This window comes from Amblyomma americanum, chromosome 11 (assembly GCF_052857255.1).
Source record: "Amblyomma americanum isolate KBUSLIRL-KWMA chromosome 11, ASM5285725v1, whole genome shotgun sequence".
Classification (NCBI taxonomy): domain Eukaryota; kingdom Metazoa; phylum Arthropoda; class Arachnida; order Ixodida; family Ixodidae; genus Amblyomma; species Amblyomma americanum.
The window spans coordinates 43393743-43454690 of NC_135507.1; the positions used below are offsets into that span (position 1 = coordinate 43393743).

General features: G+C 48.5%; 1 protein-coding gene across 2 annotated transcripts; it reads left to right on the plus strand.

The window, feature by feature from the left end:
- Positions 1 to 4274: 4274 nt before the first annotated feature.
- Positions 4275 to 60211, plus strand: LOC144110334 (very low-density lipoprotein receptor-like). 2 transcript variants are annotated; one of them, XM_077643185.1, is made up of 16 exons: positions 4347 to 4741; positions 22859 to 22972; positions 39508 to 39630; positions 46064 to 46189; positions 46698 to 46814; positions 47508 to 48254; positions 48855 to 49026; positions 49423 to 49641; positions 50253 to 50371; positions 50829 to 50968; positions 51578 to 51719; positions 52115 to 52261; positions 53015 to 53230; positions 54175 to 54380; positions 55426 to 55566; positions 56452 to 60211. In XM_077643185.1, the coding sequence occupies exons 1-16, from the start codon at positions 4585 to 4587 to the stop codon at positions 56494 to 56496; spliced, it is 2931 nt and encodes a 976-aa protein (XP_077499311.1). In that variant the 5' UTR covers positions 4347 to 4584; the 3' UTR covers positions 56497 to 60211. The 2 variants fall into 2 exon arrangements, with proteins under 2 accessions (XP_077499312.1, XP_077499311.1); XM_077643186.1 differs by lacking the exon at positions 53015 to 53230 and having other exon boundaries at positions 4275 to 4741.
- Positions 60212 to 60948: the final 737 nt, after the last annotated feature.

Below are 60948 nucleotides of genomic sequence, written 5' to 3' on the forward strand. Positions count from 1 at the left end.
TTAGTTTACCGACAGATACTGTTTTTTCCGCGTGATGTTTTATAAAATGTGGCAATCCAAGGTTTTTCGGGAACTATTTCTTCTCGCATTTATCCACAGTGGTGATGACTGGGAACATCTAGAGATGACAGATGAAAACATCGTGTGGAGATACTGCGCGTCACCTAAAGACGTTACTATAATTTTGTTCTCCACGGGGCCAGTTCGAATTTCCCGCCCAAAGTGAAACGGGCTGTTGTGCGTCGCTCTCTTTCTCATAACCTCGTAAGGGGGCAGCGTGCCGTGGACTGCTCACAAACAAAGTGGTTATAGGTAATTAACTCGCTGGCGTTGTGTTCCCAAATATGAGAACCTCCGCGACTACGCCAGAAATGGCACTTCGCCAATTTGTCTCCGCACATTCTGCAGCGCAATACCTCCACAATACCCACCTGACTCTACCTTTGGCACTTCCCCCCCCCTCCCCCCCCCCCCCCCCCCGAACTATCTTCTGTATTAACACCGTCATTACGTGAAATACAGCGGGAAAGAGTTGTGTTTCCCCAGTTCACCGCGTCGGCGTTGCGCACCGGCCGGCCAACGTTCTATACAGACGGCGGTGCCGAGAGCATGACGCAATGTTTACGTCAGAAAGGCGTTGCTCTCTTGCTTGCTTCGGACCGGTCCGATTGGGGGGAGCGTTTCGGGCCTCCCTTGCGTGCTCGTGGGCGCTTGATTCGTGGGCACTTTTGTCTCCTATTTTTGCTCGTTTATTTTACGTTTTTTTTTTTAATTTTCTCCCGATTTGCGTGCGCTGCCGAGCGTGAAGCGTAGAAGACAACAATAATCACGTGGGGCGAGGTTTGACCTTAGGAAAAAGGGGTTCCTCTGGCTTTGGGAAGGTGAGAAGTGTGGACACTGTGGAACGACGTTTTTTTTTTTTCGTTATTGTCTCCTGCACGTCGAGCGCTGTTCGCTTTCTTTTTTTTTCTTTTTGTTCATTCCTTCCTTTAACTTTCTTTCTTCCGTCGTTCTTTGCTTCCATTCTGTAAGTTCTTATCCGTTCTTCGTCTTCCTTCCGTCTTTATTTTTAGGTCACGGATTTTTAGCAAAAAGAAAATTGTCTGCAGTGTTGTGCTGTCTCTTCTTGCTAGCGAGAGCACTACGGAATAATACTACAGTATTAAAGAAAACTACTACAATACTACAGAAAAAAAAATCTGTCGTTATGACAAAACGACAAAATATTCAGTCGCGTTTTCGTCAACATTCTGTCGCTTTCTTCAAGTGGGTGGACGCCGTGTTTTTTTTTTTTTCTTGAGACTTATTTTCTTACAGCGCCTTTTTATAATTGTGTTTGAAAAATCGTCAAGGTATCCAGGTTTCCATTCCAATATTCATCGTACCCAACAGTTCTGGAAAAAGCATTTTTGAACGGGAAAGAGCTTATGAACACAATTTTTATTCACGTATTGTAAGATTTCACTATAACAACCAATATATCCGTTGATCTCCCGCCGACAGGCTTGCGTTTTTTTTTGCTGTTAACTTTTTCGAACCTCAAAAGTATCTTCTATTGATCTTCTGTGGCAGTCTTAAAACTTCTCCGTGCGAGCGATGGAAAAACTTTAAAAGAAAAATTTTCCCACATTAGAAGAATGGACCATTGCATTCGATATTTCCATAAGAGTAGCTTACAATTTTCCAATATCCACAATTTTTGTCCAAGAATGATTGGCATGTGTGTGTCTCCGAAGCCTTCTTCGAATATTGCAGCAGGAACTATAACTTCGGGAACCTACTTACGTGTATAAGCAAAACCGCGTTGACTTTCCTTCGCTCTTAATTAATTGTTAATTAAGCGGGCTTTAATCATACACCAGAGCGCTTATAACCTTCTTGGGTTTGCTCTGCACATTCTTCACTAAAATGGCGCTAATTTAACGCCTTTTTTTTACAGAAATACAGCAATACAGTGTCTTCTCCATCACTCTAATACGGCATTAGCTTGAGAATGTCTAAAACTGCCATTAAAACCTATTATGAAGGTAATGAAATTCGATTTTCATCAACCCTCACAAATGGACAGGTCGCGTCTAAGTAAGCGCAGTTCAGTTCCTGCCAGCTGGTCCCGTGGCATTGGAAAATTCGGGAGCTGTGCTTATAGTTTTGAGCTAGCGGGTGAAACAGACTGCAAGGGATACCGGCACTTTGTACACCTTGCCTAGAACCATCATGCAAAAAAAACTTAAACGAACTGAATCACTTCGGAGCAACAGCGCCAACAGGACAAGAAGCCAAGGGCGAGTAGACAAACACAGCGTTCTTGGTTCCTTGCCCTGTTGCGCTATTGCTCCGAATTATTAACCAACAAGCCCAAATTTCAACTTTGAAATGAATGAGCATGCGAATGTAAGTTGTGAGCGTCATTTCCGGTAATACCCTTGCTTTTCGGGCGAATTATTTCCTCGCTATAGAGACACTCGGGTGACTCGTAAAGCTTAAAACTCATGAGAGTCGAGTGCGCCATAGTACAAAGGGGTTAGTATATCCATTCGCTCTAGATAAATAAAAAAATACACGCCTTCCGGTAAGGACGCTTGTCACGCACGTGGGTGCGTTTGAAACCCGCGGAAATTGCCATCGTTTGTTGAATTTTTTCGCGATGAAAATTGCTGGATAAGCCAGTCGTTGGGTGCCAGCGACCAATTAGGTTCTGCTTGCTTCACTGACACTACCACTACTTGCATTTCAGTTTCTTTTTCTCACTCGGTTTTTATTAATATTTGTTTACTTTTTGGATGCGTATTATATGGATACTGTATGTAATTCTGTGTACCTGGCCATGAGCACTTCGTGAACTTTCGTACGCTGAATTCATCACAGGCAATATAGCAATAAACTGCTATTATCTATGATAATAATAACGTCAACAAGAACAATGATCGTATTACTGTAATGTTAAGCCTCAGAGAGGCGCTCGAATATTAAAAAAATATCGGATGGCCAATGCAGTGCTTATAGACCAGAGTGATTTACAGAGTTTTGTAGATATATGCACGTGCAAAAGAAACAGTGACAATAACAGAAAGTTAGGTGCAGACATGTCCTGCGATACAAACTTCATGCACCCTTATTCGGTAAGATCGCGTTGGATTTAAGTAGTCTCCCAGGAAAACGCACTGAATGCCATAGAAATGCAGTATTACGTCGACCAATGACTGCTATCTGCGGGTAACGCAACGAAGAGGTGTCTGAAGCTTAACGACTACGTCCATCTCTGCTCTTCCATGACGGAGATTCAGCTCTTACATTGTGAACAGCCACCTTGCAGCACACGCGGGGAACTTGTTTTGCGTCTAACGTACACGAGACTACGGATAGCACGAACGCATTTGTTTACAGTCGGCGCCAAGACATCCTCAATCGAAATGACGCCACGGCGCGCGCGCGCTCTCATAAAGCTCGCGCCGCGTCTAAATGGATTCCCGCGCACTTTTGCCTCGAGGAAGTGCAACGCCTCTTTCCAGCGTCCATCTCTACAGCAAAAACACCGCGAATGGCAAAAAAGGAGGAAGCAGTTAAGAATATAAAAAGCGACGGAGCATCGCGCTTTCTTGCGACGGGCCATTCCAAATGACGCGCTTATGCTGCGCGCTTTCCCCTCCGGCGGCCCTCGGCTGCTGAGTCGGTTCAAAACACAACCGATTCTCGAAATTCGCGCGCCCCGCCGATGCATGGCAAAACGCTACCAACGCACAGACACAAACGTACAAAGACCGCTCGCCCTTGCCACATTTTCGAACGGTCTCTCCAACCAGACCGGTTCAAAGGGAGACACCCGCCGCCACCAGAGGCCGCCGCTTGGGCTCCAGCCGCACGGCGCACGCACGCCGAAAGAACGAAGCCAACAAAGCGAGCTAGCACGAGTCAAGCAAATAGCACAAACAAGTCTGCCCCCGCGGTGGCGTGATGCTGGCGCGAGAGCTCCTATTGGCCGAGAGCCGCTACGTCACGGGCCACACCGTGTGAACGTCATCGAGACGCGTCCCCCGTAAGACAAAACGTCACGCCTGGCGGCGCGTGCGGCCAAAGAGGTAGACAAAAAAGTACGGGGAAAAAGTACGAGAAGTACGAGTTTAGCCAGCGCTTCACTGGTCGGGAAAGAAGGGGTCTCCGGCATCATCAAGCGGCAAAGCGCGTGCGAGAGAGGGAGAGAGACAGCAGTGTTCTTCTGCACGCGCGCGCGAGGGAGGGAAAGACAGACAAAAAGAAAGAATACGTCAGCCAGTGGGGGGTGGGCTCCGCCGCTTGGAGCAGCAGCGCCTCTCCCAACATCGTACGATTCCGCGGGCCCGGCCTTCGGCGGTTCTCCTCATACGCGGACAGACCGAGGCACTAGGCGGGCGTGTGTGCTCGGCTCCGGCGCTCGGTTCATTTTTTTTTCGTCCCTCCTTCCCGTTCCCCACTTGCACTGCTGCCTACCCCGCCCGCCGCTGTTTCAACCTCTGCGGCACCGTGACTGTGTGTTACTTTCGGGGCTTCTCTTATCGGGTTGAAGAAGAAACCGCTGCTTGTGTGCTCGCCAATATCGCCACGCTTTGGATGGCCAGCGAACGTGCACCGAGGAGGAGCAGCATGGGTGCCTTGAGGTGGAGCATCTTCTCCGCGCCCCTGCGGTCATCGCCGTCAATGCTCGTCGTCTTCGCCATCGCCTTGATCGCCGTTGCTTGCTGCGGAGTGCGGACAGTCGATGCTTCCAGTGAGTAGTGTAACGTCGCAATGTGCGTCGTATTTTTCGCGCTACCTGCGCCGTTGCCGCTTCGCCGCCAGCGTTGAATACGAAAGTGAGGCGAGGCGTGAGCAGGGCAAAGAGAGAAAAAAAAATATATCGACGCGCGCGCGCGCAGTGCATTCGCAGCAGGCGTGGCACCACTCCAGTGCTATCCCATACATTCTGAGCCGGCGCGGCGTGGCGGCTCGTTCGCCGGCCGGCATAACTGCGCCGTACCTTTGCTCTCGAACTTTCCGCTCTGGTGGTGACGTCGCGTGCCGTGCCTTTTGCCGACTCGCACAAAGTGAGCCCTATAATAAACGAGTGTTCTTCGGTATTTTTTTCAAACCGGGATTCATCGGTCCCGCTGGGAAAGCCGGCTCGACGCTATGTCAGAACTGCGGAAGCCGGCCGGCGTGCCCTTAGGCCTTGCCCGTTGGAATGTGCCAGTTTTCTTTTTGAAGTGAGCGCGCCGGACGCGGCCGTCTCGAGACGGACTTTTTCACAGTTCTAGTGCCGGCGTTGACGTTTAGAATTTTCGTGCGGTGTAAGTGACGCAGAGTTCCTCCGATTAAGATTTCCACGCGTGCCGCAACATGGTAGTACAGCTAACCCCTCAAACGGCGAGGAGAGCCCGCCAGTTCCCAGCGAGGGGTCATTGAAACGGGCCGCCCATTTTTCTTTTTTTTTTTACCTCGGCTCAGTCTGCCCATCGCCGGTGCCGTGGGCCCCCGGTACTCCAGCGCCTCTTTCTCCAGTCGCGAGCTTTCTCTCTCATCCTCTTCAACGCTTCTGTTTTACTTGTTGCGTAGCGTTAGGCAGGTTTTAATCGTTTGCGTTTAATATTTTTACCTTGCTGATGCAGCGTCTCGTTCGTGACCGTACTGTGCATTCGTAGGGACGTTAGACCTTACGCGGTCTGTTTTTTTTCCGCCTGTCCGGCTTGCGTCAGCCGCTAGAAACGGTGCGCATTAGCTCCTGCGCACGTTTGATGTGTACACGTGGACTTTGCACGCCTAGTCAATACGAACGACCTTTCTTCTAGCTGCCAAACCACCCAGCGTGTTGCATTTAATGGACGAATTCGAGGGATATCCGTTTCATTCGCCAAATTACAATCGACGTTTCCACAATGGCGGCCGGACCGTCCTGTCGCGGACGGCAAAATGGCCCACGTGCAAGAGCAGACGTCTCAGTTAATTATTATTATTAATTGGTTTTTGGTGGAAAGGAAATGGCGTACTATCTGTCTCATATATCGTTGGACACCTGAACCGCGCCTTAAGGGAAGGGATAAAGGAGGGAGTGAAAGAAGAAAGGAAGAAGAGGTGCCGTAGTGGAGGGCTCCGGAATAATTTCGACCACCTGGGGATCTTTAACGTGCACTGACATCGCACAGCACACGGGCGCCTTAGCGTTTTTCCTCCATAAAAACGCGAGGAGTCAAAAAAGCGAACACGTGTTGTAGTCTGCTCTCATGTGTACGGCTGCCGTCTGCTGCACGGCGCATTTGACGTCTCATTGTGATTCCTAGTCAAGATCAAATCATTGTTTATTCCCTCTAAACTGTACACAAGTCACTAAACTGTACACAAAAGTCTCGTAGTCAAAGGGCATGTGCCGCCTTGTTATATCATGAATCGAGTTGAGTGACTTTTCTTTCCTCATTGGAAAAACCTGCGAAGCGTTTTGTTGTGTGACGGGCAGCATGCGAGTTTTCCGTAAATACGCTTGCCACAAAAGCAGGCGGCAAGCGAACAGACATTTAGTTGCAACAGGCTGGGTGTTGATATGACGAAATCGAGACACTTACGCGCTCCGCGGTTGACCCGATAAGCATTCCTTGTCACGATATGCCCCAGGGGAAAAAAAAAAAAAGCCTGCTGTCGCAATCGACGCCAAATATAACTCCGGTTCGGCTTTCGCTTTATCGCCTTGGGGAGTGGGACGAACGAGGAAGTTTGATGTAACCACCCTGTAGACTAGTGCAAGTAAAATAAAAAGCGACCATATGAAGGCAAGGGCGATGGCTCAACTCCGTTCTCACCAGCGGCGGAGGTTTCAGAAAGGCTTCGAGGTTTGCCGGTTAATAATTCTCAATGAAGTATCGCTAAACGACAGAACTTCAGCATAGAAGTAACAACTTCTGTCCTTACTGGCACTAACGTGTCTCCCCTGCAAATTGATTGTACAAGATGGTATAATTTATTGTGCTCACATACAACCATTTTCTCCTCCCTAGTGATCGACACAACCAGCAATATTTACTGCGTACTGTTTCCTTTGGGTATTAGTTTTGATAGCAAGCATATTACTGTGGCAAGAGTTAAATATGATGTCTGTAATTCGTTGTTTGCATTGTGTAATGCACGTCACTCGTTATTTGGTCAGAGGTGGTGCCGCTGACGAGTCCTCAACTATTGGACGTTCCCCGCCGTGTTAAAAATAGTAGTGGTAGTAAATATAGCAAAGAGGATGACGGCATAGAAACTATTACACGTTTGCCATTCATATGATCTGTGGAGGAAAAAAAGTGGCGGGAAATGAGTGGAAAAAGGGAATAGGGACACGTATACCGCTAACCACCTATGTACTCATTTCCAGCATCACACACGCAAGAGAAATAGCTGCACTGCTATAAGCGCCTTATCATGGCCTAACCCACTTGACCTCATTGCGTAATTATGTACACGTACAGTCGGCTTCTAAACCTAAAGGTATCAAATGTAAGGAAAAATGTCACGAAAACCAATCGCATAAAATGCCTGAAAATATGAGGAGACCTGTTTGTTGCGTCCGTTAGAAACCGATACCAGGTGATCGACTGGGTATCGAGCGAGCGCTACAGTAAACTCGTTTCAGAGCACAAACATCTAGATTTGATTTGAAGACAATAGCGCCAGAACATGCAAACCACGAAAAGACAAGGACGAGACACAAGCGCTAACTGACAACTAATTTTATTGAAACCAGGCAGCGCCTTTATATGGCGACGTTTCACTGAAAAAAGGAGGAGGGCAGGAAAGGTAAAGAAATCTAAGCGACCATCACAGCGAGCACACCAAGTATCAAGTATGCACCAACTCGCCCAAAAAGAAGTGTTAACACAAGCATCTAGCAAGCTTTTCCTGCCTACTGTACTTCGTACACGAATGTAAGCCACGCAGGAGTTAAAATGCGCAAGCAAAGAAAACCGACCGAATGCTCTCTATTCAACCACACTACTTCCGGTGACAGTCTCAAGACCAGATGGTTATTCGCGCGGCTGTGTTCAGTTGTGTAGAGTAATGGCGTAGGCATCTGCAGCATCCACGCGTTCTCCAAAGGCCGGTTGGATTATAGTTGGATGCCCCTGCGAGTCGCTTTGTCTATGCAAAGAGGAAAAAAGGTCACCGCTGGATCTTTCTGGCTGTTCTAAGCTGCCACGTGTTCCGCGCGTACCTTTCCTGGAATCGAAGGTTGAGCGCGTCTCTTTCCCGATGGTCTCATGAATATGCCAGCTAGCGATGGCTTAACGCAGTCCGCTGCTCCTAGAGCTCCCTCTAAAGTCTCGTCCACGATACTTTGTAGCGCACGCGTCGGCGATTGCGACAGTTTCTTGTTCTCGGTGATATGTAGATCTGGCCGTTCTAGAGAGGGTACAGGTGGCCAAGTACGTCGCTGCTTTTATCGCGTCACGCTTAAGACAGTTGGAATGAAGTGTGGAGTTTTGCCACGAGCATTGTATGTAGTTTTCCAACAATACCACGCAGACTTGATTATAATTCAATACACATGTCACACATGGACACTGCCAATTTTTTTTATTTAGATTAGATCGCACTTGGTCGTTACCGTTTTTTTTTGTGCCGTGACTGATGGCGTGACCGAAAAGGAAGCTCCCAGTAGTATAGTGGCGTGACCCGAAGTCACGCCACTGTCTTTCCTCGAGCTGTCTATTCCTTTTTTTTTTTGAGGTGGAGCAGTGTCCCGATGTAGAGTCGTGAGCATGACGAGAGGGAACTACAATTTAGCACTGATTTATTGATTTCTTCACAAGTTTTGACAAGCAAAATTTTTTTGCCGTTTTCTAACCAGTTTTTCTCTTCGCATATAATATCCAGAAGTCATTCTGAGATACAACTGATATATTACTCATTATGATTAATAAGTAATAGTAATATATTCATTTTAATAATGCTCGGGACTATACTGCTGCGTAATCTGTTGAGGTTAATTCCGGTGTAAAAACTCTTCGAACTGACACCAGTTGGATTTCACTTAGCCCGCGGTGGTGGCTAACCTCCTTCGACGTATCTAGTTTACTTGACGAAGGCTCTATCTACACAGCAGACTAACCACAGCGCACAAAAACGCCGCTCGACGCACTAACCTAAAGCACTAGTGCTGTTTAAGCGACATCAGTGTGACAGGCGCAGCACAACTACTGCGTGAATGAAAAAAAAAACAGAGTAACTTAAATATTCGGTGGGATCAGCCTAACTAGGCAAACTTTTACTAGGTTAACTAAGACAGAGGCTTCTCCAAACAACCACTTCCACCCCATCATCCATAGTTAACCGTTTTTCTTATTTCACACCGGGCGCTTTGCTGTCTCCTGCTGCGTTTCAGCTCGCTATTCAAGTTGGCCACAACATTCCCGAAGGAAGGCTGATAGCGTGGCGCGTTCCCGGAGCACTCCGAGAATTCCTGTTTGCTTTTGTGTGTTGCGTTTTATCGTCTGCTTTCCCTCATTTGCAGTGCCGGTTCCGTTGCGTGGCTGCATAGTGTGTGTGTGCCGGAAAGGGCTTTATCGCCTCAGTCAGCTGCCGACGTAGCGACCGCCCCGTCATTTCGCGGAGGAAAAAGCTAACTGACCTGCGCGTAGTAGGGGGTGTATCGCGCGAGATAACGCCGGTAGTAGTGTAGTGTCAGACGGCGGCGTGTGTTGCAGGGTCAAGAACGTCTGCACTCTAGACAGTGGCCGAGTGCACCATAAAATGCCCCTCGTTTCCTCTCAACGTGGGTACGCGGGGCAAGGCAGGCATACGGGGCTGGATAGGAAAGAAGCATTCAGGAGGCTTGAAAAAAAAAAAACCGTCACTGAAGTTGGCAGCAAGCATACGATCATTCTTTTCAGGTAGAGCAGCGATGGTAGTGCAGATACGGTAGGGCAGAGACTCTATAGAGCAGAGGCCGGTATAGAGCAGAGGCCGGTATAGAGCAGAGGCCGGTATAGAGCAGAGGCCGGTATAGAGCAGAGGCCGGTATAGAGCAGATGGCGGTATAGAGCAGAGGCCGGTATAGAGCAGAGGCCGGTATAGAGCAGAGGCCGGTATAGAGCAGATGGCGGTATAGAGCAGATGGCGGTATAGAGAAGATGGCGGTATAGAGCAGATGGCGGTATAGAGAAGAGGGCGGTATAGTGCGGAGACTGTAGAGGAGAGACTGTGTAGAGCAGAGGCTGTGTAGAGAGTGCGAAAGTGCGGAACTATGGTGGATGAAGGGACAGAGCGGTGAAGTCTCCAGAGAAAACATTTTCAGGCGGAGTGTTTGAAACCGCCGATCTGCTGCTGTTCCTTTGGTTGGGGGCTACAAGAGAATTATGCCCTTCACAAGAAGAGGAGCAGTAAATAGAAAACAAAAAGTACTTTAAACATGTACTGATCATGACATTACCCACATTGAAAAACTAGCCTCTGTGTGAGAACAAAGTTTGCTTTCATATTCACGCATCATATCGGGATTGTGCGGTGTACACTAAGATAAGCAGAACAAAGGCTTTGGGGATCCGCTGGCGCACATTTTTTAACATTATTTCTAATCCTCCCCTTTATCATTCACTTGGCAATGCAGCCTCCGGTATTGTAATAGCTGATCACCCAGTTCCTGTGCAATAAGCTATATAGAAAGGTTGGTGACCTGTGCTTTTTTTTAAAGGTCGCAAGAACAAACCGTTTGACTGGCTGGCAGATATGATCACGTTTAAAATGAACTAAAGGTAATGAATGTAATTTGTAATTACAGTCTTCGAGCTGCGAGGGGATTTTTATTGACATATTGGCAACATTGGGGACAAGTAAGTGAGACTAGAAGTGCGACAGCAGTGAGGCGGGAAGAAAAAAGAACAATACGTTCTATTACTCATTGTGAAGTTACGGAAGAACGGGACTGCGGCAAGTATTCGGCCTACTCTGGCCTCGGGTGACGCCGTGGCATGATTTGAAAGCGAGCACACACATACTGGCACGTGTATGGGACTCTACAGGCCCATGAACCCGTCAGTATGGAATATATGATTAATGCATTTGTCGTTTGTTTCGTGGCGAACGAATTCTGACAGCTCTGTGCGTCGCACTGATACATTCTCGGTCAGTGGAGCTCTCGGGGATAGGTAGCTATAGCATAGCGCCGGATTGTGCTTGTGTCGCATGATTGTAGCCACAGAAGGCTTGAACGATTTATTAGTCCAATACTCGTCTTCCGTTATTAGCCAAACTCTCAGACAGGATCCTGCTTCGAAACAGCGTAATCAAAATTTGCGAGCTATAAAATTGCGACCTATATGTGACGTAAACCGCGCCAGAAAAAAAGTTTTTCCTGTGGAATTCACGACTAAGAAACGGACCGGGTTAAGACGTCGGATGCGAAGATAAGCGTTTCTGTCTGGAATAGTCTCGCGCAGAAGACATTAGTCGCGTTGGTTATGTGCTGATGCTATAGGGTGTCTTTTACTGAAAGAAGGAAAAAAATCGTGTGCGGGCGAGTGACTTGAAGAAACGAAACAAAATGCCGGAAACCACTCGTCAGAACAAGTTTTTCTTGGAGGTATAAACACTGCGCACAGAAGTATAAACAAACGAGTTTAAGACGAAAACAAAGCTTCTGGTCAGACGAGTGATCTCCAGAACGCGACCGCTTTGCCCGAAGTGGAAAGGGGGAAACAGCGCCTTGCCAGTGGCAGCGAGATCGGCGTCAGTCGCTCCCACCGCGTCGATGGCGGCGTCAACCCAATCGATCCGTGGCTTTTATAGGGCTTGATACGTGGTGGCGCAAGCCACTTCTCCTGAACCCCCTCCCCCCCTAACCCCTTGTTCTTTTTTCCGTTCCACTAGAATCGACCTCAGCGCGACTGGCCCTATCGCAGATAACGTCGCCGAGATACTGGAGGCTGCGATTACCTACTTTGTTTGTTGTTAGAATGGAGGTCGACGTCGTATGTAGGAGCGGTCGGAGCGTGACTGCTGACACCTAAGAGCTTTGGTGGGCGCTCTTTCACGGTCCAAGGTTGTTTATTTCTCCCGAACAGAAGCAGAGAGTTGTTGACGAACCGACACCCTTAAGAAGTCTCGAATCTGTGTCGTTTCATACCTAGCAATTATCACATCCTGCTTCACCGTGACGTCATCAGGCATTCCGGCCAATTAGAATGGAATGCGGGATAGTCGTCGCATCGCTACGACGACCTTGAACCAAGATTCGGAAGAGTCGAAACGTAGCAGTGTTTTTTAAGTCGTTACTTCGCCCTTTTATTTTGATATAGTGTTGTCAAGGAACGCAAGGTCCGATATTTGAAAGGAATGGTTTCACACCGGTCCATTGTAGGACCAGTATTTGCCAATAAATTTCCAATTTAGACCGATTACCTGTGCTGCTCAGGCGGGGGCTTAAGAAATGCCTGTAGTTTCGAGGTACTTAATTTCTAGTTAGTTTACAATGTGCCGGCTGTAAAAGTCGCGAGCCCGCGGTGTTTCGACATTCAAAAAGGATCGCTGTCTACGAGTCGCAGGTGTAGTTTGTAAACCGGCCTGTCGAAACAACTCCTCTCTGGACTGTTGCAAGCCACTTCCTCTGCCGAACACGAATCTACGCCGATATGGGCGTGAAAGGCGAGTAAGCTGTCATCTAACGCACTCCCCTTTTATAAAAGAGAGCGCACTCTAGGACGGCTTACTCCCTTCTTACTCCCATATAGGCGTACAGTCGTGTTTAGAGCGTAGTTCCGCACGGCAATCCAGCGACCAATATCCACGAGACAGGCTCGTGCTCCGTCTCTACCCTTCCCCCATTTAGTCACTCTCTACGCCCCGTCTACTTCTGAAGAAGTCGGCGTAAGTATACATCCTGTCGTCACGCCCCATTCGGAGACGGTGATTAGCGCTATGGCACGTCACGCTCTCCTGGCAGTGCGCACCTACACCACAGCGCCTACTACGCTACTAGTGCGTACGCATACGTATACCCCATTAAAAGAGAGTTGGCTTGTACTCAGCCAGGTCGTGTACCTAAGCAGACCGGTAATTGGCCCAATATTGGCAGGGTTGGTTTCACATTGGGTCTTCGTTGAACCAAGGTTTGCCAATACATTACCAATATTGGCCCGATTACCTGTGTTCCTCGGGTACGTGCCTTTTACCCAAGCAGCACAGGTAATTTGCCCAACATTGGAACCGTATTGGCTAAGGCTGGCCCTACAAAGGACGAGGATTTAACCATCCTGTTGCAATATGGGGCCGATTACCTGTGCTGATTGGCCCAATATTGGCAGGGATGGTTTCACACTGGGCCTTCGTTGGACCAAGCTTTGCCAATACATTGCCAATATTGGCCCGATTACATGTGCTCCTCGTGTACATGCCTTTACTGCCAAGGATCGGCGCGAACGGTGTAGATAACAGGCTCCATGGCGCAACACAGTAGCCTGATCGACTCGACAAGCTGGCAGGCAGGCATATCTGTGTGTCATCGATTTGGTGTCAGTGCCACAATTCGATGGATATCATCGCGTGTAACGATTCGCTTTTTTTGGCGCCTGCTACCGCATACGAGATAAGCCCGTTGTGGGGAAAGGAGGGGGCGGTTTTTTCGTTTTCGTTTCTTCTAACTGTCTGGAGGTGGCGCGATAAACTGTTGACCGTGAGGTTAGAGGATCTTGGGAAGCACGTGATCCAGAGATGCCGAAGCAATGTCGCGTTTCACGGGGTGGTTTTTTTTATAGTTCTTGGCCGGTCTGCTTCGCTCCGTTTTTTTTTTTTTTCACTTGGGAGGTTTTGCGGTGAATTCGGTGGTTGGCTCTCCGAATTCACTCAAAGGTGCGAGATGAGATAGCACGCCTTGAGCGGTCGATAGGCAAAGAGCAGGTTAAACGCGGACTTGAGCGTACTTTCTAAAGAAACTTGAGCTCGCTTTGCCCTAAATAGGTTAGCTCAAGATCCTTGCCAGTAGTTATCAGATCCACGTATTACTGCACCGTTGGTTAAGATAAGAAAAAAATACCCCCTTTCGTTCAGTACCGATGCGTATCTGAAGGTTTCGTTACTTGCGAAGCGTTTTCTGCATTGACGATCTGGCACTGGAGTACACCTCGCAATACCTGTAGCCCACAAAAACTAGCGTAATACATGGCGCAACGCAAACTGGACCCAAACTAAACCACTCCGTGCAAAAAACAAAAAAGAAAGCGAAAAAGAGGCACCAAACGGTAACGAGCGCCGCCTATAGCTATACGTCCACAAAATGTCTTCTGCGACAATTCCCCCGGCCGTCCGCTCCGCTCGGAGCGTCGTCTGCTTCATGCTGGGAAGGCTGTGCTGTTTTTCTGTGTGTATATCGGATCGAACGCTGTGAAACAGCGCTTGCGCACTATACAACAAGCGCGCGTGCTCGGAGCTCCGGGGACGCGTTTTCGCTGGGTTTTCTCGTTTTTTTTTTCTTTTGCCGGGCGGCAGCCGAGGCTGCAGCAGGTAGGTGACCTTGATCTTGATTTGAGCGAACGGCGTAAGCAGCGCACGCGCTGTGTTCCTCTTTTTCGGGCTTCCCCCGAATTGCGCGCCCCAGCGACCAAGCAAGAGCGGCGCTTCCAAACGCGCTTGTATGTGTCGAGAAGCGACATGCTTGCCCGTCTGTGCGTGCGTTTGCGGGCTTATGTTTAAAACATGCCGCACGTTTGGCGTGTATATATACAGTCCACTTAAATTTCGCATGTATAACCATAGATTTCGCGCCGCGCGCAAGCTTATATTTTTTTGCGCCGTGTCCATGCGTTCGATGTGCCTAAAATGTCGTCGTCTGCTGCTTCGATATCGACTGTTTGAGGCGAGGCAAGAGGCCCTCCGCTGATTGATTCCCGGGGAGCTGCTCAATTTTCGTCTGGTCGGCTGTATAGCCCAAGGGGGTGCGGCCGCGAATAGCGCGTGTCTTCTGCTATCGAGTTCCAGCGTGACCCGATTGGCGGCGCACTGCGCGCAAGCGACGTTGTAACTGCGGAGCAAATAAGGGCCAAGGTGTGTTCTCTCTTTGCGACTATGCCGCCGTTGCGGTGGTCGATCGGCGTGTTCGCGTCTTTTGCTTGCTTCGTATTTGTGTAGCTTTCGCGATTGGCGAAGCGATCGAAAACTATCGTGCGCCGCGGTGTCAGTGTTTGGAGCGTTTTCAAAGCAGAAGCCCACGCGCGCCCTCTAACCAGAAAAAAAACGGCCAAGAAAGGCCATTCGAGCTTAACCGCGTTTAAATAATTCTCCGATGTAACGTGAAAATTGATTGCCTTCGTACGTGTGGACCTATTGTATTTGATTAAGCGCGAAAAATCCTAAGTTCCTTGATGACCGTCGTCGCTTTACGCGTTTCGATGTCGTCTGCTTTCACCCGATATGACCGCGCATACGAACGCTGCTTGTCTAGCAGACAATAGAAGAAAATGAAAACCCAAACCCCCCCTCCGCTTCCCCCGACAGTGGTAAAGGACCAAGCCGGTACTAACGCGCTAATAAGTCGTAAAAGCGGCCATTGAGTCGGTATAATTCGTTCGCGAAGAAACACACGCCGCGAGAAATCATTAATACCGAGAACGTAAGAAGAAACAAAAAAAGAAAAGCTTTCATCGTCCGAGGCGCACACCTGGATAGGGCCCGGCAGTAGATCGAAGCCGGTGGTCGAGCAGAGGCTTGCACAGCATCGTTCGCGGCCTTGCAACATGGACGGTATACCTATAAGTACGTACGGTCAGCCCCAGGGCAGCGACGACCAGGAGCTTGGTGGACCGGCAAAGCCGCTGGAATGCGTGACCGCACTGGAAAGACGGCATAAGTGTGTGTGTTTGTATGAGCGCGCAATTCTGAATCCGTCGCGCATCGTTTGGCGGTGCCGCGGGACCCCCTTGTATACATCTCCGCTCGAGCCTTTCTATTTCCGTTTTTTTTTTATTTTCTTTCTTTCGTTTTCTTTATCTTTCTTGAAAGGCCCGCGCGACGCGGGAAGGGGGTGTGGACGGCGAAGGGAAGAGCGGCGCGCGTTGCGAAAGCGTCTGCTCCTTCGCTCGCTTGTGAAGTGCGCTGCCCCCTCCGCAGTATCTCGTCTGCGCTTACGCGCTACACACAACGCCGCTCGGCTGCTTGCGTGCGCATAATAATATCGCTGCGGATGTTGTGAGCGCGTGTGTAAAACAGGCAGGATGTGCGGTGAGCACGCGCGCTGGCGTAGTGGTTGCTTAACGATGCGCTAATTGAGCGGCATGCGGGCAGGACGATGCGTGTGCGCTGCTTGGATAAAAGCGATGCTGCATCGTGATCCAGGCTGTGCATTCCCTCGCATCGCCCCATTAGGGAGGGAGGGGAGTGTGATAGACCTCAACCATTGGTTCACACAGGCCGGGTCGCTCGGCCCTTGCAAAGACGTCGACAGACAAGTCTGTACGCTGTCTTAAGTCAGCACCAGGACCAAATATGGCACGGTAGTTCGGGGTTCGTTTTTTGAAGCGAAAAAGCTTCACTACGCTAGGTAAAGCAGTCATTGCGTAGGCCGGATAATGAGCTTGAATGACCTTCAGCAGCCCGACCACGTTAGCCGTTTATGACCATATGTGGTACAGTTATGGTGTCGAACCTTTGACCTCTGACCTTGACCCATGACGTTTATTGCTGAGGCCGCAGCTAACATTGCGACTTGAGGAACGTTCAATCGTGAGGTTGTTACGAATTTCGGAGGACCTTCTATTGCGAACCTGGCCGGAAGAACAAATGCGCGGAAGGATATATGAAGCGCTCTCTAAAAGCAAACTGAGTAGGTATAGAGAGAAGCGATAAAAAACCACGATAGTCTTCAGATAATCACGATAGTAAAGGAGATTAGAAGGCCAGTTCTGACCTACCTACCTACCTACCTCTGCCCACCTCTACCTATCCACCTGTGCCAACCTCTACGTCTACCTACCTACCTCTGGCCTCCTCTACTTCTACCTACCGACCTCTGCCCACCTCTACCTGCCTACCTCTGGCCACCTCTACGTCTACCTACCTACCTCTGGCCACCTCTACTTCTGCCTGCTTACCTATGCCCACCTCTACTTATACCTGCCTACCTCTGGCCACCTCTACGTCTACCTACCTACCTCTGGCCACCTCTACTTCTGCCTGCTTACCTATGCCCACCTCTACTTATACCTGCCTACCTCTGGCCACCTCTACGTCTACCTACCTACGTCTAGCCACCTTTACTTCTACCTACCTACCTCTGCCCACCTCTACCTCTACCTGCCTACCTCTGACCACATCTATGTCTACCTACCTACCTCTGCCCACCTCTACCTGCCTACCCCTGGCCACCTCTACGTCTACCTACCTACCTACCTACCTCTGCCCACCTCTACCTCTACCTGCCTACCCCTGGCCACCTCTACGTCTACCTACCTACCTCTGCCCACCTCTACCTCTACCTGCCTACCTCTGACCACATCTATGTCTACCTACCTACCTCTGCCCACCTCTACCTGCCTACCCCTGGCCACCTCTACGTCTACCTACCTACCTACCTACCTCTGCCCACCTCTACCTCTACCTGCCTACCCCTGGCCACCTCTACGTCTACCTACCTACCTCTGCCCACCTCTACCTCTACCTGCCTACCTCTGGCCACTTCTACGTCTTCCTACCTACCTCTGCCCACCTCTACGTCTACCTATCCACCTCTGGCCATCTCTACGTCTACCTACCTACCTCTGCTCACTTCTACCTCTACCTGCCTACCTGTGGCCACCTCTACGTCTACCTACCTACCTCTGGCCACCTCTACTTCTGCCTGCTTACCTATGCCCACCTCTACTTATACCTGCCTACCTCTGGCCACCTCTACGTCTACCTACCTACCTCTGGCCACCTCTACTTCTGCCTGCTTACCTATGCCCACCTCTACTTATACCTGCCTACCTCTGGCCACCTCTACGTCTACCTACCTACCTCTGGCCACCTCTACTTCTGCCTGCTTACCTATGCCCACCTCTACTTATACCTGCCTACCTCTGGCCACCTCTACGTCTACCTACCTACCTCTGGCCACCTCTACTTCTGCCTGCTTACCTATGCCCACCTCTACTTATACCTGCCTACCTCTGGCCACCTCTACGTCTACCTACCTACCTCTGGCCACCTCTACTTCTGCCTGCTTACCTATGCCCACCTCTACTTATACCTGCCTACCTCTGGCCACCTCTACGTCTACCTACCTACGTCTAGCCACCTTTACTTCTACCTACCTACCTCTGCCCACCTCTACCTCTACCTGCCTACCTCTGACCACATCTATGTCTACCTACCTACCTCTGCCCACCTCTACCTGCCTACCCCTGGCCACCTCTACGTCTACCTACCTACCTACCTACCTCTGCCCACCTCTACCTCTACCTGCCTACCCCTGGCCACCTCTACGTCTACCTACCTACCTCTGCCCACCTCTACCTCTACCTGCCTACCTCTGGCCACCTCTACGTCTTCCTACCTACCTCTGCCCACCTCTACGTCTACCTATCCACCTCTGGCCATCTCTACGTCTACCTACCTACCTCTGCTCACTTCTACCTCTACCTGCCTACCTGTGGCCACCTCTACGTCTACCTACCTACCTCTGGCCACCTCTACTTCTGCCTGCTTACCTATGCCCACCTCTACTTATACCTGCCTACCTCTGGCCACCTCTACGTCTACCTACCTACCTCTGGCCACCTCTACTTCTGCCTGCTTACCTATGCCCACCTCTACTTATACCTGCCTACCTCTGGCCACCTCTACGTCTACCTACCTACGTCTAGCCACCTTTACTTCTACCTACCTACCTCTGCCCACCTCTACCTCTACCTGCCTACCTCTGACCACATCTATGTCTACCTACCTACCTCTGCCCACCTCTACCTGCCTACCCCTGGCCACCTCTACGTCTACCTACCTACCTACCTCTGCCCACCTCTACCTCTACCTGCCTACCCCTGGCCACCTCTACGTCTACCTACCTACCTACCTACCTCTGCCCACCTCTACCTCTACCTGCCTACCTCTGGCCACCTCTACGTCTTCCTACCTACCTCTGCCCACCTCTACGTCTACCTATCCACCTCTGGCCATCTCTACGTCTACCTACCTACCTCTGCTCACTTCTACCTCTACCTGCCTACCTGTGGCCACCTCTACGTCTACCTACCTACCTCTGGCCACCTCTACTTCTGCCTGCTTACCTATGCCCACCTCTACTTATACCTGCCTACCTCTGGCCACCTCTACGTCTACCTACCTACCTCTGGCCACCTCTACTTCTGCCTGCTTACCTATGCCCACCTCTACTTATACCTACCTACCTCTGGCCACCTCTACTTCTGCCTGCTTACCTATGCCCACCTCTACTTATACCTGCCTACCTCTGGCCACCTCTACGTCTACCTACCTACGTCTAGCCACCTTTACTTCTACCTACCTACCTCTGCCCACCTCTACCTCTACCTGCCTACCTCTGACCACATCTATGTCTACCTACCTACCTCTGCCCACCTCTACCTGCCTACCCCTGGCCACCTCTACGTCTACCTACCTACCTACCTACCTACCTCTGCCCACCTCTACCTCTACCTGCCTACCTCTGGCCACCTCTACGTCTTCCTACCTACCTCTGCCCACCTCTACGTCTACCTATCCACCTCTGGCCATCTCTACGTCTACCTACCTACCTCTGCTCACTTCTACTTCTACCTGCCTACCTGTGGCCACCTCTACGTCTACCTACCTACCTCTGGCCACCTCTACTTCTGCCTGCTTACCTATGCCCACCTCTACTTATACCTGCCTACCTCTGGCCACCTCTACGTCTACCTACCTACCTCTGGCCACCTCTACTTCTGCCTGCTTACCTATGCCCACCTCTACTTATACCTACCTACCTCTGGCCACCTCTACTTCTGCCTGCTTACCTATGCCCACCTCTACTTATACCTGCCTACCTCTGGCCACCTCTACGTCTACCTACCTACGTCTAGCCACCTTTACTTCTACCTACCTACCTCTGCCCACCTCTACCTCTACCTGCCTACCTCTGACCACATCTATGTCTACCTACCTACCTCTGCCCACCTCTACCTGCCTACCCCTGGCCACCTCTACGTCTACCTACCTACCTACCTACCTCTGCCCACCTCTACCTCTACCTGCCTACCCCTGGCCACCTCTACGTCTACCTACCTACCTCTGCCCACCTCTACCTCTACCTGCCTACCTCTGGCCACCTCTACGTCTTCCTACCTACCTCTGCCCACCTCTACGTCTACCTATCCACCTCTGGCCATCTCTACGTCTACCTACCTACCTCTGCTCACTTCTACCTCTACCTGCCTACCTGTGGCCACCTCTACGTCTACCTACCTACCTCTGGCCACCTCTACCTCTGCCCTTCAAGATTTTATCAGCAGATGTACTCTGCTTGAACAACTGAAGGGCCTTTGTTGAGTACTTCTCTTTGTACAAATATAGCGTGGAAACTGAGTACAAACCACGCCGTGAAAGATAAGGGCCGTGAAGAGCGCTTGACAACGAGTGTCTTAACGATTACAAGGTCTCCTCTGCTGTCGGCCACTGGGGACCTCTTTTCCTTCTTCGAGTGCTGTGCTGGAGAGGGTCCCTCTTGTTCGAGCCTTGACGTATCGCTCCTGCGTCTTGACAACGTCCTCCACGTCTTTTCTTCGGAGATGGAAAACAGCGATAACTGACACTCGTCCGATGCGATTTCAGCCACTGATATACCCGTACTCACCTCCCCACCCTTTCCGTCGCCTCTCTCCAATTAGCGACCTTGCGGGCGCGATCAGAATCAGATATCGAGTTTTTATCTCATCTGATCTCGGCGGGTGTGTGTATATATCTGGGTAACCTTCACTACACCTGAGTCGCCCTTCCCTCAACTTCTACACCTCCTCACTACCGGCGTGTTGTATACGCCTGCCGTAGGGGATTTTCGTGCAAATATCGATTCATTTTTATTTACTTATATCCCGCCTTGAAAGGCTTTAGCGGGACGGAGCCCACTGAGTGGGCGCGTGGCATGGCTATTCGGTGGCGTGATGCTGTGACGTCACCAGTCTTTCGACATGCCCACCTTTCTCTCCTGCCTTTTTTTCTTTTCGGTGGCGTTTTATTCGTTCTTAAGTGTAGTGCGTACGCGCTGGTAATCGCAGTGGTACATCGGACGGCCGTTGCAGCGCTATAGCTATCGGGTGGTTCTTGTCAGCAGAGGAATTTCTTTGTCGGTGCTCACATCTTTATTTCTCGAGACAGGTCGAAGAATATGAGAAGACGTGCTCGTGCAAACCAACGGGGTCTTAGTGAGGCCACTGGCGCGGGCGATGGTTCAAGCGGCGGCGCATTTTAAATTGCGCGAACCGGAAGCCTCTGGTGTTCGATACGGAGTTCGATGTGGAGTTCGATAGCAGCCGAGGTGCGGATGATACGCGTAATGGTACTGTGGCTCCGGCGACGGCTGTGTTTTTGATTTATTCTTTCAAACGTGGGCGTAATGAAACTCGCCTTGGTTGGCGCGTTTACACGTTAATGGAAAGTGGTATTGAGAGCAGTACAAGATAGCGAGCCGTGTGCAACGAAACGAAAAGTGGATGCTTAGTAGATTAGTACATAACGGAAGCAGAAAATGAAAGGCAGTTAAAGTGTAGAAGGCAACCGGGGGGGGGGGGATTTTATGACGTATGCATTGTAACACAACCTTTCTGTAAACTCAGATATACTGAGAGCTCTGCGCGCACGCTGGACTGCTGCTTTTGTGCTGGTCTGGCGTCCCGATATGTGTCACACTTTGAGGTAAACAGAACGGGTGGTTTTAAGAGCCTTTGCAGGCTTTATGTCATTTTAAATAAGCTCAAAAAGATGTATTCAGGAAATTAAGCAGGAATAGCAATTCCTTCCTTTTTTTACCTACGAGGCACTATTGCTTTAGACGTAATCCTGCAACTGAATGTACTCTATGCGGTTCCTTTGAAGTCATCTTGATCATCAGCCTGACTACGCCCACTGCAGGGCATATTGTCTCTCCAATTAACCCCTGTCCTTTGCCAGCTGCGCCCACCGTGTCCCCGCAAGCTTCTTAAACTTATCCGCCCACCTAACTTTCTTCCGCCCCCTGCTACGCTTGCCTTCTCTTGGACTCCACTCCGTTACCCTTAAAAGGACCAGCGCTTATCTTTCCTTCGCATTACATGCCCTGCCCAAGCCCATTTCTTCCTCTTTATTTCGACTAGGATGTCACTAACCCACGTTTGTTCCCTCACCCACTCTGCCCGCTTCCGGTCTCCTAGCGTTACACCTGTAATTTTTCTTTCCATAGCTAGCTGCGTTGACCTTAACTTAAGCTGAACCCTTTATGCTCGCAACTCATTGTCTTTCCAGTTGAGCTCAAATGTCTCGAAAGAAAAGTCTGATTAGAGACAGCTTTGTAATGAACACCAGTATTAAAGGAAGGTGGCGGTTAAGTGAAGACGAGTCTAAACGGTCTTTCCATTTCTGAACACCCGTCTCGAAGTAGGACTTCTCCTCCTTAAAGGTCTTTCTCTTTAGAGAATAGCTCCACAGAGCTAGGGAGGTTTCTTCCCTAGAGTGCGTTTCTCTCCGCAGGGGATGCTTATTGTGCGCGGGATTTGTCTCCCTAGAAAAGGTAAGCTTAGGGACGGCAGATGAGGTATTCAAGAAGAAGAAAAAAAGTATACAGGTGTCAGCGCGGCAGCAAGTTTTGCAAAGACGGGAATAGATAATCCGCAGACGAGTGGCTGTGTTTCTTCGTGCCTCACCGTTCTCCGCTCTTTCTCTCTTCCAGACCAGTGCTCGACGAGCCAGTTCAAGTGCGGGAAGCACGAGAAGTGCATCCCCAAGACGTGGCGGTGCGACGACGAAGACGACTGCGGCGACGGCTCCGACGAGGAGAACTGCGGTCAGTGGTCTTCCCTAGCTCCCCTCTTTCGTCCTGTCCCGATTCCCTATACTGATGCGATAGCACTCGATGCACCCCGGGGCCGAAATGCATCGTCGCGGTCATAAATTCGCCCATTGGCAGGAAGGAAGTGACGCCATCAGACCGGAGTATTCCCATTGGCTGCTAGGAAGTGACGTCATCAGACCGGAGTATTCCCATTGGCTGTTAGGAAGTGACGTCATCAGACCAGATTGCTCCCATTGGCTGGAAGGAAATGTCAGCAGACCGGAGCGGTCCCATTGGCTGGAAGGAAGTGATGTCACCAGACCGGAGGAATCTCATTGACTGTATTGACTGACGTAACCAGACGGGAAGTGAGTCACTTCCGGTAAAACCGTCAAAAGCCGCTACTGCTTTTGCATTGCCTAAACATGATAGAATAATGTGCCCCTGTGAATTTTTTTTCTCCATTTCCTCTTCCGGAGAGCTGGGGAATACGAAGGGTTTTTGAGCGTCTTCGCCACCTCAATTGTAACTCTGTCGGATGTTTTCCTTTTATTCGTGCAGACAATTTTTTTCCTTTCACAGTCGGGCCTTGCGTTGCTGCGTACGGTTCCGGTTAATTTGAAATGACCAGGGGGTATTTTTCTTCCATTCGGCGAGTATTCCGTTGGGCATGAGAAAGACCGAATGGGATTATACCATACCGCATTTGCTCGCATAATCCCCCCCTACGTTAGCTACTCAAATTTGGGAATATATTGTTCGCTGCGTAAATTTCACCCCGCGCTTATAAAGCGCTGTTCCCGAATTGGCACCAAGCTTTCTGAGGAAGCGCGTCTACCACGCGAGTAAATACGGCAAACTTCACTGTAGGAAGTACAGTCCCCTCTCAAGAAGAAAGCATCGCGTTGTTATACCGGGGGAGATCAGCAGCTGCATGAGCGCAGACTTTGGGCAGCTGCGGAATATGGCCTCGCTGCCTTTGTATGCAGCGCAGTTCCGGACTTCCGCAGCCTTTGCGTAGGCGGGTGGTCGAAGTGGATAAGGGCAGCCACTGCCCAAGGAAGAGAAGGTGCGGCGGCTGAGCTTTCGCCGTTTCCAACCTCGCTCTGTGCTTCACTTGCACCCGTGCTTATATGTCTGACAGATCTGGGGCGCCCTGCCTTCTTTTGGTTCCTTGCTTCTTGCTGCAGCTTTGCCTGGGTGTGGGTGGCCGAGTCGCCTAACGCAACCTCGCCGCTCCCCCTGTGCGGTGGCTCAGTGGTTAGGCCGCTCGACTACTGATCCGGATTTCCCGGCTTCGAACCCGACCGCGGCGGCTGCGTTTTTATGGAGGCGAAACGCTAAAGCGCCCGTGTGCTGTGCGATGTCAGTGCACGTTAAAGATCCCCAGGTGGTCGAAATTATTCCGGAGCCCTCCACTACGGCACCTCTTCTTCCTTTCTTCTTTCGCTCCCTCTTTTATTCCTTCCCTTATGGCGTGGTTCAGGTGTCCAACGATATATGAGACAGATACTGCGCCATTTCCTTTCCCCCAAAACCAATTATATTATATATTTGGTGTGGGCCCTTCAGCTGTATATACAGCGCGCATATTAAGGAGGGGCAAGGTTTGTACAGATCACCGCGAAAGTACCAGTATACAGTTAAAGCGGGCTCCCGGACAAACGCGGCCTAACAAGTCGAGGTTAACTATAGTTTCAAAGGCTGCACGACAGCGTGAACACCTGAAAGGCCGGCTAGAAAGTAGTAGTAGTAGTAAGTGGTTTTATTAAAAAAAAATAATAAGGAAGGAAAAGATTTTTGCTAGCCCCCGTATATGCCATCGATACTGAAACACCCGAGCTGGGGCAGCGGAAATAAAGGATAGCAGGCGGAATGGAGAAATGAAATGGGAAAGAGGTGAGGGGACAGGAAGAGAGGACAGAGGGAAGAGGTTATGTACACAAAAACTATCTACACAATAATAGGAAGCGAAGTCCGGTATGCTTTTTTCTGGGTTAACTTGCGGGATTTTGGTGCTATTCGGAGGAGAAATTATTCGCTCGCATCCACACTGAGGGGATTCCTTTAAATACGCTGTATATTCGGCGTAACTTCGCTCCCATTCGGCGATCTCGCCCACTTCAGTGCGCTGTTGACGCGCCGCCGAGAAATCGACCGTGAGGTAGCGCCACTGTACACGAAAATTCTAGCTCCTATGCACGCAGCTGCGTCAGAACTTGTTTTGCACGGCACGCTTTCACTAGATTTACTCGTTCACAGTGCAATGCGCACCACGCGCGCACCTTTTTTTTTTTTTTTTTTTTTACGGCAATAGTGACGACTTTCAGGTGGCTTCGTTTATTGAGAGCGCAAGCAGCAATGTGCCCTAAGAGCGGTGCAACCTGTTTACGACCCCTCCCCTGTTCATTTTTATTTGAACCCGACCGACGCAGTATGCGTAAAACCGCAGCTGTGGAAGCCGGTCGTTCGTTTGGGTGGAAGTGTAGTGTTTGCGTACAGGTCGAGTTAATCTTCAGGCGGAGGCAGTGATTGCGTTGGAAAGGCAGGCTATGGTCTTGCGTTCATCCTATATCTTTTTTAACGCGTACGTACTTTCCCCGTACATGCTCTGAATACTCCATAGCAGCAATGAGCCATTGGCCAAAGTGCTTCCCTTCCTGAAATGAATTAAAATTAATGGAATTTGTGTCGCGTTGCTCGATATCTTCGTTGTTTTTTTCTTTGTCCGCGTCCGCTAACGGTTCTTTTCACAATCTACCATTGGTCGCCGCCGCCTGTGACGTCAAAACAGTCAGCGCGCGTCAACTGACGTAGCTCTGACGTCAAAGTTGGCGAAGTCCGGTTGTCAGCAGACGGTAGCTCAAAAGAGTCCTGGAAAAACTATCGCCATGAAATGCCTCAAGACGATAAAAAATACCGGCGCGTGACGCGTCAAATGCTACGGGTTTTATCAAACGAAAGCGACCCGTATAGTTCGCTTTTGACCTTGCTTCGACTCCGTATATGGGATTTAGAGAAAGACTGCCAGGAATGTTTCGAATCAGGGATGATCGCAGCTGGAGCGATTACGAGAACCCAGATCGAACTGAACACCGTGGCAGCGACAGTTTCGCATTCGCTTCACGCTACGAGGGGAGGGAGGGAGTCAGAAGGTCAGCCAGAGGTCATGCGCGCTTGGGAGGCATCGCTCGAGGGGTCCCTCCTTTGCGGCTGGCGTTTCGCCCGCACCTCTGCTGCGGAACACGGGGAACCTGATCGCGCGATCGCTTTTTAAATCGCGCTTGGCAGCCGCGAGTCGAGGTGGGTGGCAGAGGTGACGTTCACCCACGGCAGACGACATTTGTTCCATCTCGTTTCGGCTGTCGTCTGTTTCGTTTTTTTTTTTTTCCCGTCAGTCGCAGACGATGAAGGAGGATGGACGATCTTTAGGGAGAATAAAAACTAGCAAGAAATACAGCCTGTTTTTAAGAACGTATTCGCGACTTAATACTTTTAAAGTATATGGTTTTCGGCATTACAATTAGTCTTTCCGGCTGGGTATTTCGAACAAACCGAATGCGGAACATTTAATGACCCGCTGTTAAAGGTTACGGGTCCTCTCTTCGACGGGACAACTGAACAGTTAGCGAAATTGTTTCATGTAGGTGTCGAGACATCGCGGGAGTAAATCTTTGACCTTTAATCTGAACTCCGACCTTACAAAAGCCCCCGTGCAGCTATGGATCGCGTGATTCAAGGGCACGCCCGCTAATGCGAGTGCCTGTACTCAAGAGCCGGCATATACTTTGGTGAGAACGGGTCCCTGGCCTTATTCTTTTGGTTCTAAGAACTTCCCTGTTCTCCTGCAGATAACCCGGAGCAGACGTTACCTACATCAATAAATCATCTGTAAATATTAAGGGGACACAGCCTAATGAGCGCTGATGTTCACCTGTAAGCTAGGATAATGCCTAGACAAAAAAAGAAAAACATTGGAGATCACTGCGGCGACTCGCATTGGGAGAATGCGAAAGCATTGACGCCTCTTCCACATTCCTCTCCTCTCTTCGCGTCACTGTTGTGACGTCTAACCGCTTTTTGGTCGTTCGTTTTTCAGCATTTTCTTTCCATTACTTATTGTTTTACTCTTAAATCAGTTAACACTTTTTAACCCGGTTTACTCTTTTTTAACCTTTTTTTTTCGTTTCATACTCTTTCGACATCCGAGGCTGTTTTGACGTCCTCCCACTACATCGACGCCCATGGTTTTTATTCTCCTCTAATTACTCCACATCTACCAAAGCTTTCTTTTTTGATTAATTATCGTTATTTAATCACATCTTAATCTATTTCAAACCTTCATCCGGCTTGGTTGCGAATTTTCTCACAATTTCGACGTCCGCGACTGTTTTGACGTCCACCCACTATATTGCCAGCTGGCGCTCTGGCAAAAAGACGTTGACACTGATGGCGCTCGCATTGGAGGACGTTGAAGTTCAACACAGGACTTTGGAGATGATCCTACAATATCGACAATGTCGACGTCCGGGACTATTTCGACGTCTAATCGGCTTTGGCGCCTCACGTCAACCAAATTTTACGCGCATCGAAATTTTATCATCCTCTATCACGTGCAATCATCATTATTTTACTCCCAACTCGTCCTCGAGCGACGCAATGGTTCCCGACACGTTTTGCGTCGACTTTCTGCCGACACGAAACCGCAACAAAGCCATGTAATGCTTTCGCATTAGAAATACGGGTCTTCACGCGGCCGGACCTCGCTCGCCGGATGGCGGCGCCCGGGAGTCCAGCGGCCGCGGCTGTTTGTTGATCCTAACGCTTCCGCGGGAGATTCTAATTCCGGAATGGCATCTCTCTACGGGGAGCCTAGTTTGGAACTCGGCGCCCGCTTGCGCGCCTTCCATTTTCATCTGCTCTTTCTCTCGCTCCCTAGGGCTGCATCCTTATCCTTGCAGTGGCCGCGCCCCCTCCTCTTCCTTCCCGTCTTCGCTCTCTCAGCTTTTTTATTCTTTTACTTTCTGAATCTTTTTTTGGCGGTCGCTGTTTTACGTCTCGTCTGGCACACTGCCCGAGTGAACCAGTAAGTAGCAGGAGGCGCTCCGTGCAGCCGAGCAGACGACGCCGTTGCCCGCTGAGTCAGGCGTTGCTTGTCGTTGTCTGCTCGTTTTTGCCGTGGCTGTTGCAACTGGACGCCGAGTCAAAACATCGATACGGTTGCTTCTATATTTGTGGCTGTTACTGATGCTACACTTTGCTTTATCCGCCAAGCGACATGCGTGTGAGTGTTTACAGTATGGCGACCGTGCATGCTGACGGCCGCGCACTCTGGTGGTGGTGGCGTGAGCTGCGCGCTGTGGTAACAGTTCGTTTGTTTCTGTTCAAGGGTTGTTCTTGGACACGCAAGTTTAGAGTGCGGCGGCGGTAACGGACGCACCGTGCGCGTGTGTTGTAAATGGAAGCTGATTCACCAGTTCCTGTTCGTGCTCTATTACGTCACTCGTGAAGGAAGCTGCGGTTGCAGTGTCAACTGAGCCTAATGGCGGCTTGTTACGTCGCTTCGAAATCCGCCCTTGTAGGGCAACTTTTTTTTTTTTCGGGATACCTGACGCATATCCGGCACACACTGTGTAAGGCCTTAGTGGGCGCGGTTAGTGGCCAACCAGTTTTGAAGGGATGAGTATCTGCGGACGGTCGACGCTTAAACAGTCTGCATACACTTCCTTATTTGCACCAATTAACTTTTCGGTTCCTTTTCTTTGAATCGCCAAGCCCGCAGAACTTGTTTATTTAGTCACTTCACAGAAAGCCAGCGTCGCCGACCGTTTTTAAGTCTGCGCAGATTCGCACCTTATATAAGGTGTGTTTATAAACCACTCAGATATATGATCCTTTATCTGATCCGCACATTGCAGCTTATTCATATTGTGACGTCACGTGCCAGCGCTGCAGGTGGCCTTTTACTATACCTTGTCGCGGATTCAAGCCCGACAGGCGTTGTTCCTCTATGGTAGGATACAACTTTAAAAAAATAGCAGTTGCTAACACTGGGCCACAGTTCGCTGAATGCTGTATTACTGCGCTGGTAAATCGCCGATAATAAACGAAATCAACGTTTTAATGTTTGACTTTGCGAAACAAACCGCGAATGTGGGCGGAGCTTCACTGCAGGCTTAAGTTGTATCCGACTATAGTATGTGGCGGCGCGTCGCTTAATTCGAACTTCCCGCTGATTCCGTCTAGCGCTTTTGACCTGTCATCGCAGGGTCCAGTCGAAAATGCTTCTCTTAACGAACTTCTCATAAATTCGAACAAATTATCGTTTTAGCGTCCGGTACGAATTGTCGATAATTGATTCGCGGCTTCGCTGGATTTCATTAAGCAGAAACGTGAATCACGCTATAATTGCTCGCCTCAGGGGAGTGTAAAAAAAAGGCGAACGATCGTTGCGTTCTGTTCTTGGGCGGTGTTCGCGTCCGATCTCGATCTGACACTACATCCGCCGAAGCCTCGTAATCCTTCTGCCGTTTTGTCGTCGTCTGTTTGGTCGTCTGCGCGGCCGCGCTTGTCAGTCGTCTGCTTCGAGCAAAGCCCGTTGCGTTTCGTCATCAAGTCGTCTGCTATAGGCGGAGCTGCTGGAGTATAACGCGGTTGCTCCGTTTCCGAGATGCTCTCGGCGCTGGGGGTGTGCTCCAGGAAGTCAAACACATATTTCCTGTCTGTCTCGTCTGCGAAGTGACGACGCCTTCCTCCTGCCGGCCGGCGGCTTCCGTGTGTGTTTTGCGCCACCAGACGAGAGAGGGCGGTGGCTCGGCGCGTGCGTCACAATTGTCGCAAGGCAATTCCGTCTTCCGCGCAACGCCCTGCGCACTTTCGCTGTCGCAAGAAAACGCGCTCACCACGCGAAAACCGGGTTTGCTTGTCAGTAGTCGCGAGCTGTTTATTATTTTTTTTTGTAAGGTTTTGTCACTAGAGCGATGAATGACGACAGTCGGCAGCGCCATCTATGCCCATGTGTATGGACCAAAAGTTTCGCGCTACTGCGGGTATGGATGGAGAGGCTCCACTGTTCTGTGCGCAGACAACAGCCAGCTAGGTGGGACTTAACGTACAGTCTTTGACAAAAGTAACCAGGCTGCACGGTTTGCTTCTTCCCCTTTTAGTGGAGCCCCCTACGGCTTTCCTAAAAACTTTTGGCAAAGGGGGTACTTGCAGGGGTAAAGGGCTGTGCTCCCGCAACCACTATAGTCAGTCGAAGAGCAATCATTTCTACCTTGTATACTAATTAATGCAGTCGATCGGTCTCATTTTTAGCTTAGAGTGCACTCTCGCTGTCACGCGTGACATATGGTAACGCATTCCACACACTACACCCTACGGCTGCTGCACCTGCAGCACCTGCAGGTGCTGAAGGCACAGGGTCTACTGACATGTCATCCCACTATAAAAAAAACGAAAATGTTCAGACGAGATTCTCCCTAGAGTTGTGCAAGATTGTTTGTGTTGATTCAGTCGCGGAAAGACCTGTAATTGCAGAAGACAGTGGACGCCCAACAGAGTGTCTTCCAGTCGAAGCGCGCGCCAGAAAAAAAAATATACAGTGGTATATATTAAGTAAACGACGAAGCATTCTACGACCAAAAGGCGGCACTCTTTGATTCGTCTGCTTTAAACGCCCTTCGCGACCAACTGCGCATACGACGCCATTACACCAGCACGAGCTCCCTCGTCTGCTGTTCTCACGTGCGCGGCCATGTTGAGACGCGTTGTGCCAAAGCGCTTTGTGAAACTGTACAGTCGAGACACGGACCGACCGTCTGCCCGCGGGAATTTCCCGACGGCTTCAATTGCAGAGAGTAAGACTGCTCCCGCTGCATTGCGCAATCGGGTCCCGTGGGACTTTGCAGAGAAAAACAAAGGGATGGAAGACTGAAGAATAAAATAAGCGCGGAGTCCCGTGTCTGCCGCTTGCGGAGGGAGATCGAACTTCACAAGGAAGTTGGCGGCGGCGTATTTGCATGTGCGCGGTCCGCATTGGGTGATCGGCTTACACACAAAACAAATACCACGGTGTTAACCGCGCCACTAACCGCATAGTCGCTGTTTGTTTGCTGTCGATCACGTTGGTGATGCTTGTTTATTTATTTTACGCATTTTTTATTTCACGCCGCCTCCTCGCTTTTTTTTTTTTTTTTTACTATGACGTGGTCGGTTAGAGAAACGTCGTCTGCTCGAAACGCGCAGGCGACTTATAGGCGGTCGCCAATCTTTTGCAAAAAAAAAAAAAAATATAGCACCTTTCAGGTATACAATTGCTCGAAGCCGACGTATATTTATGGTAGAACGTTAACTATTTCTTTTTCTGTTCGCCTGCGTCTGCTGTTTTATGCGTCCGTCAGCTTGCGTCATGGAAGGAAGCGACCGTTGTTTGCTTTTCTGTTTGGAAAAGTTCATGCGTGCTTCGACTTTCTGCGACGCAGGCAGTCGACGCTGCGTGCGTGGTAGTGAACTTTAAACGACGCCGGTGTGGAGGATTCTGTTAGTGTTTTGTTGCTGCTTATAACGTTCGGCGCTCCAGCCGATACCTCAACACGGTCAGCTGACGTAGGCGGTATAGGCTTTCTTCGTGCAAGAAATAAAGAAAAAAATACTCCGCAAGGGCGCCGTCGCATTGAATATCGATGCTGGGGTTGCTCTTAAGTGGAGCAGTGTTGTAACGTACGTACGGTACTGTGCTTATCTTAGTATTTTTTCCCCTGGTATTGCGGGGGCACGTATCTGTCGACTCTATAGATACTACGGGAACTTACGGACAGGGGGTGAGGGGGACGCGCGAGTCTCCGCTTTACCCATTTAAGAGCGCTCCCCGACGCATGCTAAGCAAGCGGTTGAACCGGGATTTCTTACGAATGGCATACGCACAAAAAGAAAATGAAAAACTCGTCTGCTTCCCGAGGAGTCGTCGTCTGGCTGATGCCGTGAAGGTGCTGCTGTGTCGTCTGCATTCTTTGGGGCTCAGTGAGCTGGCTTATGAAGGAAGAGTGCAAGACATCCGCGTAGTCTGCGATTCGCCTCACGTTTTGTGTCGTCTGCTTCTCACGAACCACCGGCCGCTTTCGTTTTTCGTTCTATGCCTTCGTTTTATTGATCTACTTGGGATTTTCATTGCGTAATTGCATTATACCGTCTCCCCATAGTGGTCTGTGGAGTTCCGGTGTGATTCCACTTTTTTTAAATTTGTTTTTAACTTGCTGCTTGTGGAGTATTGCTTAGGTTTCCTAATCGGGCAGGTTGGGCTTATTCTGTAAGGCATCTTTGCGTATTTGGAATGTATCCCACGAAATTAGAGGCCGATATATTTAGACCGAGCTGGCAACGTGCGTGTGTACGTGTTAGTAATGCCGCATTTTAGCAAAACTTCTTGGCTGCAGTACGATTCGAACGTTAAAGATTATTTTTAGCTCAGTTCCTCAGCCTTTGTCGGCTATATATACTCGTAGGCAGCGCATTACGTACTTTCCTTCACATCTGTGTGCTGCATTTTCTGCAGTTATGTCAGGTACGGAATTGCTCTGCAAGTCCCTACGCAGGTTTCATTTTGCGAACAGCAGCATTGATTGACACGGCCTATGATCGGTTACAGCAGTGCATGTTGTTGGGGATCGCGCTTCCACCAGTGTTGAAGACTGAGGGGCCCTTGGGTTGTCTGACAAGTTTAGCACCGCAGGTCCCGGCTCCTAAGAACGGTGTCGGTCGCCATTTCTGCTTACGAAGACGATTCTAATTCGGACGCCGAAGCTTTGCCGCGCTTCCGCTAATCCGGCGTCAATTCATTCACATCTTCTGCGCCGACAATCTCGTCGATTGTAGCCGTAAAGAAAAACAGCCAATTATCACCCTTATCACCGAGGACAAGATAAGGTGGTGGCTCAGCGTTTTTTTTTTTAATGGTTCCGTCAATTCTGTCAGCCGGGTCAGGCAAGCCACGACAAGCGTTGATGTGCTGCTTTATGCACGTCGACTATCACTTAGCCCTATAAGCTAGTTCTTTCGGGAATTAGTTTTGCTGACCCAGATGACGTTTACCTTTTGTTTTTCCGGAAAAAGCAAGGCCTGGCTTTATGTCGGTTGTTTGGTTTATGGGGGTTTAACGTCCCAACGCGACTCGGGCTATGAGGGACGCCGTAGTGAAGGACTCCGGAAATTTCGACCACCCGGAGTTCTTTAACGTGCACAGACATCGTACAGTTTTCACGGGCCTCTATAATTTCGCCTCCTTCGAAATTCTACAACCGCGGCCGGGATCGGACCCGCGTCTTTCGGGTCAGCAGCCGAGCACCAAAATATCAAACCCGCGTCTTTCGGGTCAGCAGCCGAGCACCATAACCACACAGCCACCGCGGCAGATTTTATGTCGGTTGTGTTGCGTCGCCTGCGAGTTTTGCCAAAAAGTACCCGTACACACCCCTTAATCCGTGCTCATTTATATCTCGCCTTTTGTCCCGGAGATAAGCAGACTAGCACTCGCTGTTGATGGACAGCCAGAAGACAAAGAGGACGCCATAGCTGTATAGATAAGCCCGGCTATCTCTTAATCCTTCTGGGCTTATCCCGCACGTAGCACCTCTTAATGGGGTCAGGTACTTGATTTCAGCCTCGGCGAAAGGAACGTTGGTTCCTCTTCTCCTGCATCCGGCGACCAGGGTTCTCAGCTTGGGAGATGTCGCAGTTAATTGCATTCCGCGGAGAGCGAAATTTAAAATAAAAATATAAAAAAACACCGCGCAGCTGCAACGTGTCCGCTTGTCGGGCGGAAATGTGGACATGACGCGGTGGCGCGATGATCACGCCATGGACTGCTCCCTGTCGCGCTCCTGACGCAGGGAGGGTTTCTGACGTTTGTCGGTCGCCGAGCTGATGTATATGATGTGCTGCTCGTTGACCCTATATAGCTCGTGCGATGTATATTCTACGGATGAACGACCGGTCCCTTGTGATGTGTAGTGATCGAACGTTTCCTCACTCGGATATCTGGCTCTGGCATGAGCCGAATATTCTTTTTTTATTTTATATTCAATTTCACCGAGGCTTACAAAAGTACAAGGTGTGATAATGCCTTATAGTAAAGAGCTCCGATTAGTTTTGGCCATCTCGAATTCTTGGTTTGTTTTTCCTTCCTTCTGAATTTATGCGCGCTATGTCTGTGTTGATTGAAATCCATTGCGCCTGTAGGTCTGTGTCTGAACTCTTTATTCCCCAGTGAAAAGTTTTGGTATTGCCGAAGTCTGACATGGTCCCTCACACATCAATTGCAACTGTGAACTCCATGGAGACACTCGAATTTTCCTCTGGGTTGGGTCGTCCCGTTCGAATACAAACGAATCTCACTATACTACAACATGAACGAATAGGGAGTTTTAGAATAGGGGGACCATATCGGTTGGTGGGAGGGGGGAATAGCGCCTCGGCAGTGTGCTTTGAAGTCTTTGTATTTCCAGTTTGCTTACTTCCTTAACTTTTTTTTTCTTCGCTTCATATTCCGTCATTTTTATTTCCTAACTTCGCGTTCTTGAGCGGCTAGTCAGGCGTGTCTTTGCTGTCGGCGTAGGCGCTCGAGGTGATGCCTGCCGTCTGCTCGGATCGGTCGCAGTGCGCGAATGCTTTCTGGGGTGTGCAAAATGGCGGGAGTTTGCGTGCAAACTGCCGCCATTTTGGTACGGGGTGCAAACACGGTCGGGGGTCGACGAACTGCGTTTTTTTTTTAATATTGCTTTCTCAGCGGCTCTGTTTTCGGAAAACGGAGGTGCGTCCAGAAGTTCGTCGCTTGCTCCTGGGTTACTATGCGCGCGCGCTTTGCGCTCCGAAGCCAAGCCATGCCAAGGCATGCCAAAACTGGATTGGCGGGCTCGTTTTTCACAACGGTGACCGCGAGGCGTTTTTGCTCTTTGTGGCACGCGAAATGACGTGTTGACACGGCTGTGGGTTTGCCGACGCAAGGCAGCAGATCGAGTTCGCCATGTTGGAGAACTAACAAAAAGTTGGAGAAAGCTGAACGTTTTCTAGTCAACGCTAACGGGGTCAGGGAAAGCACCGCAGCTGTGGCGTCGTCTGCACTGTCGTCTGCTCAGCCGTCTGCTGGCCGCGAAGCCGAGCGCAATTGTGTCGCGCCCTCTGCAAGTGCGCAGACGACGACTAGGGGAGGCAAAAAAGCTCCTTGCATATAACATACGCATATAATTGTTTTTTTTTTAGCCGCCAACCATTAAGCCACGTGGGTAACGCATATAACTTGAGACTGCAACGAAAATACACACACAAAAGAAAAACCTCCAAGACCCACTCACCCCGAGTGCAATGCCATGCAAGTGGTCTTCAAGTCCGCTGGGTGCTTCATCGTTCCGTAGACACTTTCTGAACGATTCTCCTATCCTTACGAGCGGGAGCAGCGGGCCCTTATTCGGGGGGTCATCACGACTTCATGCCCTGCTGCGAGCCTTCTTTGGCGCGCAGTCAGCGCTCGCGTATTTTTGTGCCCGTTAATGCTCGCTCAATTGCCGCCGGAGAAGGCATCAAAAAGCAGACGATTTGAGTCCCCTTCTTTGTGCCCCCTCTTCGAGAGTAACCGACCATTCGCGCGTTATAGTATGTGACCCTCCTGTTTTAGATCTCTTGCCGCTTGGGCGTCAACGCGGATGTTTCAGGCTTTTCTGCTCTTTTCTTGTTTATTTTTCAATTTCCCCAATGCGCGTGTACCGTTTTCTTTTACTGCTTTCCGAGCGTTATGCGCATCGAATTTGCATGCGAAGCGCGCTCGAGCAGTCGCCATGGCATTTTGCCGCCTCTCCAGACTTGTTTGGGTGATTCCGAAACGGTCTCGGCACCCGGGCGATGCATCCAGGGAGGACCCCCCTTCGGTGCGCGTGACTTGCGGAGGCCCAAATTGCTGATCGCCTACTTCGCTTGTACGTGTTTCGTCTGCCGGTTCCCGCTTTTTTTTTCCTTCCTTAGTTTCGACGTCTGCAGAGTGGATGGGATTAAGTCGGCTCGTCTGCGAGAGGCTTCAGTTTAGCGAGATAAGTGGATGAGGGTAGCTTGGCGTGCTGTGCTCTTTGGGGTCATCATGATTTCTCTTGTGCAGAGTTTCGTCTACTTCTGTTCGTTTGCAAGGGGCTGTATTCTATCTAGAAACTTTAGCATATTATCTTATATGACTGCATCTTTCTCGTTAACGTGTGACTTTGGGGCCGACTTGGCTATGCGGTACCGTTCTTAACAAAGTCGGCTACGGCGTCTTCAAAGAACGAACTTGACTTACGCCTAAATTTTTGGGTCGTTTGTGACGATCTGCTGCGGCTCAGAATCTTGCACTCATACCTCTGCAGAGAGCCTGATGTGCTGCTCTGCCTCCTCGGACGGTTCTAACCCTAGCTCTTAGTCTTTGCGCGCTGATCGTTCCGACTAATTTTAATTAAAAAAAAATATCGGACCTTCGTGATTTATTTGTTTCGCTTGGCTGATCAACGTGGACATCGTAAGAGATTGCCCGCGTTCATTCTGCTCGCGCTATATATTTTACCCGGACGTCGATTTTGCACCTTTGAAGGTACGAGAACACGTATTATCCCCGAAGACGACAGGGCACCCGTCGGAAATTCGCAGCAGACAACGCGCGGCTGGCCGTCACATGGGAATGCGCACGCCTTGGCTCTCGTCTTCGGCATGCTGACGATGCGCCCCGGTTTTAGGGGACGAAACACGTGTACGTGTGCTGCTCGAATATTTAATTCGCTTTCCCCCGCCTTCTGGCGTTGGGCGCGGACATAGATTTAACCCGTTCCGTCCTCAGGCGGTGGGGGGTTCCCGTATTTTCGTCTGCGACACGGTGGCGCCTTTGTGAGAGAAGCTCGTCATCCTTGTTCTACCTGTCTCTTGCACGGGATCGTACTCTAGGTTTGTTTTCCGCGGTTCGTGAGGAGATGGAGAGAAAGGGGCTCGTTCTAAGCGCGTTCTTTCGACCTTTGCTTCATTTGCGTGCGCTGCGCGCGCGCCACCTAGCGCCAGCGACGGTCGTCTGCGACCTCACTTGCCCTCCAGCCGCCGCCGCTGCGAGCGCCGACGTAGTGCCACACCTCGCACTCCCATTGGCTGCTCGGGAAACGCCTGATTTTACGTCATGACCCGCTTTTCTGCTCCTTTTCTTTTTTTGTCTCCTCCTTTTGTAATTCGTGGCTTGCGCCGGCCGGCGTTTTTATGCGCTCGACTGCTGCTTTCTCTTTGTACATACGTTCGTTTCTTCCCTGCTCGCGCCTCTTTGTTTTTGTTCTATATTCGACCGGCCGTTTTGCCCTACGTGGCGTAACCTTCAAAGGCTGCGCGTGCGTTCTGAATTGCTCTGCGTAAAAACTGTGACTGATTGCCCTCTGCGACCTCCCTTTCCCAGCTGCTGCACACTTTCATTTTCTCACAGAGGCATTGAACGCCCCTCTGACCCCCCCCCCTCTCTTTCTCTCTTCCTGTGCGTGCGGAGAGTAGGCGCCTGTCGTACGATGCTGTATATCGTACGATGTGGCCGCAGCAGCTGTGTAGCCTCGTTTCAAAAATGGCTTTTTTTGTTTTTGTTTCTAGTGGTTTGCTCCGTTCGAACGGTCTACGTAGCAGACGACGCGCGGCACGGGCAGTGCCCGTCTGCACACGTTTCCGCATCCTGTTTTGTCGTCTGCTCGCAGACAACGTTCGTACAAATATGCAGACGGTAACTGAGCTTTTGAAATGGCGCCAGCATGATGAGGGAATGTCATACATGCACAAGCCATAGCGCTAATACAAAACCATGCACATATCTGCGCATGGTAACGTCAGCAAATTTCTTTAGATTTGCTTCAGAGGACAGGAGATACAGCAGTGACTCTAGAGTAGATTACAAATAAAAAAAAAAAACGTCGGTTGCTAACCCTGGGCCACGGTACGCGGTGTTCACTACACCGCTAGCCAATTGCAGTAAGCAAAATTAGCTTTTTTAATGTCCGACTATATTAAACAAGCTATAAGTATAAATTCTAGAGCCTATATTTTTTTTCTTGTGATAATTAAGCTGCTTGTTCAGGTAATAAGAAAGGTCTCAACAGTGGGCTACTTTTTTTTTGTCGTGGAGGAATTCTGTGCTGCGGTCCTGAATTTGGGCAGAGCTTCACAGCAGACTTGTATCCGACTGTAGTCAGCAGACCTAACATATTGGCAGCTTTTTGCAACCTTGCACCAGTTTGGGTACACCAACTGCCACTCCTTTTGCGGATTTCAGCTCACAAAGCCGTAGTCTTTGGCTGTTAAAGACCGCAATTAGCAAAATGTCTGTAGTTCAGGTGTATACAGCTCAGTGGTTGCAAGCTGTACATGAGGGCATGTGTTCGCAAGCTTCGTATACAATCAGCAGCCGATACATTTTGAACAAACTGATATATGCTGTTGTGTGGTGCCTCAGAAATGTTGAAAGTGTGTCGTCATTGAGGTTGACCTCAAACTCAAATGCACAGGTGCATCTTCAAGCTCTCCGGGCGGGGGCACAAAGGCGACAGGGGTGACATCTTTGGAACAGTGCATAATCCTTTATGTCTGTCAGGCAGCCAGCTGCCATTGCATCCATGCACACTTGGCTCTGTCTGTTCCTTGCGGTGTTCTAAAGGCGACTGCATGCAAATGCTTGACTGCTTGCTAGTGTTGCAATGCACATATGTTGCACATAGAAGCACATGTGTAGCACTTAGTATGGTAAAGCTTACGGAAGAAAGTGGTTTTCCAAGAGCTAACACAGCAACTGAGATAAAAGGCATTCGAGGCAGCAATTGTTGTGTCCTCACTGGGGGTTTTGTGCCCTTTGTGACGCTGTACAGAATTAACGGGGGAAGAAAGCAAGTTGGCGGTAGTGCAGATAGTTCTCCTTTGTTCTCTTGAAGGTGCCGCTATGGTACTTCCACCCTGCTTTTGCTTTTTTTTCATTCCTGGGCTGTTTGTGCCGGCTCATTCGCAGCTGGAGTCGCACCACTAGTTTGTTTAAATGAAATCAGTGATCATAAAAATATGCATGTATTGTCACTTCAACAAAGTGAGTGCACCAGTTGAAACATGTTGTGGCACAATGCTTTGATGTCTGCACATAGCAGGGTTCCTGGGGCCGAACATCAAACGTCTTCGTGATCGCCTTTGACTAGTCTGTGACAAGCTTTGTTCAGTTTAATTGTGCTTGTCGCACTCTTTGAACAAATAATTCTGTGAACTTCCAAATTGTTTGAAATGAAAGGAATGAAATTCAGCACACCTGTGATCTAGTTTTAAGTCTTAATTTTATTTGATGCGTGCCCTATGGTGCCAGACATACAGCTTTCAGGCACTCGGTTGAATGCACCAGGGACGCGCTGACTGAATTTATTGAGCAAACTGGGAGACCTTATGAACTGTCTTTTTTTTTCTGTGTGTGTGGGGCTTTCTTGTAATGGAAGAGGATCTCATAATTTGCTCGTATTGATCTTTTTTTTTGTACCTTATTGCAGAAAAGCGGACATGTTCAGAGATGGAGTTTGCGTGCAAAAATGGCCACTGCATACCAAGCCGGTGGCAGTGTGACAATGAACCAGACTGTGAGGACCGGTCTGATGAGGACTTGGCCATTTGCAGTGAGTTTGCATTTTTCGCATCATCAGTGTTTGGTGTTGCTGCCCTACCAACAGCTGAAGTGCTGTAATCTGTGAACGATCTTACTGTGCTGTGTTACTTGTTAGTTCCCTTTGCCTGATAGGCATCTTTAAGGTAGGTGAAGGAATCGTGATTTACTGTGTACCGCTGGCGGAGCCTTGGTGCTGTGCTGTTGTGTGGTGCCTCGGAGCTGGGCACACCAGTGATGTGTGCAACATTTAATATGGACAGAAATCGCCAATTCTGTTCTTTCCTCTTGCAACACTCGTCATAGCTTGTTCTTTCAAGGCACATTAATTGCTAAGGAAGTGGCCTTAAATGTGGTGGAGCTGTGTAATGGGCACAGCTGTTGCAAACTTGTGGGTGCCTGTAGTTGGTGATGATGTTTCAGCTGTGATCGTTCTGATCCTAGTGTTGTGAAGAGTTAGTTTGAAGATAGAAACAGCTATCGCGTCATCATAGCTACTCTGCTCATACATGTTGTAGTGCTCGGTTTCCATTGGTTGAGATATAATGGCAAATGTCTGCGTATCAAGCATGAAATTCATCTGCAGTGGTGTCTGAGAACACAAGTTCTGAACCTGTGTGACCAGATCACTTTTTTACAAGAGGTCCTGACGTGCGTCAGGTACAGTAGGAGATCTAGTCATGTGCTGGCAGTGTTCTTGTCTTTTGTATTTCTAGCCTGGCTACAGAAAACGTGAATGATGTATGAACCTTGTAACTACCTTGGCTTGCTCAGTGCAATTGCGAAGGTTACCCACCGGTGTCCGCTGTCGCAATGCGGCTCAAGTTTCCTCGGCCTCCTTTTTCCTTTTATTTTGCGAAAGACTTGGCATGGTTTAGTTGGCAGCAAAGTTGACAGTTTGAACTGCTATGACAGGCAGCATATGTGCTAAGCATCATTTGTTATGAAAAAGCAGTTCTGTGTGCTGCGTCGGTTGTGGGAGTGGTGCGACAATGCTGCGTCGTTGCAAAGACTTCTTGTATAATGCTGCTTGGGCTAGGTTTTTTGGTTTTAAATGAGCTAAAAGGATTTCTTCTTTTTCTTGAGACAGACCTTTTCAGCTTCCTTTTGAGTTCTGTTTCTGTAACGAGAAAGATTCTGCTCATACGCTTCAGTGCCTGAGGACACACTGATGTTGGACAACCTTTCAAAGCTGTTTTCTTAACTAATTCACGTACAAAAAGCGTGACAGCCAACAGGGAAATGACAACGGAAGAATACGAGGCATTGCTTCTTGGTGCTGCTAAAAAATAACCTCGGGTCTTGTGTTTGCCCTTGTTTTTTGTTGTTGTTGTTGGCTGTCGCGCTCTTCGTAACGCACCAGCTAGCTCAAAAACATTCTTCTCCATTTGTATGCATCTGTTGTTGAGCCCGTCTCATTGGTGCACTGTGCATGCATTTAGCTCATTACGCACGGGCTTTATTTTGGAATTAGCTATAAGTCATTCTCTATCATAAAACAAGACATCTTGTAGTGATAGCAGCACAAGGAAACTTCTCTTCAAAACAAGAAGGGAGGCAGTCTCTCTGGCAACCGTTTCTGAGCAGCAGAGTGAGCCTTAATTGTCGGGGTGTGCCCAAATGCACTGTTCCATTTCCTCCGGCGCACTCTCTTGATTGTCACCGAAGTGTCTCTTGCCTGTTCCATTTGCAACACTGCTTCGTACCTGCACAAACACCCTAGCTGTGCCTCTCGAGAGGACTCGGAAGCTTTCTTATCAACTGGCAGCCAGAGGCACACCCCGGGGTGGGGTGTCGCGTCAGTGTCTGCGACGTTGCTTGATGGAATCCTTCCTCTCTTGTAACGCAGAAGTGTAGCTGCAGTCTGGGGGAAAAGGTGTCTGAGAAAAGGGTGAGGGGTGACGGTGGCGTGGCGGCTTTTGAAAGCCGCTCACACACCTTGTCTCCGCAGCCAGACAGACCATTTCTCTCCTACAGAAAGAGGTGGAGGGCGACAGACGTTTGGTGTCTGCATGTGCGTGTAGTTTCCCTGGCGGCTGCACGTGTTTTTAACGTCCGCACACCCCTTCCAGTCCCCCCACACAGCTCTTGTCCTCTGCTCGGCTTCTTTCCTGGAAGCAATTAACTTCCAGCGGTAGTGGGCGACAAGGAAAAGCAAACAGCCCAGGAGTTGAGAGAGGAGGCTTGCCAGATCGAGATGTGCACGCATAAGGCCGAGGGCGCTGTCATTTGGCATTCCTGTTTTTCTTGCCCCCTCACCCCCTCCCGCAATTTCATGCGCCCTGTCATTAAGACGGGGTGCGGGAGTTGTCCCGAATGGCATGAGCCACCGAGATGCTTGATCTTGTGTCTGGCAGCCATTTATCTTTCTAACTTTTTCATTCTTTCCTTTTCTTTTTACTGCCTTCATTCTAATGTGCCCAGTCTTGTCTACTAGCTGGGTTGTTATACAGTCTTGCATGGGGATTTAGCTATAGACGCCCCCTTATAGTCAAGCCTGTTATTATGGTAAAGACACGCAAATGCGCTCGTAGAGAAAATCGCAGTGCTTGGCGTGCCTAAAAAAGGGGGGTGGTGGGCTGAACCTTGTAAGCACTTTTGCAGGAGGCTTCATTCATTCTCGCTGTAGCTTGCACCCATATCTTGCGTTGATGTCTCTGAATGGCTGATGCATAATACTGTCTTGGTTACAAGGCAGGCCTGCTACCAATCTCCTTTGCATAGCAGTTCCAAAATAGGATAGTGAGTGGTATAGAAAGCGGTTTCATGCGGGTCACCCATGAAGGAGCTTCGCACTTTTGCTGAGGGTTTCCTATTTTGCATAACCGGGAGTCAGTGATCTGCCAGTCTAGTTTTGTAGTTTCATTTACTGTGATGCATCACACTAGTTTTTGATGAAGGTATGTGGTGTTCCTTGTCTTAAAATACCCATAATTGCTTCGGCTACACAAGCTCTTGTCTTTAATGGTTCCGTGCAACACGGTTAATTTTGGAAGCAGGGCTTCGCTCAGCAGAGCACACTGAGGCTTTTGTGCTTCTATACAATTCCGGTGGACTGTTCAGAGCTTTGATGCAAGGATGCGGTGTGGAGCTGCAACTTCGGAGCTACTAAGGAAATGTGGCGCATGCATGTTAATAAGTTGTCAATTGCCAGGATTTTGTTCAAGTCCCTATAAGCATGCATGGTCCTAGGGCCCCTAGAATGTGTCAGTGTACTTGATTGTTTATCTATGCGTGAAGCAACAGGTGCTCCTGTTGTCTTTTCAAAGTTGTACATTTTACTTGCTGAAGTGGGAAACTTGGTGTGCATGTGTGTGTTATTTATCAAAAAGAGATGTTTATGATGAAAGGTCGCTCCCTACCGCATTTTAAGCGAAATAATGCATATTTCACTAACAACTATTTATTTCAAGAGGCAGCTTGCACCTTTGCTGCATGCGAGTGTTTAAATGCCCTTTTAGTTAAATTATTTACCACCCATGCTGAATTAAATCTGTGCCACTTGACTGCTTAGCATGAGCTTGCAGTTACATCTCGGTTGAATTGACTGAATTCCAGTGGAGGCGAATTATGAAGTGCTAGCTCACATATATTTTGTGTTCCCAGGCACCTTATAGCGGCATGTTTTCTCTTACTCTGCCTGGAAACTTTATTTCGTCAATAATGCCACTGGTCTTTGAACATACAATCATCAGTTATGTTCAGGGATTGTGTGCAAACAAAACAGAGCTGGTCGAAATAATCTAGAGCTGTACTACACAGAGAAATGATCATAGCTCACCATGTTATGACATGCGCAGATGAATTCTTATTATTTAATTAATTAATGGATGCACAACTTTTCAAATGTGCAGGATCAGTTAGAGCTGCTTGTGTGCTTATAAAAATCAAGTATTCCTTTAAAGGGCATTCTAAAGAGCACATTTGGCATTTAGCTGCTGCCTCGATTTGGGCAACATTTACTCAGAAGTGACCTTTGAGGTTTAGCCTTGTGACTCGTGGTAAAGCACAGCAGTGCTTGCAGGGCAGGATCTCTTGAACGAACAGGCTGGAGTATATATTTCATTCATGACAGCATTCTAATAGACATTGCTATTGCATTGAACTTGTTACCATAGTCTTACTTGCTTTTAAGGTATTCACTATTCTCGGTGCAGTGATGTAACGGCATAAAACACTATAATCGCATGTCGTTATAGGCGGCTGGCACCCTGCTACAGCCAATGGCTTTGATTGCAGACCTGCAGTGCACTGCATCTGTTTGCTGCATGATTTAGCTTGGCATTTGACGTTATAGCACAGTGTCAGCAAAGAGGTATGGCAACAGGAAACATTGCAAAAAAAAAATGTATTAGGTCATTTGATTTTGAAAATGGAAAAAAAAATAAAGGAGGAGGGAGTGGGTTGATGTCGTTGTTCTGACATGTGTGGCAGTCGTGCGGAGCACTGCTACGTCAAATTTTAATTGGGACACTTGCTGTCGTACGCATGCCTGGTAAGCAGTTGATTGTTTTTGTGCTAGCAGGCGTTTGGTAGCAGCGTGTTTCCTTTGTTGTTATCAGTACCCTATGCTTTAAATCTTTTTCTTTCACTGATAATGTCAGTGGTCTCCAAACTAATCTTATAGTTATGTCCACAAAAAAATGGAGTGCAATAAATCTTGATATAAGATTTAATTTCTTTTTTTATGGTGAAGCGGCACAAACAATATTGCAGTGGACATTAGTGTGAAGCTCTGAGTGTATATGTGAAAGGTGTTTGTAAATAACTGTGTGAAACGTAAATTTTAAAATTTCGTTCCTGTTATTAACATCGCACATCCCGAACGCTGCATCAGTGCAGGCCTTGTGTTTTCTGTGTTGATCTGTGCACCAATTTCTGCAGAATCTTCTCAGCCCGCTCTGTTCATATTATTCAGAATGCAATTGGAGTATCCCCACTGCAAACTTTTCCTGGCAGCTTTTGACTTGCCGGAAAAAAATCTCTGGAAGCATAATGAACTTTTAGTACAAAAAATTTGTTGTGATCGGTCTTGTTACAATGCGCACACTTCAGTAGAGGCACAATAGGCAATTCTGCATGCCGAAAAATTTCTTTTAAGAACCCTGGTTGATTTGCAGTTTTGACCCCCGTGATTAGCTTAATTTTCGAACGCAGTTTTAAACTGCCTGCTGGTGGTGTAGGGATCATTGTGGAATTCCGTGCAGTTATGAGGTTTAGCAAATACCTTTCTCATAGTCAGTGCTAAGATGTACTTTAATATTGTTGAACAAAGCTGGGCTGCATTGTTTCGCAGTAACTGTCCAGCAGCAATGGTATGAATGCTGGCTGGCCGCAGTGCTTACTCCAAAAAACACAAAAAACCCACAGCACCATTGTTTTCTTGCTGCTGTGTTGCACGAGGTAACAGGTGTCTCGCAGCGGACGACGGATGAGGAAGCCAGACAGTTGCACATGCTGCGTCCCAACGAGGCACAAGGGGCCTTGCAGCACAACTGTAATCCAATTTGATGCGTTTGCTGAGGCTCAAAAGGGCTCGAAGCTGGCTTTACTGTCGCGTTGGTGGCAGATTATTGGAGCGTTGGCCCACTTATTGCGCAAGCCACAAAACAAGGTTAGCATAGCTAATTGGTCGTGAGAGCTGCTGAAACCCAGCATAGAGTTTAAGCATTAACAAGCTGTTTGCATTTCATTGCTGTTTTCTTATTTCGAGCCCTTTCTGTTCATCTTGTTGAGAAACGCCTTGTGTCTTCTTAGTTTGGAGCACCTTTAATCAACCGATAGAACTGCTTCATTTTGAAATTCCTGACTTGGAGCAGTCGTAAAGTTTCTGTTGGTCCCAATTTCTTCCAACAGGGAGTTTGTTCACAAAGCAGCAAGATATGTTTGGCTGTGACTGCAGTGAAAGTAGTCATTTATTTGAGTGTCAGGTGCCAGCTAATGGGTACTGGGGTACATCTTGGCATCTGCCTAAAAATGTGCCTATGTGCCTGCTTGCGATGGCTGAGTGGTTAGGGTGCTCGGCTACAGAGCTGGAGTACCCTGCTTCGAACCTGACCGTGGCAGCCACATTTCTATGGAGGTGAAACGCAATAGCCGCCCGTGTGCTATGCAATGTCAGTGCTCGTTAAAGATCCCCAGGTGGTCGAGATTATTCCAGAGCCCTCCACTATGGCTTCTTTTTCTCTCTTTGCTCTCACTCCCACCTTCGTTGCTTCCCTCATGGCACGGTTAAGGGGTCCACCGAGAAGTGACAGTTACCGCACTTTTCATTTTCTGGTCAAGAATTATCACTATGTGCCTACAAATACGATTTTCGGTGAGAATTAAATTTTGTTTTTTGCTGCAGTCAGCCTGCACTTTTTTACATTGACAAACACTGTAGTGACACACTCCGTGGAAACAAATTCTGAAAATTGCTCCCCACCTTTCTTTCGCTATTGCAGAGAACAAGACATGCTCTCCCGACCAGTTTGCCTGCAAGTCTCACGAGGGTGTCTGCATCCCCATAACGTGGCGGTGTGATGGCCAGGAGGACTGCATTGACGGCTCCGATGAAAAAGACCACTGCTGTAAGCACTGTCGCGTCATTAGTTTTGCTGGGAACATTAAAGCTTTGCAATTTATTCATTTATTTATTAGAAGAGGTTTGTGCTGGTTTCACAAATTGCATTATTTGCGGCCTTCGTGGCAAAGGAAATCTTCGCAGAGGAAATTTTTTGAGAGCTAGGAATCTCCTTGCCAGCAGCTGTTCATTGCCTACGTGTCACAAGCCTCAATTAGTGGAAAAACAAACATCAGGAATGTGGCCATTTTTATTCGTTTCGTTTCTTGCAGAAATTAAATGGCTTGTTAGGGCCTCTCATCTTTTACTTTCTTTTTATCTGAAACATCTCTTATGCCCTGTGCTTCAGTCTCCGCAGTCAAGTTTCACAATGCATGAATGTTTCAAACAGTAGGGCTCGGACACACTTTCAAGGAGAGTGCTTGCATTTGTTTTGGATAGTTAGCGGGGAGTTCTGGGATTTTGCTTTTGGTGCATCACCGCTGGTTCTTGACATATTTTTTCCTCCTCCGCAGCTGCGGTGACATGCACGCAAGAGGAATTCTCGTGCGACAATGGCAAGTGCATCACGCAGCGCTGGAAGTGTGACCAGGACGATGACTGTGGCGATGGCAGCGACGAGAAAGGATGCCGTGAGTGTCCTCACCTCCCTTTGCTGCTGTGTTTTCCTCCCACATGTTAACTTGTACATTTCTGCCAGTTGGGCTGAGAAGAGATGCTTAACATTTTCACGCACTGCAGTGCATTAATTGATTAAGTAGTCTGATCATAAAGGAACTGAGGCCCAAAATATAATTTCAAATTTCTAAGGTATCAAAGGTGGTGCTATAAAGTCAACTCACTGTAGTAAATGCAGTTTGTTTGTGCACTATCGATCAATAACAGGTTATAACTTTGCCAATTATACAATTATGCACTTGTTTCTCTTGTGGCATGAATAGTGCCAGTGTTTTTAATGCGTCGGCAGATGTGGGAAGTATTTGCAGCTTGTTGAGCTCTACTTCATGGTATATAGTACGTTTTTAAATATTTCATTCTTTGGGTTTACTGCAAGGTCTTTTGTTTGTTAACAATATAAATTGTGTGGGTGCACATATATTGAGATTGATTAATCCTGCCCAGATGTTGCTTTCAAAGTTCTTGATTGTCCTGTCTTCAGTAACTTTGGCAAAAGGGCATCCCTGCTGCTGCAACTTGTCTCAACTTTTTAACCTAATCTTTCCCGTTTATTTAATTGAACTTGTCATAATATTCTCATACATCCAGATGTAGTAACGGCCAATAATTCTCCCTCTATTTATGTTCATTGTCTCCTCACCTTCTAGCCAATGTCACTTGCTCGAGTGCCGAGTTCATGTGCTCCAACGGGCGCTGCATTCCGGACCGGTGGCGGTGCGACCGCGACGTCGACTGCCTCGATGGCTCCGATGAACGCAACTGCCCGACGGAGGACCGGCCCAGCACGTGCAAGGAGCGCGAGTTCCAGTGCGCCAACGGCATCGACTGTGTGCACGCCTCGTGGCAGTGCGACGGGGACCCCGACTGCCCGGATGAGTCGGACGAGGCCAACTGCACCAACACCTGCCGGCCTGACCAGTTCCAGTGCGCCAACATGCACTGCATCCCGGGTCAGCTCGAGTGCAATGGCCTCAATGAGTGCCACGACGGCTCGGACGAAAACCACTGCAACAACACGGCCAAGAAGTGTGACCCCGAGACAGAGTTTGACTGCGGAGGCAACCACTGCATCCCGAAGAACCTGGTGTGCGACGGAAAGAATGACTGTGGCGCATACGAGGACGAGCCGCGTGACCGCTGCCACGAGAATGAATGCGCCAAGGACAATGGTGGCTGCTCGGACATCTGCCGCGACGACCCGGTTGGGTACCACTGCGAGTGCAGGCCGGGCTTCAGGCTCATGGAAGATGGCAAGACATGCGATGACATTGACGAGTGTGCGACTCCAGGGTCGTGCTCTCAGACATGCGTGAACACTAAGGGCGCGTTCAAGTGCGAGTGCGTCGAGGGCTATATACTTGAGCCACGGGACCACCACCGGTGCAAGGCCAAAGGTCAGCATATTGTGATACTGTCCCTGTTATTTGTTTGCTTTAGCCCCCTTTACTGTGCCTCGTTGTCTCAACCTATTGTTGTCACTATGTCTCAACGTGTTGCTGAGAGAACTTTAATATATGGTCCAGTTCTAGTTTGCTGAATAAGGTTGACGTGGGGTGAGGCTGGAGATTGGGTTTGATGGCACTAACAAAGCACGTGGGTGATGTAGGCCACGAGGAGGGGCCAGAGCATATGTTCTCAAGGAAAATGAAAACTGAAGATAGAAGATTGCATAAACATATGCCCTGCCCTTCTCTGTAGTCCTTGTAGATTCTTCAAGCTTATGTGTATGCAAGCAGAATGAAATCAGGTTAAAGAATGCATGCATGCACATGCATTTTTCAAATAATTTTTTTTTTTGCAACGCTGGGGCCACAAGCTCTTGGGAAGAGTGTCTGCAGGCAGGAAAACTATAGTGTTAATTGCACTTTTGTTGTACCTTAAAAGAAGGCATTGCTATGAAATTATTCACTCTGTAAGTGCTTAATATTAGTGCTTATTTGAAAGAGCAGAGGTGCTCATTTCTTGCTTTCGTTTTTTTTCTTGCCCCCTTGCAGAGGGTGTCCCCTACCTGCTTTTTGCCAACCGCAACGACATCCGCAAGATAAACCTGGAGACCGGCGAGTACGTCGAGGTGGTATCCAAGCTGAGGAGCACCATTGCCACCGACTACATTTACCGCACTGGCACGGTCATCTGGTCCGACACCGTTGACGAAGTTATCAGCAGGTAACTAGCCTTGGTTGTCTGGAGAGTGATGACCACGGTTGCCTAATAGCCCATCACAGCAGTACTGGAGTGCAGTTCCCATTTTTTGTATCTGCACTTGATTTGTGAAGCTAGCATAAGCTGACAGTATGTGCTAAATCTTTGTGAATTTAAAGATTTTAATCAAATTGTCGTATAGCTGGCTCAGCTGGAGGAAGCTCACAGTTTTGGTGAATGGTAGGCTCTCAAGACAAGCACTGTCACCTTTAGTTGTGAGGCACTGAGTGTACTGTAATGATCCTTCCCTAGTCGTCCACTTATGCTGAATTCACCTGAGGTGACAAAATATTTAACTAGTCCCGCCATCTGCACCTCTGCTAGTTAACACCTATTCATGGCTTCTCGTTGCCTCAACAGTGCACCCATTGACAAGGGCACCCCCGTCAAGGTGATCATTGACAAAGACCTCCACGTGGCCGATGGCCTGGCTGTGGATTGGATCTACAACCACATCTATTGGACAGACACAGCCCAGAACCTAATCTCCGTCGCAGACCTGGATGGGCGCATGCGGCGGGCCCTCTTCACTAAGGATCTGGACGAGCCGCGTGCCATCGTTGTCAACCCCCTGGAAGGGTGAGCGACTTGGGCTATGTTGATCCTGATGTGAAACTTCTTTTCGCTATGGACTACTCAGCAGCAGCAGCCTGCAAGGTTCACTAAGTGATGCATAGCTGTTTGCTTTCTGCAGAATATGGCTAGTTGCATAGCATTTCCTTTTCTTGGTGTGATAATCCTGTGCTGCAGTAATGTGGCAAAGCTGCATTATGCCATAGCTTTTAGTATAATTGCTGAAGAAACCAGGGACCTCAGGTTAATTTCTTTCAGTGTGGTGATGGGAAATTGTCGTCGCATGAAGAATGAAGCAGCATGCCTTGATCTCAAACTTCTAAAGTCAAATCTAAATTAAGGAAAAATAATGATTGCGAAATAAAAAGTTTTTATTTGTCACAATGCCGGCCTGCTGTAGCCACAGGTGGGCTTTGAAGGTAGCATTACTCTGATAATGTTGCGGAACAAGTTCTTTGCAGCTTGGAATATGGTGAGAGGTTGGGGCTATACTTCTACTAAAAGAAGTAGAATGAGAAGCATTTGGAAGGATTTTTACAAAATCTGAGAGCAGAGCTCTCAGATTTGTTGCGCTGAGCTTCAAGGCAGTGTCTCAAGGCTTCTTCGTCCGCCAACAGCTGGATGTACTGGACCGACTGGGGCAAGCAGCCCAAGATTGAGCGTGCTGGCATGGATGGCTCACACCGGTCTGCCATTGTCACCACTGACATCCTTTGGCCCAACGGGCTCACTATCGGTGAGTGCCTTGGAACTGTGTCGTACTTTCTTCTTTGCATGTTTTTGCATGTTTTTACATGTTTTATAATGCTACTGTCGACACTGATCGAATAGCTGCACTGAGTAAACAGTGCAACCTAGTGCCATTGTATGTGCCAAGAAGATGGTGTACGGCGCGAATGATCAATCTTTCATAATTGTTAAACTTGTTTCACACCAATGCTTCATGCCATCCTATTGGCAGAAGCGCAGATTTTTAAAATGCTGAACTTGCTAACATATCAACACGTGGCTTTTATGTAGTGTTCCTCCAATTCTGCATTGATTATGGTTGGTCAGCAGGTAACCACATAGTTACATGTGCACATACTTGTTTGTAGACTTTAAAAACCTTCTTATAAATGAGTGGTTTTGTGGGTAATGTTGAGCTTTGTTGGAAACCTGCATCTCATCTCATGTGCGCTTTCCTGATGCAGACTTTGTCACCAAGCGGTTGTTCTGGGTTGATGCCAAGCTTCACCTGATCAGCAGTGCCGACTATGATGGCGGCAACCGCCGAGTTGTTCTCTCCTCACTGTTGATGGTCAAGCACCCCTTCTCCATCGATGTCTTTGAGGCAAGTCCTGTGCTTTTTACTTAAGCCACGTGTAGTGAAATGCAGTGGTCATGCATTCTGTTTGCAGTACGTCAAATACTGGCTGACCCATTTTCTGTTTGTCAGAGTGGTACACTGATGATTGGATTTAAAGTGAACTGATATTGTTTATGCCCGAACTGCTTTCTGAAATTAAAATGGCTGATAAACACTTTGATTCACCTGGGCATCAATTTGATTCACTGCTTTAGTAGTTTTCTTGTTCTGATGTGACCTGTAATCGCCACCTGATTACTGACTGTGGGTCAGCTTAAGTGTGAGCAGTAGCATAACCTAAACATGACTTGAATTAAGCAGTGCATTGCTCTCATCACTGTCGTAGTGGAGGATCTTGTTGATTATTGCCTACAAGCAGTATTCTCTACTAGTCTCCCTTTGATGGGACTCAGTTTTGTTCGGCAGAAGTTAGTTACGAAAAATTAACAATGTGTGCAAAGTCATTTGCGCCCAACAAGATTATATTTATGTGACGACCGCGTGCACTGGAGAGAGGATATGTGGTTACCGCTTACACATGCACCGCTTAAGGCAGCATACTAATTCCTTTGTTGCATTCGCATGCTTCCACAGGACTGGCTGTACTGGACCGACTGGGAGTCTGAAGTGATCAACAAGGTGAACAAGTTCAACGGCCAAAATCTCACCCACATTGCCAACGGTGTCTTCTCGCCCATGGATGTTCACGTGTACCACAGCTACAAGCAGCCACAGGGTACGATACACTACCAGCTTTACCGCTCATTGTAATGTGCACTGTGTGGGTGCAGTGGTGACGACTGTGCCGCAATAATCTATTTATTTCAAAACACTGCAGGGCAGAATTTTTGGCCCCGTGAAATAGCCATTTAGAACTGCTGCTGTCACAGTAGTGCAAGCAAGCTGAGGGTTTTTACTGAAGTTTTCCTCTCAGGTAGTTGGTTAAACGTTTCAGTAACTTTGAGAGTGCAGTCCTTCAGTAAATGTGCACTTCTGCATGCAAACTAAAAAAAACATGTGCGCGCCACATTTTTGTTCATTTTTGTGCTGGTCATGCTTCTTGCCTGCTGTGTAGGTGATGTCCATTCTGCCGAGGCGCTTCCATGCTCATTTGCAGTCTTGGTTCCGCAGGTGTCAACTACTGTGAGCAGGCCAACGGCATGTGCTCCCACTTCTGCCTGCCGGCGCCCGTGCTAAGCACCCACTCGGCGCGTTACTCCTGCGGCTGCCCCAATGGCATGGAGCTGGAGGAAGACGGGCGCAACTGCCGCATTATGGGTGAGTCGGGGTTTCTGAATGGCACATTGCCACATTTGTGTTTTTGCAGACATTTCTATGCGATTAGTTTTCATGGGCCAGTGAAAAGTTGCCATGTCTTTTTCTTTGTTGACCGTGATGAGTAAATCTGTAGGTGTGCAGCTCTTCAGGGAAGAATACACCTCTCTAGCTTAGAATACTGGAGTGCACTTTTTCTTTTACATTTAAAATTTATGCGATTTCTAGAAAGGAAAACTTTTGTTTGTCTACAGGCCTTCTTTTTTCTTGGGGGGGGGGTGCTGTTGCCCCATCTTCAACTTTTCTGAGGTGTTGATTAGCTGCATCCTTTTGCATGTCTTCGGCTCTTTGCTCTTTTTCTAATAGTCTATTTCTTCCTTTCACCTTCTCTCAACCTGACCCTTTTTCCTTTTGCGGCACCCTTCCTTAATCTTTGGCATGTCTGCCCTTTTCATGTTTCCTCCTTTTTTTTCAAACCCTCATAACCTTTACTCCTTTGGCCTTTTCGCATCCTTTATTTACGCCTTTCCTAATTTCTGCATGTTTTGTGCTCTTTACTCCCTTGCGACGGCCCCACTTTGCATTTCTCTGGTGCTGTATCTTTAATGCTGTTTTACTCCTTGTGCACATTTTTTTTATCTGCTTCCTTGCTTTGACACTTTGGACACCTCATTTCTATTCTCTCCTTACCCTTGCTTCCCATCCCATGTCTTACCCTTCAAACCTGTCTATCTACCCCAACTTCTGCCTCAAAAGCAACGAGCTCGGAAGAAGTGCCCAAGGGCTGCGTCCTCTCGAATGAGACCGCCCCGAGTGGTGACACTGTTGTGGGCACGGCTGACGAAGCCTCCGCTGCATCTTCTTCTAACTCTTCCTCCTCCTCTTCATCATCTGCTCTCGCAAATCCTTCCTCACCTTCTCTGCCTTCCTCTGGGTCCAGCCTTCTCTGCAACACCTCCTCTGAAGACACAGGTGGGAAATCTTTCTCTGCTGTGCAGCATGGCATGTTGTATCCCATGCAAGGGCTGCACAGTAGTGCGAGGCCTGCACAGCAGCGCAAAGACCTGTGTAGCGGTGCAAAGGCCAAGGGCTCTGTAGTGATGAAAAGGCATGTGTAGCAGCTGTGTAGCAATACCTGTGCAAATTCGGAGCCTGTGTAGCAGCGAATGGCTGTGCATCATTACCCACATGCATTTGAGAGGTTTTGGTAGCAGCGGAGCTGCATGCGGAGAGCAGGGCTAGAATAGCACGAGGTGCCTGTAATCTATGCGATCAACACTTAGTTTCTGCATGCAAAATGAGATGCTCAGCAGTCTTCTGCAACTTTCTTCCCCCTACTATCGTGTGCATGTTTTTTAGGCCGGCCCCAGGAGTGGCTGCAAATTGTCTGTCACCACAAATTCTCGTAGCGTGGCTGTTTAGTGAAAAAGGTGCCTGGCCAAATATTTGTAGCCTCTTGCCAATCTCCTTCGATACACCTGCATTGAAACATTGGCCCTTTCTGTTGCACGCTTTTCTGTTCCTTGATAATCTCAGTGCTTAACCCTTTCAGAGCAGAACTGTTGAAAAGAAAACATTACGTGATTCCTGCTCATTTTTTTTAATGAAGCATGGAGGAATGTTTGCCATCGTTGCTTCCGTTCTCAATCTAATTTACACTGAACCTAGCTTGATGGTGCTATGTTTCTGCCCATTCTCTGCACGTGTGGAGTCACAGTGCTACTAAAGAATGGCACTCTATCACAGCCGAGCAGTCTGTGCCGCATTTAACCGTTCATGCCGGCCTGGCAGCATTTTCTGATCTGCCTCAAAAGGGCTGTACGTAGGCAGCTTCCTCGTTGTTGACACTTTAGTTGTGTACTGATGCACACTAGCATGACTCATGCTTTTCTCATTCTTGCTCTATTGCTGAGCAGCTCCAACACCGGCGCCAACGACGAGCCATGATGCAACTGTGCCTGCAGTCACGGACGAGACCGTCGTGTACAACACGAGCCATATGGGCGGCCATGAGGCGGAAGCATCAATGGATCGCCGCAACCTCTTTTCCAAGTTGGGGTCGGGACACATTGCCGGCATCGTCATGGGCGTCCTCGGCAGCCTGGCTGTCATCATCACCCTGGTCAGTGCCTTTTCTAAGTAACTGTCGAAATGAGGAAAGCTATTAGCAAAGCAGGCAGTTCGGTGCATTGGAGCAGATAGTAGCACATGGTCCACGCTTTCTTCCTTTGTTCTGAATAGTTTTTCCCATGGACGAATAAGGCTCATTCAAAATCAGCTTCATTCAGCTTAACAGGCTGTTCCATTTAATATAGGAGTTATGTGTACATCCTAAAGCTCTAGCCCGAAAAGTAGACTAGGATACACTGAAAGCTCCTGCTGGCCTTTTTCTTCCTTGTACCGAAATTTCTGGTGGGGAAGCTGTGCTCATTGGTTTTGCAAAGTTGCTATGCATATATGCTGCGCCAGTGTCCTCCTTTGTTATGTGCAGCTGTATGACTTGTCGCCCTGTGTTTGATGCACAGCTTAGAATGATTTAAATTGTGTATGGCAGGACTAGTAAAATCCAGCTGAACTGTAGACATAAAATCACGTTTTCTTTCACTTCTAGGCTAGTTGTGGAAGGTCTGGTATCTTCCTCTCGGAGAACTGCGACATTCAAAAAGACAGTTTTTGCAAGTTTTAGTGGTACTTCTTCTATGGTGTGCTGCAGCCTGTGATGGCAGCACTCTAATAGAAAGCACTTCACAACGCCCATCTTTTGTGGCTTTAGCCCCAATTTGTTTTCCTACTAGCTGCAAGAAAGATGTGATTTATTTACTTCAGCCTCTTAATGTAACTGTTTTGGAAACTCGATTTTGTCATGCGTTGTTCAGGGCATTCATATTCACTCATGTGCTTCTCATGAACAGAGTCATTTTTGTTGCAGCTGTCCTCGTGTATCAATGCTGGCAGTGGTGTGTTGGCTAAGCTACATTACGTTTCAAAGTGATGCCTGAGTGAAGTTGTACTCATGCGTTTGATTGGTAGCTTAATTTGGGAGTTGCAATAATGCAAATGGTGATACATGTCACGATAAATGGCTGAAAGGGATTAAGATATTTTCAAAATAGATAAATGACAAGTATGACAATGGTGGTGATGACCCTGAATCTTGTTGTGTGCAGGTGGCATACCTTGTGTACCGACAGTACCTGAGGAGGAACATCACGAGCATGAACTTTGACAACCCGGTGTACAGGAAGACAACAGAAGACCAGTTTAGCTTAGAAAAGAACCAGTACCAGCCGGCCAGGGCCTACCCCCCGGTGAGTTTACTGGCAATGTTTGGCTGCATGTTTCCAAAAGTCCGCTGTAGTAGCCATTCAAATCCGTAGTGCTTACTTTGGCACAAGCACCAAACGTTTATCCTGCTGTAGAGCTTTTGTTGGCAGGCCAATTGTTGGCAGGCCAATTGTTGGCAGGCCAATTGTTGGCAGGCCAATTGTTGGCAGGCCAATTGTTGGCAAGCCAATTGTTGGCAAGGCAATTGTTGGCAAGCCAGTTGTTGGCAAGCCATACCCTGCTGTAGAGCTGTTATTGGCTAGCCAATTGTTGGCAAGTGGTAAACAGGGCAAGTTCATAGTCGTAGTTTTGTTCTGGAAACAGCATAAAAGAGAGAACAGAAATGAGAAAGTAGACTGCATCGGTGCTCTTGCCACCTGACTCCTTGCTTGTGTTCTGTCTTTTGCGCTGCTTCTAGTATGTGCTATTGGTGAGTTCAGCTTCCTTTTTCCAAGCTCATTCACGGCAAGCCTGTCCTGGGTGGGGGTGCCCTGCTTTTGTTATTCCCCTCTCTTATTAACTGAAAGCGAGTACCAGTTAGCCAATTTTCATTGGAAAGCCTCAGCTCATGTGATATTTTGTTTTATCTTTCGACGGCTGCATCAGTGTAGATTCCACAGAAGGAATAGGTTTACCAAACAATCCAGCTGTGCTTGCGGGGCAGTAGCTTTGTTAACTGAAGCATTATTTGGGAAGGCTGTGCCTGGATTTGATGCTTCGTTATGCTTCAATGTGCTCTTGCAAACTCTCTCATAACCTAGCCGCGCATGCCTGAAAATTAAATGTTTTTTTTTCTCATTAATTCTGCATGGTTTACTCACGGAGTGTTACAACCAGCTTATGCCTTGTTGTGTTCTTTTCTTCCACAGAGCATGGAACCACTGACGTCACCAGGCACCAACGAGTTTGTATAGTGGCCAGTCTGTTAGAAGTGTGAAAGGCCTCGTCAGTGTGGCCAGGACATTGTTTTGCAATTAGAGACTTTGGTTTTCTTCGGCCACAAGTGGTGTGTGTGAGCCCAGAAGAGGAAGGACGGCCTCGTTGGCAGCCGAGCCCCCTGAGGTGGTGGCAACAATGACGACAGTGCCTCGAGGCAAGGCCATGCGGACGGCAACGGACAGCAGGAAGACAGTGTGGCGTCTGCCAAGTGCTAGCTGTGGTGACGTCGCCGTTTGCCAGTCGGGTGTTGCGTAGTCGGTCAGTCAGTCTGCTGTCATCTCGGCGACAGTCCGGAGCGACCGTCGCAGACCAAATCATGTGTGACCGGTTGGACACCGGCCCCCTCCGCCTCGTCGATCTCCGGAGCTTGTCTTCATTGCTAGTGCCACTGTGAAGTCGTGTAACATGCTCGGGTGCAAGTCGATAACCAGAAATGGGACACGGGAAGTGAAGCACAGGCAATAGTCTCGCAAGAAGTCAGTTGCAGTGGACAACTTCCCTGGCTCGAGCAGCCAACACTGCATGGGAATGGTGGATGTCCAGCTTTTCTGCTGTCAGGCTGTGTTCCGCAAGCAGGCAGCAAACATTACCTCTTGTGGCCAAAGACTGCCAGTGTGACAAACGGCTACAACTTATCCTGGTTAGGGGAGGGCCATCAGAGTGGCAGCGCGTCCCAGCAGTGGGCGTCTGTCCATGGAAGAAGCCAGGTTCATACGTGGCCAGCCAGTAAAAGACAGCCCGTTGGCACCGAGCAGACTGCATGCGAGCACTAAGCAGACGACTGACCGACTGCGGCGTCCTTCTGGTAGACGACGTTATACTGCTGCACGAAAGGATTGCAATGACGGCTTTTCCGAGAGTGATAGGGGCAGTGAACGTTGAGCTTGACTGTGCCGAAGAAGTCCTCAGCGGTGAAGGAGGCCGGCCCAAATGGCAGCGGGATCGCTGTTTCCTGTTCGTGCCGAAGCTAAACCGGGACTCATTTTGGTGTCTTTCCCTGTACACCGGCTCCCTCTGTGCCACGGGCGGGCTTCTGCACCACCGCTTGTGTGTGCGTTTGCGCGAGGGCATCTTCTATCTCGCGAGGCATTGTACATTGTGTAGCAGTGTGTGTGCGTGCATGCATTGCTGTGTAGCCAGGGAGATTTTTGCAAAAAAAAAAGAAAGAAAATATTGCAAAACAAAATGAACGAAGTCCATTCAGGACCAAGTGGGTCGGCATCCATATATACATGAGCGATCGGTCGGTCGAGTGGTTGATCATCGAACGAGCGAGCGGCTGTTATTTATTTGTTGTCACCATCGATCTTATAGCACGGAGAGGTTGTGGCAAAGGGAGAGAAAGTCTTGGTAGGTTGTTTTCTGAGTGTTTGGGTATTTGTTTTTTCTTTTAGTGCTTCTTTTGGAGTCGAAGGGATTATTTATTTCATTACAGCACTTTTGTATTGACTGAGAGCCATTTTCGTTTCATTTTGTCAGATATGAGCTTGGGCTTCAAGACGACGATGAAATGTTAGAATCTCCCTGGCGATTATTTTTGTGGTTGGGTGTCGGAGGCAACGAATCGAACAAGCTTTTCTGAAAACGTGTACTCTCACAGCCGGTGTAATTAAAAGCTACCAGTTAAAAAAAAAGTCTTAAGCCATTGTAAGAAAAGGCAGCGCTCAACAGCTTGCGATGGGACTGCCAAGCAGCAAAGCATATCCGGGCAGTTCTCGTGAGTGCGAGCGCATATTTTTTGAGTCTCCCTCTCCTTGTACATTAGCACCCCAGTTTTCGACAAAACTGCTTTTTGGTGCGAATAATTAAAAAAAAAGTGATGACTTAAGTTATTGTTTTCTTCTCTTTGAATGCATAGGCGACATTTTGTATTGAGCATTTTATTTATAGGTTGAACCTTTCTCCCGTAATGACCCATGGTCGCGCACCGATCGTGTTCAGATTTTTTTTTTGTCATTGTTGTGGCAGCATTTACACTAGCCATGTATTTAAAAAAAATATTTCCACCTGGTGTTGTTTTAGCACACCCTGCAAATATGTTCCAGCAAATGCATTTCTTAAGTTTGTGAAAAGCTGAGCCCTGAGTGCTTGTTGTTAAAAGTGTGGAGGTACGAGACTGGTTTTCTGCGAAGCAAGTAGAAAATTTTGCAGTGTAGTTTTTCCAGTTTCTTTTTTTGGCATGTGGAATCTGGGCTCTCGGATCTTCTCTATCAGTGTATGCAAGTGTTTTTAATAGACAGCTTCTGACTACTGCTTTGACAGGGCAGGTTTAATTGAATACTTCAAAGACGACGTGTTAAACAGCAGCTGAACAGCTGAGCTTATGTTCTTCTTAGTGCTCGTTGGATACATGCACATAACATTGATGGCTGGCATTTTGCATTAATTTGCTCATTCATTTGAAGTGGCACTGACATGCACTCAAATTGTTTCTTTTTGAAAGCATGTCTTGCCATTGAGGATGAGCAATCATATAGCCACATGAATCCAAACATTGACATTACATTTGTTATCCTTAACTTTGCACTTTATAAGGAACATTAGACAATGACGTGCGCAGTCTTTGCCGAAACTGTGCAGGCTAGTTAAGCTTGGTTTCCCAAGTAGTTAGCTTGCTTTTGACAATGTCCATACACCTCCTTGCTATCTCGTGTAATGTTACAGCCTCAAAGTTAACCGACCAGCCTTGTCATGGGCGGTTCTTATCACTGGTGGACAGCATCTCGGTAGGGGTCGACTGTTGACAGTAACGGCTTACTTCTTAGTACAGCCTTTTTGTTGAAAGAGCAGAGTCAAAACACTTTTTGTTTGTGACAGTCTGTATCAAAGTTCCAGCTAGCTTCTTTTTCCGAGTTTTCCGGGAATGTCTCCTCTGTACACATCTATCGTGTTGTTTTTATCGTGATTGGCCGAGACTGGTAAGGTTGCATGTTAGATGCTAATCTTGCACCTGTTGCCGAAGTTTCGCCCTTCCTACCATCCCCCCCTCCCCCCCCTACCCCCGCACCTTCTTGCATTTGTTATTTAGCTTGTTCAGACCCCCTTTCCCCCCTGTCTGTTACACTAGGATTGTTGACTTATGATGATTAATACTATTATTAAAATTATTTATGAATGCACGCATGATGTGCTGCTTGTGTGATGTGAACTCCACACTTCGCTTTCCTAATGCACCGTGCATGCAATCGGCTAAGACAACGTTGTCGTTTTATCACCTGGTGTTGTCGCATTTCCTTTCTTTTTCTTTCTGCCATCTTTATTTTTTACTTACGAGTTTTCTGGACTCGAACGCGGAAGTTCCTGTTGAAAGCGCCACGCTGTCGTTGTCTGATCTTGTAAGTGTCCTGCGTGTACCCTCCAGCCTTTTTTTTTTTTTTCCGATCAACCTCGGAACCATAGTGTTTTGTGATATATATATATAAATATATACATACAAACATAAATGCAGCAGTTGTTGCTACTATTCTCTGTGTGTGGTCTGTTATACATATGTTGTTTCTTTTTTGGCCTTCCGTATTTTTTTTTTTCCCCACATCTGTATACATAGCACCAAATGTCCTGGTCATTTCTGTTCTCGAATTAGTCGCCGTCACAGCGTGTGCGATTGATTCGTTTTCCTTTCTTTTGTAAATAGATGTCTATCCAAGTGTATGGTACGACGAAAATAAAATGTGATTTCACTAAATAAGATGGACGTGTTGACTGTCTCTGTATCCTCGCTGAACGGCTCTGGAAGATTTGTTCACTGCTTCGCAATGCTTTGGAGGAAGACCCTAGTGCCTCAGTATGCTTATGATGAGGGAACATCTGTTACAAATAGCACCTGCTTAGTCTTGTAGATCAATCCGTGCCCTGCCATTTGCTAGGTAGCCTGGTTGGCTGACTTGCCAAGGCAACTTGTTTGTGATTTGATCTGTGGTCTGGTGGTACTGCATTCCTATGCCTGAGCATCACCATCTGCGGCACCTAGACGGATTGCTCAGAGCAGAAAAAGTAGCCCGCTTTTTGATAATTTTACTTCAGTATGCCAGCCAGACCTGATGTCCATAAAGCAATGTTCGCACAGAAGTCAAAATATCGTTATGAGGAAGGGAAAGGTGCAGTAACTCACGCACTTGATGGACATTTCAGCCGCTCCATAAGGCAAGGGATGATGGGAAAGAGAAAAGTGCCGGAGTGGAGAGCTCCGGATTAATGTGGACCACCTGTGGACCTTTTAACGTGCACCGACAGTGCACAATGCACAGGGTGCACCTGTAGTGTTTTGCCACCTTCAAAACAAGCCAGCCCTGGCTCGGATTTGATTGCATGCCCCAGGCTTAGCAGCTGAATGCTGCAACTGCTCGACCACCCACGTCCCAGTAGCATTGCCACTCGTCTACAATATCAGGGTAGGGAATAAGTCAAGACCGAGCCAAATGACCTCT

What these genes read in the sequence shown, in the direction of transcription:
- LOC144110334 (XM_077643185.1), top strand. Translation starts at nt 4,585, where the DNA reads ATGGCCAGCGAACGTGCACCGAGGAGGAGCAGCATGGGTGCCTTGAGG. An exon ending in TGAGGACTTGGCCATTTGCA is followed by an intron (nt 39,631 to 46,063) that starts GTGAGTTTGCAT and finishes TCGCTATTGCAG; the next exon opens with AGAACAAGACATGCTCTCCC. An exon ending in CAGCGACGAGAAAGGATGCC is followed by an intron (nt 46,815 to 47,507) that starts GTGAGTGTCCTC and finishes CTCACCTTCTAG; the next exon opens with CCAATGTCACTTGCTCGAGT.